Source organism: Coregonus lavaretus, assembly GCF_964263955.1.
Source record: "Coregonus lavaretus genome assembly, chromosome: 20".
Taxonomy (NCBI): Eukaryota; Metazoa; Chordata; class Actinopteri; order Salmoniformes; family Salmonidae; genus Coregonus; species Coregonus lavaretus.
Genome location: NC_140007.1, coordinates 13188107 through 13254647, shown reverse-complemented (window position 1 = coordinate 13254647; position 66541 = coordinate 13188107). Strand labels below are relative to the sequence as shown.

Genomic DNA, 66541 nt, shown 5'->3' with positions numbered 1-66541 from the left:
CTATCATGAAAAAGCACTTGTCCTTCCCTTTATGGTACATACAAAATGGCTGCCATAGATTATGCAGCCAGGTGTACTATACTGTACTTGCACAAAATGGCAGCCTCTGAAACGCCACACAGGTGTGAAAGGATTCCAATGGGAGCCTGCTGGTATTTAAAATACTTCACTGAACACTGTTGTTATTTGGTTTGTTTTTAAATGGGTTTTATAATGATATTTTGAGATTTGTTTTTATATTGCTACCTATGATCACCTTTGACGGACCTGTGAATTGTCACGAAATCTGGGGTCATACACAGCGGACATATTGATGTATGTATATACTGTTGCCATTCATTTTTCAAAAGTTAGGACACGTGTTTATGATTTGTCACAGAGAAAAGTGGGGACTTTTTAAAGAAATGGATGAAAGGTAATGTAAAAAAATTCATTTTTTGGTACTGAGAATTAGGGTATACAGTGCCTAGCAAAAGTATTAATCCCCCTTGGTGTTTTTCCTATTTTGTTGCATTGCAACCTGTAATTTAAATGGATTTTTATTTGGATTTCATGTAATGGACATACACAAAATTGTCCAAATTGGTGAAGTGAAATGAAAAAAATAACTTATTTCAAAAAATTATAAAAAATAAATAACGGAAAAGTGGTGCGTGCATATGTATTCACCCCCTTTGCTATGAAGCCCCTAAATAAGATCTGATGCAACCAATTACCTTCAGAAGTCACATAATGAGTTAAATAAAGTCCAACTGTGTGCATTCTAAGTGTCACATGATCTGTCACATGATCTGAGTATATATACACCTGTTCTGAAAGGCCCCAGAGTCTGCAACACCACTAAGCAAGGGGCACCATCAAGCAAGCGGCACCATGAAGACCAAGGAGCTCTTCCAACAGGTCAGGGACAAAGTTGTGGAGAAGTACAGATCAGGGTTGGGTTATAAAAAAATAAAAATAAACTTTGAACATCCCACAGAGCACCATTAAATCCATTATTAAAAAATTAAAGAATATGGCATCACAACAAACCTGCCAAGAGAGGGCCTCCCACCAGAACTCACAGACTAGGCAAGGAGGGCATTAATCAGAGAGGCAACAAAGAGACCAAAGATAACCCTGAAGGAGCTGCAAAGCTCCACAGCGGAGATTGGAGTATCTGTCCATAGGACCACTTTAAGCCGTACACTCCACAGAGCTGGGCTTTACGGAAGAGTGGCCAGAAAAAATCCATTGCTTAAAGAAAGAAATAAGCAAACACGTTTGGTGTTCGCCAAAAGCCATGTGGGAGACTCCCCAAACATATGGAAGAAGGTACTCTGGTCAGATGAGACTAAAATTGAGCTTTTTGGCCATCAAGGAAAACGCTATGTCTGGCGCAAACCCAACACCTCTCATCACCCCAAGAACATCATCCCAAATTAAATGCTCTACCAACTGAGCTACGTCCCTGCAAAGTATTGACTTTGGGGGGTGAATAGTTATGCACGCTCAAGTTTTCTGTTTTATTGTCTTATTTCTTGTTTGTTTCACCCCCCAAAAAATGTTGCATCTTCAAAGTGGTAGGCATGTTGTGTAAATCAAATTATACAAACCCCAAAATAATCAATTTTAATTCCAGCTTGTAAGGCAACAAAATAGGAAAAATGCCAAGGGGGTGAATACTTTCGCAAGCCACTGTACCTCTTCTTCATATTGTGCCAGCACAAATCACAACAAGTTTACACATTGATACTCCATCCATAACATACTGTACTTAAAGTTCAGAGATTAGAAAAAATAAATAAAATAAAAAATATATACATTGAAAAGTGTTGTTCCAAGCAACCAAACGACACTAGTCAAACCAGGATGATGCAACCTCTGTTCCTTGAGTGCGATAGTGCATGCTTCCATTGTCTCCACACTTCATGGATAAATCACGATCAGTCATTCCATAGGTCATCTCACATACTGTAGCATTTAATAGGTATGAATAAGGTACTAATTAGGATACACCTCAATGAGAAACATTTTACCATTTACCACTGGTAATGCAGTTATCAACAGTGTTATTCAAGTGTTATACTGCGACTACCCAACCAACAAATTCTGCTGCCTCTCTGGGGAAAACAAGTCATTTCCAACTTTGATAAATAGGGATACGTTCTTCCAAATACTATCTTCTGCAGTTCTTCCCAGATACATTGTCCTCATCGTATTATTTTCTGTTGTCTATCAATAGCTTCTCAACAAGGTACAGTGTGTGGATTCATATGTGGAAAGCGATGTTAATTGATCATGCAGAATAGCCCCAGACACTGTTATTTTACTTTGTTTTTATAGGCCTGCCATAACAAGTGGGGAGGCAATGTACTATACAAGATCTGAATTTCAAAATGAAGGAAGACAATCATACAAATATGATTTGTAACAACAAAAAATTGTACAATAACAGTTTTGCTGCTGTCAACAAATCCACTCAGAAAGAGCCTGCCATCTCTGAGTGCGTGCCATTTGCAAACAAAAGAAACCAAAATGGACGCTTCTACTGTAACCTCAAGTCAATATAGTTGTGACCTCTCTATATGAGCACAATTACATTTTTGTCATATTAGGTGTTTAAAAATAAATACACTGTACACTGTGCTAACCTCATTCCCTATGCTGGTCCCATGTTAAACATGCACTATTACCGTACCTCTATACCTTTATAGTACCTTTTTCACACTCTTTCATTTTTGTCCTCCGTCCTTATTTGTAATATTGTTATTTGTCTATTATTATTTTTTTTTTTAAGAACAAAACAAAAGAAAACAACAACTACAACAACAAACTGGAAGCCGGTAGCAACTGTCTTCTATAAATAAAAAAAGGTTACATTCAAAGAACTTGTATTTTCTTAAAGCACCTTTTCCCTTTATCTTGCATTAAATGTATATTTCCTCAACTTACTATGTTCTATATTTGACCATATCTTTTAAAATTTTTTATCCTAACTGTAAAATAACAGCCACAGTTTTGTGCAAAAACGTTGTAAATCTGGCCCTTAGTCTGTAAAGATCACATTGAACAGAAGGGGGAAGTAGAGACCACTCTAGGATTTTGTCCAACAATGTTACTTGTCTGTTTGTTCTGGAAAAGCTATTTTTCTGAGGCAAATTTTTAGTCTTTTATCAGAACACAATATTATTGTAATTACATTTCCAAATACAAGGCTAAGAAGGCTTGATTTCAAGTTGTCCATGAACAGTTTTCTTTCACTCACTAGATCATTATGGGGTCATGTGTGCTTTCTGAGAGAGTACTTTCATTCTTTACTATCGAATGTAAACAAACTGCTAGCAAATCCGGCCATATATACGTACATCTGGCAATGTAGCAGATGTGGGAGCAATCTTTCTCTACTAGATTAGGGATTTCCTCATCTGAGGACACTCAAGTACTACTTTATTTCTGCCACATAATCTAGGTAAGTGTGTCCCATTTCTCAGAAGGCACATTATACTACATCCTCGAAAGCGCAAAGCACGGGTTAGGCTCCTACTGTGCACAAGTTTTTAGTACACCACCAATCCTCAATATGCCCAGTGTCTGTCTGTCTGTCTGTCTGTCTGTCTGTCTGTCTGTCTGCCTGCCAGTCTAACTTTCCACAGTGGCACTCCCCCTAAGGGCCTTAGCTGTCTGTCCTTGACAGGCACCCAAGCCTGGCAAACAGCCAGCGGGCACAGTCACACCTGCCAATGTGCAACTACAGAAGTCACAGCTGCTCCCTATGGTCATGGATGCTTTGGACACTTGAAGAACGACCGTCAGAAAGTGGGATGGCATTCGTGGTGTGTGTCCTGTGTTCCTGCCTGTCTGTCTGCTTTTCCATGGCACCGCCCTCCCTCCCAGCCCTGTAGGTGCAGCTGTCTCTGACCCAGGGTGCCAAACACCATGCTACACTGACATTTATAATTTATTTACATGCTCAGCCTGAACTGAGGGGGGAACACATTAGCCGATTTTCACTTGATAGGGCTCCAGTGGTCCCTGCAGGGAAGCCACCTTGAAAGAACACTGACTTATCAACTTGTCAATAACAAAAATAAAATCTGTGTTGGTGCCAATGAAATGAGCAATTTATGGTAATGTATGTAGCGTTTGAGAGTTGTTTTGATTGCTAAATATCCTGAGCTACACTTCTTAGAATCGAAATGAGATGAGATCATACTTCATTGTCTGGTTGCATAGAAATTTGCTCTGCATCAAATAATTTGCTTCGCATCATAAAATAAATGATTGTATTTCATTTTCTAAGATACAACCAACTATCTATCATCTATTCTTGACCAAGGGGACAGGCGAGCAAGACACTAACCAGACAGAAGATACTATGCTTGGGTATTGTGTCGATGTTAAGGCTGGTCCTCAAATATTGTAAAAGCTCTAATGAGCCAGTGTTCACAAAATGGATGATTATGTTGATAAAAACATAATCTTATGAAATTATTCTAGCCAAAAGTCTAGAAAAAAATCATACAGACTCCAAAAAGATATGGGAACGATTCTTGCTTTTCCTTAAAGGGGCAATATGTAGTTGCTACAGATGAAGGATCTTAATTTGAGCCAGTTTGCAACAGCAGGAAAATAAGCCTGCAGCAACAGGACATTTGAATTATTATGTAGATTATAATTTATTTACATTTCTGTAGGGGTTAATAAATTTTTTGTAAGGGAAAATCAAGTCTGAAATTTCCAAGTGGAAATTACAAACTTCAGAAGCCTTTTTAAACCTCAAATACACTACAAGTTTTACATACACAGTTCTCATGCAAAATGTTGATCAAATTAGTATCCTACATCTGTACATACATTTTTTTACTTATAAATCAATGATATGTACCCATTGATTCTTGAAGAATATAACTTATAAATGCCTCATGAGCTTAGTTCAACTGTCGTACCCCATCAGAACCCAAAATATAAGCTTGTTTTACTCCAATGTTTGTAATCAAATTAAATGTAAACAACCCTCAAAACATTGTTAAAACTATCATTTTGATATAATGGATGGTCAGTCCTTGTATCAATAGCTCTGTCTATGAATTTGAGAGTGGTTCCATTTCTTCAGTCCCCGGGGTTAGGGAGCAACAGATTACATGTCATCAGTTACGCTATCAGCAAAACTATTGGAATCAGATTACAGATACCTTTGAAAAACTACAAGATTACTTCTTGGATTACTTTTAAATTCAGATAGGATGTTTGTGAAAAAATACATCATGACACCTTTCTGTTTTCTCAATGACATTCAATTCAGCATTGAAAGAAGGCACACGTTTAAGTTTGTTCCACCTGAGTGAGTCTGACCACAAGTCAGAGACCACTATGATGACACACCAAATGTGTTTGATGAATCCCTTTGTCCAATTCTAATGCCTCATAAGGGGAAAGTATTCAAACATTTACTGAAAGTAATCAGATTACGTTACTGCGTTTGGGTAATCCAAAAGTTACGTCACTGACTACAAATGTGGACAGGTAACTAGTAAATGTAATGGATTACATTTACAAAGTAACCTACCCAACCCTGCCAGCCCCATCTCTCAGCTTTTTACTGAAACAGGAGAGGGGAAGGTGCTTTATTATTGTTTCAACTGCAAAATGCCCCTTTAAAGGTACATATGGTACCATGGCAATAGAGTATCACTTATTAGAAGAAAAAAAAAGAAAATATCTCCCTCTGCATTTGGTTTTTATTATAATTTTTTTGTTTTTGTTTGGTACAGTATGTTAGTTTCTCTTGTTGGTTATTGTTTTTGTATTTTATTGGTTGTATTGTGTATACTTTGGTTTATTATGTGGTTGTTTTGCGTTAAATAGGAAAAAAAGAAATACATTGTAAAAAAAAGGAAAGAAAAAAAAAGAGAAGGGGATTTTATGACACATACAAAATCCCATTGAATCTCTGTGCAAGTCCATTCCTGGGATTCATTGGAATTTACCCTTCTTAGTATCCATTTTGATATGCGAGGCTTTTCAGAGGATTTGCCAACATCTCTGCTGTCATGTTTAGCTCTTTTCCATAGGTCAAAGCTGCCGTGTAAACTGATGGTAATTTCATTGGTCTGTGACATGCTATTCCCAACAAGCGTGTTTCGTGTACCAGGTAATGCTTTCGGTGGACATACTAGCATGCATTCTGTTTCTGTAACTGTGGTCTGGGGACATCATGTCTGACTACTATAGCATAGAGGTAAATAGCATGTCAACAATAACAGCTGGCAAATCAGCTGCTGTTGGTAACTGCAGTTGGGAACACACTGCTTAGTGTAAGGTAAAGTATTTCTGAGGACAATTGGGCTTTTGCAGTGGATGTGTTAAACTGTAGTGGATGTATAGTGTATTTCTATGTAAAGGATATAGTGCATTAAAGCTACTATAGTGGATGAGTATTGTATGAGACAGTCAATCAGCTTGTTCAGTGAAGGCACGAGACAAATGCATCATGCTGCTGTGGCAAGCTGTCAAGTGATGGCGTTCCTCAATATGACACTTTCAGGACATTCGTCTGTGCAGCCCAGGCGGCTTCACGCCACGGTGGATGTATAGAGCATGTTGTTATGGCAACGGAGCTGGGATGCTGGATCGTGCAGCACAGAGAGGCAGAGGACAGATGAGGAGGAGACGTATGTGATGATGATTCCCGAGGTTCACGGTCAGGAGTTGTCAGGATTATATTCCTCACGGGATTCTGCGAGCCATTTAACATCATCACAACATGTGAGTTGGGAATGTGACATCATTTGGACAGCGGGCCACTGACGGTAGCTTCCGAGCACAAGAAGAAGAGGAAAACGGTTTGATACAAACACCCATACCTTGTGAGTGAGTCTAGCCTTCCAATGCTAAGATATTCTTCTTTTGACTCATAGACGGCGTCACTCATTAACTGTTCTAATGAAACTGAGGGGCAACCCTCCTGCAAGTTCACACCCCCTCCTGGCTTACCCTACCACCCTCCGCCCCTCGCCCCCCACACACCCCCTCCCCAGCGCGTCTGGTTCGCTAGTTTCTATTTACCTCTGTGTTAATCCACACCCCCTCCCTCCCTCTTTCTCGCTCGATCCCGCTCTCTCACTCCTCCCCTTATTCCCTCAAAGCCAGTAGGCTGCTATTCGATCCAGACCACTTGCTACATGATCTCCTGGAAAACACTGTTCCGCGTCTGTCTTGCCACTCGATGGCAAGGCCTTTGTAGATTACACACCAAGAGGAAGAAAGATGCCAGCGCCAGGACATTGATTCCTTTCTTCCTTCTGCTTCCCCCTCCCCTTCCTTAATCTCCCACCTCTTGATCTCTACCCAACCCCTGTGCCCTCTCCTGTCCTGTACCCCCTTCCCCCCAACCTCTCCCTCCCCTCCCCTACCTGAAGTCCAGCTCTCCCTCTCACCCCCTTGAAAATGTTACCATGCATTAACTGGCTTCAGCCTTTCCTTGCCTTGCTCTCCTCCACCTTGCTGACTCGGGGCCACAACTGTCCGTCCAGCTGCCTGTGTCCGGACCACCACACCGTGGACTGCCAGGGCCAAGGTCTCACCCGCCTCCCAAGCCCCATCCCCCTGGATGTCCGGCGCCTCCTGCTCTCCGACAACTGGATTCCCTTGATCCCCTCGGATTTCCTGGTTCTGTACAGCGACCTGGTCTACCTGGACCTGAGGAATAACTCCCTGTCGGGGCTGGAGCCTGGCACCCTTAGCACCTCGTCCCGCCTGGTCTTCCTGGACCTGGGCAGCAACAACCTGACAGAGATCCAGTCAGAGACCTTTGGGGAGTCCCGGAGCCTGATCAAGTTGCGGCTGGGGAACAACCCCTATCTTAGCCAGGTGGAGGAGGACGCTTTCCTGGGCCTGACCTCGCTGCGGGAGCTGGAGCTGGAGAGAAACGGCCTGCAGGGGCTGGACGTGGGGGTGCTGGAGCCCCTAACCTCACTCCGGGTGCTGCGCCTGGAGGGCAACCCCTGGGTGTGTAACTGTCACTTTGCTAAACTCTTTGTGTGGCTGATGGAGAACCGCCACAAGCTTCCAACGGGTATGTAAGCTGCTTAACAGCACGTATTTGCTTTAACATCTTTGCCTGTGCTAGGACATATCACTCTTTTGTCAGCCCACTCGTTTCTGATTCAAACAACTCACTATCATACCATAAGCCAATTGGTTATAGAATTAAAATATAAAACTGCACAGTACAATGAAAGACAGATAACGTAACGTGCATAACAGTGGTTAGTATGAAATGTCTCTACTTGGCCCATGTTTTACACTGTATGTATAAATATATGGTTCCTCCTATTTGTTTTCAATTGTCTAATATAGACTAAACAGCTATTGGCTAACAAACTCATCATCATTTATTTCATGTGCAGTTTGTTGCTCATACTACTGATAATTCTGAATGGAAATGGACACTTTAATGTTATTATGAGATCACTCTGAAACATCTTCATAAGCATGAGAAAGAGAGAAGAGAATTGTGTAAGACTAGTGGAGAGTCCCAGATTCCAGATACCAGATTGTGTCTGAATAATTAATTAATCATATGCCTCATTAGAGTGTGTTCTCAGATTGTGTGTGTGTGTGTATGTGCACGTTCTAAAATCACAAGTAGACCGTTTATTGAGACTCGATCCAGGTTTCATACTCAAACACTGCACTCTTAGAAAAAAAGGTTCCTACTCTCATAGAAAAACCCTTTTTGGTTCCAGCTAGAACCATGTTGGGTTCCATGTAGAACCCTCAATGGAAAGGGTTCTACATGGAACCCAAAATAGTTTTACCTGGAACCAAAAGAGTTCTACATGGAACCAAAACGAGTTCTTCAAATGGTTATCCTATGGGGACAGCCAATGAAACCTTAAAGGTTCTAGATAGCACCTTTTTTTCTAAGAGTCTGTCCACCAAAATATTGAGTGGGTAGATCACATGTAAGATCTTCAAGATGAAAAAGAAATGAGGCCAGGGCATCAAATTCAATAGGATCTGAATCACTTGATAGATCATAATATACCTGCATTGTTTACGTTATTACAGACGATAAGCATTACATATAGCTTCTGATCCACACTTGTAGTGTTGCCATATATATAGACAGTGAGGGTATTGTCTACATAAATCTTCCTTGTTTGCAGTGCTGACAGGTTATTGCATGCAGTATATGCTCACTCTCATTCTCCAGGGCTCCAGTGCTATGGTGAGCTCTGACCTGAGCAAACATTCTGTGAGTGGAAGTCCAACTCCATATTTACACATTAACTGCTTCCCAAGAGTTAGGCTAGTGCTACTTCACCCTCTAACACGTTTATTAAGGTCCATACAAATGAGGTCAATATTATTTAAGCTGGAATTAGGGCCTGTATTGAAGTAAGCTATGTGTGTGTGTCCCAAATGGCACCCTTTTCCCTTTATAGTGCACTACTTTTGACCAGGGCCCATAAGGAATAGGGTGCCATTTGGGACAAACCCTTTGTTATTACAGTACGCTAATCAAAGCAACAGGGTGTTCTATGGATCATATCAATTTATCAAATTGGCACATTGGCAATCTTCACAGTGTATTTAATTTCAATAGATGTGCCCTGGACTCTTGGCAGAGCACAAAGTTATTGTAACAAAATTCTGTGTGACACATTAACACCGAATTTTTTGTGAGCACAGACACATATACCCCGAGTAGCTCAGTTGGTAGAGCATGGCGCTTGCAACGCCAGGGTTGTGGGTTCGTTTCCCACGGGGGGCCAGTATGGAGATGTATGCACTCACTAACTATAAGTTGCTCTGGATAAGAGCGTCTGCTAAATGACTACATAAAAAAATATATATATATATATATACACACCAATACTATGGTGCTTCCTACATGCTATTCTATAGGCCTTAGCAACTGTAGGCTCCAGTCTTATGCCTGGTTTAGCACCTTTAATAGGGCTAACCATAGAAAACCTCTACTGTATGTTGCCCTAAAGGACATGTGGATTGTACAGTATATTTGACACACAGGCAGACTTACTCTTTCCCATTGCCTTTGGGACAAACTCGTTGAATGCCATTGATAATCTTTTCATCATTCTGACAAGGCAGCAGACTAAAAACATGGATCAGAATGTATATACTAGGAAGAAATGGAGCTTTGATGGATTAGGCTAAACAAGCCCTTTACTCGCTGATCACTAAGTTCCTGACTCTCTGAGGCAAATCACAATCAAACCTTCTTAATTACTGAGTGTGAACTACAGCTGTGAACAAACTGGAGAATGAAGGGCACAGGATAATGGACCACTTGCTGTACTGGACACTTCCACAGAGCCATTCAATCAAGCCCAGTCACTGGGTTTGTGGGATAAGTCAAAAACGCAATTTTCTCTTGGACACTGTAATTTCACTGACCCAAACAGTAACCTCTTTCTTTTAACCACTTTGCTGTCAGGGACATTGCTCTGTCAGATCCTGATTGAGATCGTCTTGATCTGTTAAGTATCTGAGAACATGAATAGACACATTGAAGCCTACTGTACTCTCAGTTACTGTATCATCAAGATACAACAAAGCTCAGTTAAAGAGGCAATCTGCGATTGGTACATAAATTTTTTTTTACTTTTAAATTAATATACCCATTGATTCTTGAAGAATATAACCACTCTGTTTTTGTTTGAACTGCAGATTGCCCCTTTAAGACACATTCCGCTGAGGATATTTCACGATGGTGCCTTTAGGTGAATGTATGTGAAAGATTCAAAGCGGTAACCTGTATAATCACACTACAGCGTGCTGTTTCTAGTGCTGTTGGGTCAAGGATGAACAATCAGCATCCATTATTCACAACTGCACTTCATTTGATACTGATGACAGCATGCCATCGACACTGACATTATCTAGACTAATGTTCCATCACAGTAAAAGATACTCCATCTTTCTGCGAGTAACCCACGGTGCATGAGTAAAATCACCAGGGAAGCCAAACCCCCCCACCCCGAGAAAGCCATATTACAACCTATGTGTTGTGATAATTGCGTTGTTTGCTCTATAACCTGTTAGTTCACATGCCTTGCTGATATATAAATGTGGTCCTCTGTAGCTCAATTGGTAGAGCATGGCGCTTGTAACGCCAGGGTAGTGGGTTCGATCCCCGGGACCACCCATACGTAGAAATGTATGCACACTTGACTGTAAGTCGCTTTGGATAAAAGCGTCTGCTAAATGGTATATTATATTATTGTTATATATAGGCTAAGGCCGAGACAATAAAAAGACCCAGTGGCAGAATAAACTCAACCACACCTTTGTTTCATCACAAAACCGGAGAGCAACCCCTGTCCTGTGAAGTCCACAAAGCATTTGCATGTAACAAACAGTTACATGACCTACAGCATGGTCAAGCAAGGTAATGTTTCCAACATTTTTGGACTACTAAACAACTATTAATTTAGAACCACTGAGTTACCGCAAGTCACAAAGAAAACAGGAGCTGCCTCCATTATTCCAGCACCATTTCAACATCAACATTTCAACGTCATCTAATCACCTATGCTTAGTCTAATACAATGACAACTAAAAGATACCAAAAACGATTTAGTCCAATCAACGTAAGCTAAATATGATGTGGCTGTCCATGGTACTGATTTATGTGTGTGTGTGTGTGTGTGTGTGTGTGTGTGTGTGTGCAAGTAGAAAAAACATGTTGACTCACCCTACTTGTAGAGAAATGCCAATGCCATCCTCCTCTGCCTAAACGGTCTATGACTCTGTCATACAGTACAGTACACACTTTTCGTTTTTGTTGTCATAGGCTACCTGGCTAAAATGCTTCCTTTCATGGGCAACGATGCGCCAGGCCAGCTAGTTAACATTAGCATACTACATCTAGCTACATGTTGAACTTCCATCCTCTCAGGCCAGGGGCACAATGTATGAATTTATGGTTAGATCAGAATCGCTGTTACAATCATTGGCCATTATGGAGAATTAAGTAAAACCACAAGTCCAAATCCCTAGCTCCATCCGTGATTAATTTAGGAAAGGGACGATTTTAGCTAGCTAGCTGGCCACCGGAGGACAACAACACAACACAATTCAAGTTTTTTTCTGTCAATGATGTTTGGCTTCTGATGTGATTGGTCTGAAGCCAAATCCAAACAGGCTTCCCTTGACACTTTTTTTTTGGTGCACTGTTATTATTATTATTAATTTATTTTATCAAGGGAGGCCAAATGCTCGCTGGATTCCCTTGCATTCAATGATATGGGTGGCAACAATGTCATACTCTTTTTGACCAGACAGCATCAGATAGATACGCTACATATACTGAGACAGAGGGGCGCTGTTTCGCTCGCTTGGATGCTTTCTCCGGTGAGATACTGCACATTCAGCCTCTTGCGAATTGAAGGAAATTTATGAAACACGGAGAGATGAAAGAACAATTATTTTGTGTGTTCTTTTCTTGGTCAATTTTTGGGGGAAGCTTGGCTTCCCTTGGCATCTATGAATACACGCCACTGCACACACACAAACGTATACACAAACAAATGCACACGCACACATACAGTTGAAGTCGGAAGTTTACATACACCTTTAAACTCAGTTTTTCACAATTCCTGACATTTAATCCTAATAAAACTTCCCTGTCTTAGGTCAGTTAGCGTCACCACTTTATTTTAAGAATGTGAAATGTCAGAATAATAGTAGAGAGAATGATTTATTTCAGCTTTTATTTCTTTCATCACATTCCCAGTGGGTCAGATGTTAACATACTATTTGAGTGTATTTGGTAGCATTGCCTTTAAATTGTTTAACTTGGGTCAAACGTTTCGGGTAGCCTTCCACAAGCTTCCCACAATAAGTTGGGTGAATTTTGGCCCATTCCTCTTGACAGAGCTGGTGTAACTGAGTCAGATTTGTAGGCCTCCTTGCTCGCACACGCTTTTTCAGTTCTGCTCACACATTTTCTATAGGATTGAGGTCAGGGCTTTGGGATGGCCACTCCAATACCTTGACTTTGTTGTCCTTAAGCCATTTTGCCACAACTTTGGAAGTATGCTTGGACTCATTGTCCATTTGGAAGACCCATTTGCGACCAAGCTTTAACTTCCTGACTGATGTCTTGAGATGTTGCTTCAATATATCCACATAATGTTCCTTCCTCATGATGCCATCTATTTTGTGAAGTGCACCAGTCCCTCCTGCAGCAAAGCACCCCCACAGCATGATGCTGCCACCCCTGTGCTTCACAGTTGGGATGGTGTCCTTCGGCTTGCAAGCCGTCCCCTTTTTCCTCCAAACATAACGATGGTCATTATGGCCAAACAGTTCTATTTTTGTTTCATCAGACCAGAGTACATTTCTCCAAAAAGTATGATCTTTGTCCCCATGTGCAGTTGCAAACCATAGTCAGGCTTTTTTATGGCGGTTTTGGAGCAGTGGCTTCTTCCTTGCCGAGCGGCCTTTCAGGTTATGTCGATATAGGACTCGTTTTACTGTGGATATAGATACTTTTGTACCTGTTTCCTCCAGCATCTTCACAAGGTCCTTTGCTGTTGTTCTGGGACTGATTTGCACTTTCGCACCAAAGTACGTTCATTTCTAGGAGACAGAACGCGTCTCCTTCCTGAGCGGTATGACGGCTGCGTGGTCCCATGGTGTTTATACTTGCGTACTATTGTTTGTATAGATGAACGTGGTACCTTCAGGCATTTGGAAATTGCTCCCAAGGATGAACCAGACTTGTGGAGGTCTAAAAAAAATGTTCTGAGGTCTTGGCTGATTTCTTTTGATTTTCCCATGATGTCAAACAAAGAGGCACTGAGTTTGAAGGTAGGCCTTGAAATACATCCACAGGTACACCTCCAACTGATTCAAATGATGTCAATTAGCCTATCAGAAGCTTCTAAAGCCATGACATCGTTTTCTGGAATTTTCCAAGCTGTTTAAAGGCACAGTGAACTTAGTGTATGTAAACTTCTGACCCACTGGAATTGTGATACAGTGAATTATAAGTGAAATAATCTGTAAACAATTGTTGGAAAAATTACTTGTGTCATGCACAAAGTAGATGTCCTAACCGACTTGCCAAAACTATAGTTTGTTAACAAGAAATTTGTGGAGTGGTTGAAAAACGAGTTTTAATGACTCCAACCTAAGTGTATGTAAACTTCCGACTTCAACAGTATAATGCCAACTCTATAGCAGCATGGCAACTGAAATCCCATCAATATAATATACTATGCATACTCATGTCAGATATGATGCAGTGATTCTGTTGACGATTCTAGGTATATAGGCAGCATCAGACAATGTAGGCATTACGTTACTCAATTCTTCCCCACCCCCACACTCATCAACACCAACACCGAAACCATACAGAATCTCTCCATCTATTTGCAATTTCGTATTCTGGTCCTCTCCACAGACAGAGCCAGAGAGAGAGAGCAGGACAGCCAGTGTCTGGGCTGAGCTTGTTGTGCTGCGTGGTGAGACGAGAGGAGAGCCACGTGACTGGAATATCACTGATGAATGAGGTCACTGTCACTCCGCATGTGGAAAACCCCTTCTGGTCTGACTGTGACTCACCACACACGCACACACTTGATAATGATGTCTACTGACTGCTGGCCACAGCAGCTACAAACAGAGGCAGGCCAAAATGGAAGCGCCCAAAACTGCCTTCATTATCATGTCTGAGGTACACCATATGTGCTTTAGATTACAGTTTTTCCCAATTGCTAAAACACAATTTTGCAAACTAGGCTGGTTTTATCAAAATACTTAACACAATTCACAAAACCACACACCCAAACTGCAAAATACCTCATATATCCTGCAAAATGAAGCACTGCAACCAAAACTACACATAGCATTATCAAAAATCAAACGTTTGCACGAAATGGCACACACTTCATTCATATTACCAGATTTGTGTCTAACCAACTACACACTGTTGGGCATAATGAAAAGCACTCTCATCTTTAGTATGCTTTGCCATAATACTAAAATAGTTCAAATTGCAGAAAATTCTTCAGATTGTTCACATGCACAGAAATAATTGCAGATACACACATGCTGTTGAATTATTTTTTACCAAACAAGTCAGTGCAACATATGCACAGCAGATATATTTACATTGGACTGAACAAAAATATGCTCACAAAAAACAGTAAACTGAAAAAGAAAATTGCAGAAAAAATAAAAGGCAAGAAAAATAATTAGGCACCATCTTGCCGCACAGCTGGGTCTGGCCACAACGCCTCGTCCACATCACAGGCAATATCTTCCCTTGCCAGACATCAAGGGAAGAAGCGCCTTGAGTGCCTTATCCATCCCTGAATCGCACCCACATCTATCTCATCACATGCCTCTTCCATAGCCTGCACAAGAGTAATGCGCACAAAGGGCTGCCGGTCGTATACCTTCCACCGCCATGCCTCTTCTATGGGGTTCAGAAATGGTGAGTATGGTGGGAGGTATTGCACGAGAAATGGTGGGTGGTCAGCAAACCAGTTTTGGACTGGGGCTGCACGATGAAAGCTCACGTTGTCCCATACTACAACGTACCGGGTTCTTTGATGGTCTGCATCATTCATACGCTCTGGTGGTATGAGAATGTTGTAGAGTCTGTCCAGAAATGTGAGAATATGGGCTGTGTTGTATGGTCCAAGGTTGGCATGACGGTGGAGGACACCATGCGTATTGGAGATGGCAGCGCACATTGTGATGTTCCCACCACATTGGCCAGGAACATCTATAATGGCTCTGTGGCCAATGACGTTTCTCCCCCTTCTTCTGGTCTTTGCTAGGTTGAACCCAGCCTCATCTATAAAGATGAACTCATGTGGGATTGCATGAGCATCCATTTCCAGTACTCCCTGAAAACAAAGAACAAAAGCAGTCAATATGGTGTTATCCAGTACACTGGGAAACAATGTTGCGTGTAGTGTACTGCAGTCAATATTGTACCTACATCCACATATGCTCGTCTGACCTCTTTGTTTCTTTGAGAGTTTCTCTCAAACGGCACTTTATAAAGTTGTTTCATTCTGATTTGGTTTCGCTTGAGAATGCGAGCCAATGTGGACAGACTGACTCGACGAATGTTGTTGAATATGGTGATGTCTTGGATGATGTGGCTTAGAATTTCTCGTAATCTGATTTCATTATTTTCCAAAACCAAGTTTACAATGGCAGCTTCCTGTACCCCGGTGAACATTTGGCCCCTTCCTCCACCATGGTTGCGTCTCTCAGTCCTTTAAGAAAACAAAAAAACAAAAATATAGGGCTTAGACAATGCAGCCTAAAGATATTTCCCCCACAGTAGAGTATTGTACTGGAAACGTGTGCAGTTAGTGTATGACATCAGCCAGTCATGAAGTAAACAGGTGTCACCCAACTGATACACTATGACATGGGGTGTACTACATAGTGTGAAAGAAATGTTGGTTACATACCTGTACTCCAGTCTAAATGTCCGGATGACACAGGCGACAGTAAAACAGCTCAAGTTGGGCTGCACTCTCTGTCCAGCCTCTTGCATTGTCAGCCCATGGTTGATGACATGATCAACTAAGGTTGCTCTGATTTCATTTGATAGTTGTTGTCTTCTTTGGCCATGAACTCCTCTACCAGCTCTACCCCTACCTCTCACTCTTCCTACCCCTCTCATTCTCACCCTCCCTCTTCCTCTTCCTCTCTCTGCGACGTCTTCCATTGTTGTTGTAAAACAAAAGGTGCTCACCTGTGGTCTTTTCATAGTGCTTACTTCCTGATTGAAGTGGTAGCAATTAACCATTGAGGTGTTTGGCCAGGTGGCACATGTATTGGCCAATTAGCTCATGTAGTGTCATTTTGAATGGCAGTGTTTTGAAATGGCAAACATGTGACTTTATGTCAGATTGTTGTGTCTTATGCAGAGAACCGTGTGCAGTGCATTTAAAAAGTGCCCTTTTGAATTGTAAAATGTGTGTAAAGCAGAAAATGTGTTTAGACTTTTGGAGACTTGAGAAGAGGTTTTGCTCTCCGTGTGTCAGTTTAAATAATTGTGCTGTGCATGTCATTTTAGTGTGTTAGCAATTGGAAAAAACTGTAATGTTTTATATCGAATACTTCTTCCAAAAACAGCTAATACCAATAAAAATAAAAATAAACGTTTTGTTTCTCAAGTTCTGTGGATTGTGGAATAGATTGGGTTATTTTACTAGGAAACCTGAGCCCAATTGATGCCCGTTAAGTAAAATAATCCACAGTATAATCTATTTATCCTCATAATTTCAATTTGAACAGATCATTTGGTACTGTTCCATTATTACCTGTTATAGTGTATTATTGTATCTTATTCTGGTATTATATGTAATTGCCAGAGCGCAAATATAAGTCTATTTCTTGTTCTACACACTTCTGTTTTTCTCATGCAATAATTTCAAGTTTCAAGTTTTTATTAGTCGTATGTACAGGATACACATGGCATACACCGTCCAACGAAATGCTTACTTGCTGGTTCCTTCGACAATGCAACAACAATAAGAAATAATAAAATATAAGAACATAGTAAATGGCTCAGTAGAATAGAATAAACATTTTAGCATCAGTATAATACAGGAAGGCACAATTTATAGCCCAATATTTACACGTGTTTTGCAGAAGGGGGGTGGCAGGTGTTTAAATTGTGCATTATTTAGCAATAATAATAGGAGTCTGGTAGAAGCAGTTGTGATGTGTGTGTAGCATGAATGTATGTATGTATGTATGTGTGTGTGTGTGTGTGTGTGTGTGTGTGTGTATGTGTGTGTGTGTGTGTGTGTGTGTGTGTGTGTGTGTATGTATGGATGAATGTGTGAGTATGTGTGAGTGCATGTGTGCTAAGGTGCAGAGAGTCAATGCAGGTGGTCAGTCCAGTTCAAGTGTTCAGCAGTCTGATGGCTTGTAGACAGATACTGTCTCTGAGCCTGTTGGTATCAGACCTCATGGTCCGATACCGTCTTCCCAACAGTAAGGGAGTGAACAGCATGTGGCTGGGGTGTTTGGGGTCCTTGATGATGCTGCGGCCCTTCCTCAGGCACCGTTTGGAGTAGATGTCCTGGATGGGTGGGAGCACGGTCCCAGTGATGTACTGGGCCGTCTTCACCACCCACTGGAGGGCCTTGCGGTTGTGGATGGAGCAATACCCGTACCAGGATATGATGCAACCAGTCAGGACGCACTCGATGGTGCAGCGGTAGTATTTGGAGAAGAGATTTCTTCAGCTGCCTTAGGAAGTAGAGACGCTGTTGAGCCCTCTTGTTAAGAGTGGTGGTGTTGTTGGTCCATGTGAAGTCCTCGGTGCTGTGGACGCAGAGGAACTTTAAACTGCTGATTCTTTCTACTGCAGTCCCGTTGATATGGACGGGGCATGTTTCCTCCTCTGCTTCCTGAAGTCAACAGTCAACTCTTTTGTTTTGCTGATGTTGAGGGAGAGGTTGTTGTCCTGGCACCACAATGCCAGTTCGCTTACCTCCTCCCTATAGAAGGACTCGTCGCTGTTGGTTATTAGGCCTACAATCGTGGTGTCGTCAGCAAACTTGACGATGGAGTTGGTGTCGTGCAAAGCCACACGGTCGTGGGGGAACAGGTAGTACAGCAGAGGGCTGAGGACACACCCCTGGGGGGCCCCTGTGTTAAGAGTTAATATGGAGGAGGGGTTGCTGCCAATCCTCACAGCCTGTGGTCTGCCAGTCAAAAGGTCCAGGATCCAGTTGCAGAGGGTGGTGTACAGACCCAGGGCTCTGAACCTGCTGTCAGGCTTCAAGGGAACAATAGTGTTGAATGCTGAACTGTAGTCAATGAACAGCGTTCTCACATACAGTGCCTTCAGAAAGTATTCACACACCTTGACTTTTTCCACATTTTGTTGTGTTACAGCCTGAATTTAAAATTGATTAAATTGAGATTTTGTGTCACTGGCCTACACACAAAACCCCATAACGTCAAAGTGTGCTTATGTTTTTAGAAAGTTTTACAAATTAATAAAAAATGAAATCCTGAAATGTCTTGAGTCTATAAGTATTCAAGCCCTTTGTAATGGCAAGCCTAAATACGTTCAGGAGTAACACAAGACACAATAAGTTGCATGGACTAATAGTGTTTTTGAATGACAACCTCATTTCTGTACCCCACACATACAATTATCTGTAAGGTCCCTCAGTCGAGTAGTACATTTCAAACACAGATTCAACCTCAAAGACCAGGCAGGTTTTCCAATAACTCGCAAAGAAGGGCACCTATTGGTAGATGGGCAAATATAAAAAAGCAGACATTGAATATCCCTTTGAGCATGGTGAAGTTAAATTAATTACACGTTGGATGGTGTATCAAAACACCCAGTCACTACAAAGATACAGGCATCCTTCCTTACTCAGTAGCTGGAGAGGAAGGAAACCGCTCAGGGATTTCACCATGAGGCCAATGATGACTTTAAAACAGTTAAAGAGTTTAATGGCTGTGAAATTTTAGTCATTTAGCAGACACTCTTATCCAGAGCGACTTACAGTTAGTGCATACATTTTCATACTGGCCCCCCGTGGGAAAAGAACCCACAACCCTGGCGTTGCAAGCGCCATGCTCTACCAACTGAGCTACAGGGGACTAGACACTGGAGTTGCTTACCAAGACAACATTGAATGTTCCTGAGTGGCCCAGTTACAGTTTTGACTTAATTAATCGGCTTGAAAATCTATGGCAAGACTTGAAAATGTCTGTCTAGCAATGATCAACAGCCAACTTGACAGAGCATGACGAATTTTTGAAAGAATACTGTGCATATATTGTACAATCCAGGTGTGCAGAGCTCTTAGAGACTTACCCAGAAAGACTCACAGCTGTAATCTCTGCCAAAGGTGATTCTAATATGTATTGACTCAGGGGTGTGAATACTTACGTAAATTTAATATTTCTGTATTTCAGTTTCAATAAATCTGTCTCTGTTGTGTTATTACCCAGGGGTTGATCTGGTGTCTGCTAGTAACACACTGGTTGGAGCAGATTACTCTCCGCCTTCTGTGTAAACCAAAGCAGATAGATCTGATTGCAACGTGGACATTTCACAAATTAATGTTTGCCTTGGAGAGGCGAATAAAGCAAAGTTCCCAAGCCAAATCTTATCTAGGAATTATGTAATAGGAGTTATGTGCGTCTGTGACAGGTGTTCAGTGAAGCCTCTTTAAATCACACCAAACTACGACACATGGAATGCAGCCTGGCACTAAGCACATGTATTTATATGGCTATTAAAAGAAAATCATAAATTCCTGTGGAGTGTTAGGTGTTGATTTATGGCAATGTGGTTCTCTGTTGCAGTGAGTAAATTCAACGCTTGATACTTTATGCTATTATAACAGGGAAAACTAAACACAAACATCAAATTAATGGGGTTTTGGGACTTGATGTGACTCAATGGGTGTGGAAAATGCTGAGACACGAACACACACAATATAGTAGCTACGTAGGCGTACTGGGCTATAGCTACTGTAAGGCAAAACAATGGCACCCATCTGGTCTCGCAGTGTCCTAACTTACACTGTTACAGTAGGATGATATCACAGACCAGCCATTCTTGGTGGATTTCAACCACGGTCAATGCATGCCATTCCAAACTGTATGGTCAGCATGCTATTCAACAGTTCACAGTGACATTCACTGACACAGTACTGTGAACAGGCGGGACAGCTAATCACCTGTGTAGGGTATTTATTCAGCCATCAGAGAGAGGTCAGCTCCACCATGCATTTAGATCTGAAAGGAATTGATAGATGCAAGATGACGAAAATGCCACTAAACTTACAGGGCAGAATGTAGCTGTTACCGTCACTGTTAAGATATTACCATACATACAGTGCATTCAGAAAGTATTCAGACCCCTTGACTTTTTCCACAATGTTACGTTACAGCCTTATTCTAAAATTGACAAAATTGTTTTTTCCCCTAATACCCCATAATGACAAAGCAAAAACATGTTTTTAGAATTTTTTGCAAATTTATTAAACATAAAAAACTGAAATATCACATTTACATAAGTATTCAGACCCTTTCCTCAAAACTTTGTTGAAGCACCTTTCGCAGCGATTACAGCCTCGAGTCTTCTTGGGTATGACGCTACAAGCTTGGCACACCTGTATTTGGGGAGTTTCTCCCATTCTTCTCTGCAGATCCTCTCAAGCTCTGTCAGTTTGGATGGGGGAGCGTCGCTGCACAGCTATTTTCAGGTCTCTCCAGAGATGTTCGATCGGGTTCAAGTCCAGGCTCTGGCTGGGCCACTCAAGGACATTCAGAGACTTGTCCCGAAGCCACTCCTGTGTTGTCTTGGCTGTGTGCTTAGGGTCGTTGTCCTGTTGGAAGGTGAACCTTCGCCCCAGTCTGAGGTCCTGAGCACTCTGGAGCAGGTTTTCATCAAGGATCTCTCTGTACTTTGCTCCGTTCATCTTTCCCTCAATCCTGACTAGTCTCCCAGCCCCTGCCGCTGAAAAACATCCCCACAGCATGATGCTGCCACCACCATGCTTCACCGTAGGGATGGTGCCAGGTTTCCTCCAGACGTGACGCTTGGCATTCAGGCCAAAGAGTTCAATCTTGGTTTCATCAGACCAGAGAATCTTGTTTCTCATGGTCTGAGAGTCCTTTAAGTGCTTTTTGGCAAACTCCAAGCGGACTGTCATGTGCCTTTTACTGAGGAGTGGCTTCCGTCTGGCCATTCTACCATAAAGTCCTTATTGGTGGAGTGCAGCAGAGATGGTTGTCCTTGTGGAAGGTTCTCCAATCTCCACAGAGGAACTCTGGAGCTCTGTCAGAGTGACCATGGGGTTCTTGGTCACCTCCCTGACCAAGGCCCTTCTCCCCCGATTGCTCAGTTTGGCTGGGCGGCCAGCTCTAGGAAGAGTCTTGGTGGTTCCAAACTTCCTCCATTTATGAATGATGGAAGCCACTGTGTTCTTGGGGACCTTCAATGCTGCAGAAATTTTTGGTACCCTTCGACCTCATCACTTGGTTTTTGCTCTGACATGCACTGTCAACTGTGGGACCTTATATAGACAGGTGTGTGCCTTTCTAAATCATGTCCAATCAATTGAATTTACCACAGGTGGACTCCAATCAAGTTGTAGAAACATCTCAAGGATGATAAATGGAAACAGGATGCACCTGAGCTCAATTTCGAGTCTCATAGCAAAGGGTCTAAATGCTTATGTAAATAAGGTATTTCAGTTTTTTATTTTTAATACATTTGCAAATATTTCTAAAAACCTGTTTTCACTTTGTCATTATGGGGTATTGTGTGTAGATTGATGAGGGAAAAAATCATTGTATCCATTTTAGAATAAGGCTGTAACGTAACAAAATGTGTAAAAAAGGAAGTGGTCTGAATACTTTCCAAATGCACAGTATATATTTAAATTAATTTCAGATCTACACTGTGTATAGGCCGGGGTTTATTTGGGATTGGACCATAGAGTGACTGTGATCCAGCCTGATGACATCATATCCTGTTTTCTGTCTCCCTCTCTCTCCTCTCAGGTATGGAAGGGTTGGAGTGCTCCCTCCCTATGGACGGGACTCTTATGTCCCTGAGTCTGCTCTCTGAGGCCAGTTTCCGGGAGTGCCGGGGCTACCTCTCCCTTATGGATATCCTCATCGTCATCTTCTCTGGCATCTCCGTCTCTGTGGTGGCCATCATAGCCAGTTTCTTCCTGGCCTCTATGGTCCACTGCTTCCAGCGCCTGGGCAAAGCCGGTCAGGCAGACGAGGAGGGCAATGACTGAGGGGGAGAAAGAGCGTGATCTGGGACCAGATTAACTGGCACTGCAGACATTGCAGACCCCGACTACGTACCTTGTAAGATGGCCAGGAAGAAGGGCAGGAAAATGGAAGAGTAAGTCAAGGACAACAAGGGTGTATTTGGCCTAGGAATTGGGCCAAAAAGCTCTTAGCATGTGAATTCCCGCTCGCCGCATTGATGGCAGTCAGTGGCACACCAGGAGGGGTGCTAGGGCAGTTGGTTAAACCATACGCTTGAATGATACACATGTTTTCTTATCACTGAAGTACGAAGTGTACACAGCCTTACTACCTTACTTTGAAGAGATCCTCCAGCATTCTCTTGAAATCGTAGTACTATATTTGGGCTGTACTTTAAGTCTAACATGGGGTAAAATTACTTACACCACCCTTTCAAAGAGGACTATTCCTCTGCTGCCAGTGGCAAACAGGTTCTTTGAGATCTGGGTTGAGCTGAGAGGTAAAAGGACAGAGAGGAGGACAAGGGACAGGCACACTGCAGTCTAATGCATACTTATGTCCATTGCAGTGATTTGAGTAGCAACCTACTTAACCTTTGTTTACCAAAGAGCAGGCTGAATGAGAAGATTCTATTGTTACAATATAGAACACAGAAATGGGATAGCATGAGCTATCAACAAGGATGTTACACTAAACTGTGACACAAACTCTAAAATGCAAAATCGAGTAAATATGGAGGGTGTTGTTACAATATCTGTTTTTGGAGCACAAATGTAGCCTGACTATGTTTGGCGAGACAACGCCCTAAGTAGTTGGCAAGAGAGCATAAACAGTCTGGCACTCAGGCTAGCACAAATGTAATGTTGGTTAAAAAACAATCACACGTTAGGTACAGTATACTGTATAGAACAATATGCTAAAAAATTATGACCCACAAATGTAACTATGGAAATCATTATATTATACAGCGTGTACTGTAAGTGGACCAATGTATTTTCCTGTTTCAGGCATCATTTTTCTTTTTCTTATTTTTTTTTTAACATTTGAACAAAAGGTTTATATTGATACTGATGCTTTTGTTCATGTTTTGGTTGTTTTATTTATTTTTGGTACAAATGAAGTCATCTCTTGTTTGTATGGAGATTTCACAGAGTAACAGTATTGTCACATCCGCAAAGACTAATTCCAAGCTAGGAGGGCTAAGGTAAAAATTAATTCAGTGTTTCCTCATCTTGATCATCCTTGATGTTTGGGCCTTCCAGCCTTTTCCTATGTCAGCCTTTATATCCTCAATAGATCAGCAGCTAGTAGCAGCCAGGTGAAATTGATGAATGAATGAATGAATGAATGAATGAATGAATGAATGCTATAGGTCAAGGATGTCATGTGTATTGTTTGGCTAAGTGAATAGTGAAACAACTGGGAGATCATAAATGAAAACTAGCATAGTCACAGATGCTTCAAGACCTGAGTTTTGAGAGGTTGTCCGTCTGTCTCACTTATGTTGCTTCAGTCAAACTGTATCCGTCTCTGGCGCTTGTAACCTACCAATGAGATTTGCTGGCATTTGTAACCCACCAATGAGATTTGCTGGCGTTTGTAACGCACCAAGGAGATTTGAGATCCCAAAAATGGATGAAAGGGCTTTTTTTCTGTCATGATGCACCATAACAAACACCTTAAAATGATAATCATGGGGTTGCAAAGTGCAATATAAAAAAATGTAAGAGAGAGAAAATAAAGCGGTAAAATACACACATTATGCTCTGAAACTTTGCTTTTAGAACTTTTATTTCACATACCTTTCTTGTTTCTTTGAATGAAGACATACAGTACGTATAATATTTTTATTGATTTAACTCTTATATAACAAGGTGTCTTAATGGAGAACCAATTCTCATTTGCAATAACAACCTTTTGGAACAGGAAACATCCTGCTATGCATGTGTAATATAATTTATCTCTGTAAAACAAAACTTTACATGTCAACCTTCTTTCACATGCAACACAACCTATCTATGGAAAAAAAATCACACTTCCATTATATTGTTTGAAATTGTGGCCTATAGAAATGTCTTATTTCTCTGGTCCAGGCTTCTGGATGTATACCCACATACAGTAGCATCTTACAGTGAAGAGCGGTTGTCACCGTCCAACCAAAGGACACCATATGTGACCAATAGGGTTGCCCTTTATGCTCAATGAAATCTGTTTGTTTCGGTCCAATAATCACAGGTCCCATAATGCTACAGCTGGCATCCATATCACACGCCATAGAACAGAGAGGTGAGGATGGAAGGGCACCCTCATTTTTCAAGACTAGCTGTTATGTGGCATGTGGTCATCAGATTTGCTTACCCTACGAATATACAGTATATTCTTATTTATGTTATAATACAGTAAAATTAGCAGACTAACTGAGATAATACACAAAATAAATAATCACTGTCATACTAGCTACATCACCGTCTAGGTTCTTTTTGATAAGATAATACAACACTGTCCTGTTATTGTTCTGAAGGTAATACTTTTCTTAAAGCTTTTATTTATATAATGTATTTATATGGACCTTAATTATGTTATACACGCTGAAATAGCGCCTCATGCACTGGGAGTCAGCATGCTGTTAGAGAGTTTTGGCGAAGGGAGATTAACAATACTGTCTCGTGTGCTGTAAAACAACTGGATGGCGTACAGTTGAAGCCTGTGGGCACGGACACACAAACAAAGCAAATGGATAAACAGTGGGGTGTTGTGTCAGAACAGAACTCCGACTCCAACACGCCACTGATGAAGATCAGATTGGAGGGAGGGTGAGCCATCCTGCCAGTGCCTCCCTCCTCATCCTTTGTGCCATGTAGTCAGCTGAGCTGCCATACAGAATGGATAGAAGTAGGATGAGAGCGGAGGAGGGGAATGAGGATTTTCGGGAATGAGGACTTTCCCTCATCCACTGAATTCCTGTTGTCGCCATGGTTACATGGCTGGAGGCCAGTGTGGTTGGAAGCCGAAACTGCCACAGAGGAAGAGATTTCAAAATTGCTACGTCACTGCTCTCCCCCCGCCCCCCCCCCCCCCCCCCCCCCCCCCCCCCCTACACTTAGACAGAAATAACAAACAGCTGAATTATACAATAGTATTATAATTCTGATGCCATACACTTACAGTGAGGGAAAAAAGTATTTGATCCCCTGCTGATTTTGTACGTTTGCCCACTGACAAAGAAATGATCAGTCTATAATTTTAATGGTAGGTTTATTTGAACAGTGAGAGACAGAATGACAACAAAAGAATCCAGAAAAACGCATGTCAAAAATGTTATAAATTGATTTGCATTTTAATGAGGGAAATAAGTATTTGACCCCCTCTCAATCAGAAAGATTTCTGGCTCCCAGGTGTCTTTTATACAGGTAACGAACTGAGATTAGGAGCACACTCTTAAAGGGAGTGCTCCTAATCTCAGCTTGTTACCTGTATAAAAGACACCTGTCCACAGAAACAATCAATCAATCAGATTCCAAACTCTCCACCATGGCCAAGACCAAAGAGCTCTCCAAGGATGTCAGGGACAAGACTGTAGACCTACACAAGGCTGGAATGGGCTACAAGACCATCGCCAAGCAGCTTGGTGAGAAGGTGACAACAGTTGGTGCGATTATTCGCAAATGGAAGAAACACAAAAGAACTGTCAATCTCCCTCGGCCTGGGGCTCCATGCAAGATCTCACCTCGTGGAGTTGCAATGATCATGAGAACGGTGAGGAATCAGCCCAGAACTACACGGGAGGATCTTGCCAATGATCTCAAAGCAGCTGGGACCATAGTCACCAAGAAAACAATTGGTAACACACTACGCCGTGAAGGACTGAAATCCTGCAGCGCCCGCAAGGTCCCCCTGCTCAAGAAAGCACATATACAGGGCCGTCTGAAGTTTGCCAATGAACATCTGAATGATTCAGAGGAGAACTGGGTGAAAGTGTTGTGGTCAGATGAGACCAAAATCGAGCTCTTTGGCATCAACTCAACTCGCCGTGTTTGGAGGAGGAGGAATGCTGCCTATGACCCCAAGAACACCATCCCCACCGTCAAACATGGAGGTGGAAACATTATGCTTTGGGGGTGTTTTTCTGCTAAGGGGACAGGACAACTCCACCGCATCAAAGGGACGATGGACGGGGCCATGTACCGTCAAATCTTGGGTGAGAACCTCCTTCCCTCAGCCAGGGCATTGAAAATGGGTCATGGACGGGTATTCCAGCATGACAATGACCCAAAACACATGGCCAAGGCAACAAAGGAGTGGCTCAAGAAGAAGCACATTAAGGTCCTGGAGTGGCCTAGCCAGTCTACAGACCCTAATCCCATAGAAAATCTGTGGAGGGAGCTGAAGGTTCGAGTTGCCAAACGTCAGCCTCGAAACCTTAATGACTTGGAGAAGATCTGCAAAGAGGAATGTGACAAAATCCCTCCTGAGATGTGTGCAAACCTGGTGGCCAACTACAAAAAACGTCTGGCCAACAAGGATTTTGCCACCAAGTACTAAGTCATGTTTTGCAGAGGGGTCAAATACTTATTTCCCTCATTAAAATGCAAATCAATTTATAACATTTTTGACATGCTTTTTTCTGGATTTTTTTGTTGTTATTCTGTCTCTCACTGTTCAAATAAACCTACCATAAAGATTATAGACTGATAATTTCTTTGTCAGTGGGCAAACGTACAAAATCAGCAGGGGATCAAATACTTTTTTCCCTCACTGTATGCAAGTGAGACACAACTTCACTAAATCGAATGCCTCATTTTACACCCTCTGTGGATTGATGCATGTAGACAAATACCATCCCTCTTATGTGTCCAATGTCCCACATCTACTTACTGTAGCTTACCCTGCAGAGTTAACTGCGGAGGCCTGCAGGGTAAACATATGTAGAGAACATAGGAAGTAATGCTACACCTTGAGTGAGTTGAACAGTATGAATAATTGAACAGCAGTTGAACAGTATTAATAATTTCTCTGCGGATAGTGACATTACGGTGCCAATGACTGAAATCAGTGGTTAGAACAAGAAGAAACCAAAATACCACACAACCTATTTATTTTACCTTTATTTAACTAAGCAAGTCAGTTAAGAACAAATTCTTATTTACAACGACGGCCTACACCGGCCAAATTGTGCAAAATCAAAGAGTTGCTGTGACAGGTCTGGTGTGTGTGTGAGAGAGATGAGAGCAATATTTACATTTTAGTCATTTAGCAGACGCTCTTATCCAGAGCGACTTACAGTTAGTGAGTGCATACATTTTTCATACTGGCACCCCGTGGGAATCGAACCCACAACCCTGGCGTTGCAAGCGCCATGCTTTACCAACTGAGCTACACGGGGGGCCTATCAAACCTTTCCCATTAGGGCCAGTGAAGGTGAGGGGGCCTACATGAGCTTCTTTCCTATACTATACATAGCTTATGTCTCTGTAACTGATGCGCCTCTGCGTACACTCGATCCCATGTTAAAGTGTGATTAATGGAACAACAGGTTGCATACAGTACAGAGATGTGGTAGTCATTCAAAAATCATGTTAAGAACTATTATTGCAAACAGAGTGAGTGCATGCAACTTATTACGTGGGTTAACAAAGGGGTTGACTACTTATTGACTCAGGACATTTCAGCTTTCCATTTTTAATGAATATGAAAACATTCTGAAAAACATAAGTCCACTTTGACATTATGGGGTATTGTGTGTAGACCAGTGACACAAAATCTCAATTTAATCAATTTTAAATGCAGGCTGTAACACAACAAAATGTGGAAAAAGTCAAGGGGTGTGAATACTTTCTGAAGCCACTGTACATTCAAGCCTGCTGTGTGCTGAAAGGGAGCTGCTACCTGCTATAAGGGATCTCAAATTCAAATGTTTTAGGCTTTTGTTGCACAGAACTAAGTGGGTCACACCACATCACCAGGATACAGTGCAAAGCATGAACAAGATAAACACATGATAAAATAATGCAACCATATAATAATCTCAAATATCACGTCAAGAAATCAGAGAGGTGCTGTGACAGGTCTGGTGTGTGTGAGAGATGAGAGCAATATCTACATTTTAGTCATTCTTATCGAGAGCGACTTACAGTTAGTGAGCACATTCATTTTTCATACTGGCCCCCCGTGGGAATCGAACCCACAACCCTGGCGTTGCAAGCGCCATGCTCTACCAACTGAGCTACACTGGGGGCCTATCAAACCTTTCCCATTAGGGCCAGTGAAGGTGAGGGGGCCTCCCATCTCCCCCTTGCCTCGCCCGTGCAATGTCCAGATGTGGAGGGTTACAGATCTGTGAGCTGGAACAGATGGCCCTCTTTGCCACTGTGGGCCTGCCTAGGATTATGTGGTGGCACAGGACCAGCCTGTGGAGCGGATGGGGCTGGAGTTTATGGAGGCAGTGTACTGGGAAGATTAACATTTGCCAGGGCTTAATGCTGCTGGGCGGTGCTGGGTATGGGAGGTGGGGAAGCATGGGGGGGGGGGGGGGGTTATGCTAACAGCATTGGGGAGACCGAGTGTGGTTATTACCATAAAGATGTTATAATGAATGTGTTCTATTTAGTTATGTGGTTTACTCTTATCTGTACTTTCTCAGCCCCTGTATAACTCATTTAACTCTGTTACACATTATTTGAAACGATACACCAACCCATTTTCAACCTAACATTATAAAATCTAAATTCTAAAGTGGATTATAGTGCAATAAAGTGACTTTTCAAATATGTGAAGGAGACATAGGCCAGTTTGTTAGGTGTTTAGATATATTTGCTGACTCAACAAAATAGAACTATGAAGTATCTAAGTAAAGGAACTATCCTGTTCTGGTGAATCGACTACAGCCAAGATAAGTGGGAAATCATTTAGATTTAGGCTTTGAAGTGTGTGTGTGTTTGTTTGTGCATGTGTGTGTGTTTGTGCATGTGGGCGTATGTGTCTCCGTGTGTGTGCATGCGTGCATGTGCGCGCATGTCTGTGTCTGTGTAGCCTCCTGGTCTGGCGACCATAGCAATTAGATTTGTGGGGTCTGGATGGATTAGTGTTCTCAGTATGTTTAGCAGATCTGATGAAGTCTTGGGATCAGTCCAGCCCAGTAATTACATAAGGGGTTTGCAACACAGTGGGGCCAGGAACGGGAGTCATTAGTAGACGTTGACAGTAGAGATGGATGAATGGAGGAGGGGTAGTAAATCATGAGAATCTAATGGATGTGGTGTTAGTCCAGATTTAAATGCTGCCCTGGGATTAGATTTTGCACCTGGTTGCACGAGATTGCATTTCTGTAAACCAGTATAATTTCATAAATGCACTGTTTCCACTGATAGCGTTGCACAGGCCATTTTATGGCAGCATGTGGTAGCTCAATCAAATCCAACTTTTTTTCCAAGTGCATTTTCACTTCTCGATACAATTTACAGTAAAATAGGGAATACATGTAATATATATATATATTTTACATTTCAATCATAAAAATATGGTAAAAGACAAAATGCTGAACTAAAACTATGAAATTATACCAGTTACATAGGCCATATTCTACAAGGGTGTCTTTAAAACCCTCAATGGACGGCACTGAGCTATCTGTTCCTCTTGCTTGTGAGCAGCAGTGTTAAGGATATCTCATTTAAAAGTGTATCAAGCTAATTTGAACAAAAGTGTAATCTTGTTCTATAAATACCCCATCACGGTCTGCTTTGCTGACTCACTAAATTATAGCTCCTGGCAAACACACCACCCACTAAAAATTCTAATTTGGACATTTCAGAGTCCACCCTTCAGCCAAAGATGGGTTTTGTCAACATAGTTTCCTCATTATTTTAACTTACTTCATCAACATGACTGTGTATCACTGTGGTAATTTGGTTGACTAAGTAATTTGTAATTACTTTGACCAATGGAATATGCCACAACTAGGCCACAATGTACCAGCCTAATGCCTGGAGATAAAAGCTTCTTGGTTTCTGACATATTGAATGCTAGATGGTTGTTTGGTATGCCAGGTGATTGGTAGATCAGTGAGTGTGCACACCACCAAGTTATACTGATGGACAAATTGCACCCCCTTGTGATGAAAGCTAGATAGCAGGATCACAGAAATGAATACATCTCTATGGGCAAGCCATAGTTTACCATTTGGTCAACTGTTGAGCATTAAATGACTGCATTGTTATTTCTGAGGAAATTTAAATGGTCTCAAATAAAAAATTATTCATGAATTTAGAATCCCTCAAGCCCGCCATAAAGTTAAAAAATATCAGATCAATTTCACTTCCGGACACTAGGGGTCCCCAGTGGCTAGCGGTGAAATGTTTTATTTAAGTGATTTCAGAGTCCCGCAATAAGAGGTAAGACGCTAATATTTGTGTAAACTCTGACAGTTGTTCTGTGAGTGGCACGGAGTAGGCTTTTACCCCATGTAATGGTTGTACAATCCATAGGTTAGGCTGTACAGTGCAATATGAATGTCCAATACTGACTGGAAAGGTGATTTCTCACAATCAAAGTCCTCCAATAAGAGCCAATACGCGAATATTTGTGTAAACTCTTCATAGTTGTGTTCTGTGGGTGTCTCTGGGTAGGCTGATACCACATTTCAAGGGTGCATCATCCAGAGGGTAGGCTGTACAGCGCATATAAGTATGCCCCCAATGCAATTATTTTGTTGAATTTATATGGCAACAATCCAACCTTGTTTAGATTGATTCCACTGTTTCTATCCGTTTGCATCCGTTTCAAAGGGGGACTTTTATTTTGAAGGTGAACCGCTAATTCCACTATTGTGGCTCACGCTAACTGTTAATGTTGTTTACAACACACTGGTGGAACGGTAGTTGGCTAGCTAACGTTTTAAGTAGGCGTAGCATGGGCTCAAATCACCTTAACAACTAGCTTAAGGTCAATTGTATTTTCAAAACCAGTAATGGCAGCTGGGCTGTCAATTTAGCTAGAACTTGCACGCTAGCTATCTGATTTAGCTAACTTAGACAATAGACTACCTAAGTTAGTGACAGTATCGTTGTCAAAACAGAAACGACCTGTCTGTCTCATGATGTCTGTCTGTTCTCATGTGACAACAAGCTAACTAAACTAATGCCAAACTGTTTTGTCAGGTTGGCATTGCTAAAGACGTTACTTAGACTAATGTTAGAGGTAGCTACTATCATTTAGTGTTATGGTTAGTTGTCAGAGAAACTGCCATCATGACTGTTGTGAAGAGCACCATCAGGTGTTATGTTGCAAAGTAATCTTAAGTTAGCTTTGTTCTAATATGTGTTGTCACCTACCAGTTCACTTTAGAATGAGGCCTCAAGCCATTCTGTTTTAATGTTTGGTTGTTTTTATCTTTTTGCCTTCCCCTCTAAGCCCCGCCCCACTCCTCCTTCCTGACCCCTCATAATGTTGGAGGGACTTGTTGCCTGGGTACCCAACACATACCTAGGAAAATATGTCAGCAACCTAAATACAGACCAGCTCTCGATCGCTCTCCTCAAAGGTACCCTGTCTGTCTGTTTGGCTGACTCAGGGTGTCCACTGTCTGTTTCTACAATGACATCATCGTCGCTCTTACCCTCATTGAATTTGACAACTCTTCAACTTGCCAAACATGATATGCTACCAGAATCCCTGCAGTATACAATAATGTATCATACATTTGCTGTAGCACTGCAGCTGAAGTCTAGGCCCACCCTTGACCCTTGTCAGCCCAGGAGCGGTGGAGCTGGAGAACCTCCCCTTAAAGAAAGATGGCCTCCGAGAGTTTGATCTGCCCTTTGAGGTCAAAGCAGGTAAGTGATCTATAAAGGTTATCATTGAAAATATTCACAAGAACTATACAAATAATAATATACAAACTCAATATGCAAATGTAGTTGTTAGAAACTTAGCAGAAGATTGGCAGGAAATCTATAAAAGAAAAAATAAACTCGGCTGCTGTTTTTTGCCCACCATCAGATTGTTGTTCATTTCTGGGCACTCACTGTACTTAACTCGAGTCCTTGCTGATCAGTCCTGCTTGCGTGACCTTTTGTTTAGAATGTAAACAAACGATCAGGATTTTCTGGTCTGGTAACAAGCATGCACCCATCATGGCAAAGGAAATAAATTATTCAACATGTCTTTCTTTCAACCAAACCAGTGTTTGATTTAATCGTTAAGATAATGCCAACAGGATGATAAGTCTCTGTCCAGTCAGTGCAGCACAGTGATTAGTATGACAACAGTCTACAGTTCTTTGTAGAACTTGGTGTGGCATTGAGTTTCAAATCACATAACATTAGACCAACAATAGATACACAACAGCAGCACAATCCATTTCACACAGTACATTGCATTATTTGATCTGAGGATAGTGTATTGATAAGAAGAGGAGGCACCATTAGCTTCAGGAACCTCTTTACTAAGATAAACCGGATACAATACACAGAGTATTAAGGGTACTCTAGTACTTCATGCTACTGTACACCATACTTGTGCTATCCAGGCTTCATTGGGAAGATCACGCTCCAGATCCCGTTCTACCGACCCCACAGTGACCCCTGGGTCTTCTCCATGTCCCAGCTCAACCTCATCATCGGCCCGGCCTGACCCTAGGAGTATGACCAGGAGACGGAGAGGGAGGCTGTGCATGATCGCAAGAAACAGCTGCTCAAGGCACTCGAGGACAAGTGGAAGGTCGGTGTGAACAGTGCCAAGAATCCTGGAATCAGATTAAGTTGTAATCAGATTCAGTTGTATCTGTAGAACATATACAGTGCATTCGGAAAGTATTCAGACCCCTTTACTTTTTCCACATTTTGTTACGTTAGTCTTATTCTAAAATTGATTAAATCGTTTTTTTCCCCTCATCAATCTACACACAATAACCCATAATGACAAAGCAAAAACATGTTTTTAGAAATGTTTGCACATTTATTAAAAATGACAAACTGAAATATCAAATTTACAAAGTATTCAGACCCTTTACTCAGTACTTTGTTGAAGCACCTTTGGCAGCGATTACAGCCTCGAGTTTACTTGGGTGTGACGTTACAAGCTTGGCACACCTGTACTTGGGGAGTTTCTCTCATTCTTCTCTGCAGATCCTCTCAAGCTCTGTCAGGTTGGATGGGGAGCGTCGCTGCACAGCTATTTTCAGGTCTCACGTTCGATCAGGTTCAAGTCCGGGCTCTGGCTGGGCCACTCAAGGACATTCAGAGACTTGTCCCGAAGCCACTCCTGTGTTGTCTTGGCTGTGTGCTTAGGGTCGTTGTCCTGTTGGAAGGTGAACATTCACCCCAGTCTGAGGTCCCTGACTGCTCTGCAGCAGGATTTCATCAAGGATCTCTGTACTTTGCTCCATCTCTCTGTCTCTTGATCCTGACTAGTCTCCCAGCCCCTGCCGCTGAAAAACATCCCCACAGCATGACCATCGGGTTCTTGGTAACCTCCCTGACCAAGGCCCTTCTCCCCCGATTGCTCAGTTTGGGCGGGCGGCCAGCTCTACGAAGAGTCTTGGTGGTTCCAAACTTCTTCCATTTAAGAATGATGGAGGCCACTGTGTTCTTGGGGATCTTCAATGCTGCAGAACATTTTTGGTACCCTTCCCCAGACCAGTGCCTCGACACAATCCTGTCTCGGGGCTCTGCGGACAATTCCTCCGACCTCATCGCTTGGTTTTTACTCTGACATGCACTGTCAACTGTGGGATCTTATATAGACAGGTGTGGGCCTTTCCAAATCATGTCCAATCAATTGAATTTACCACAGGTGGACTCCAATCAAGTTGTAGAAACATCTCAAGGATGATCAATGGAAACAGGATGCACCTGAGCTCAATTTCAAATCTCATAGCAAAGGGTCTGAATACTTAGGTAAATAAGGTATCTGTATATTATTTTTAATACATTTGCAAACATTTCTAAAAACCTGTTTTCGCGCCGTCATTATGGGGTATTGTTTGTAGACTGATGAGGAAAACAAATAAATTAATCAATTTTAGAATAAGGCTGTAACGTAACAAAATGTGGAAAAGGGAAGAGGTCTGAATACTTTCCGAATGCACTGTATGTATGCAGTATATGTATGCAGACAGCTGCATTACTGTACTTAAAAGACAGGTCACTATGCATTAGTCTAATCTTATACATTTAATTATTGATTACATTTAATCAATGTTGCCTCACTTTTGGAATCATTGTATTATGGTATTGCAGTGAATAGTGGCATGCTATCTACTTTTATTTTGAAATCATATGTATCCAAGAGTTACTCCATGCCACAAGTATACATGTGATTGTTAGATGGGCAATTCCACAGTAACGAAATTGTGCTGAGACTCAGATTTTTCACTTAAAATGTAAGCCAAACAAAAACCATTGATTTCAAAGTTCAACAAACCATACAACTCTGTTTACAAGGACTACTTTTAAAGGTCCAATGCAGCCGTTTTTATCTCAATATCAAATATTTTCTGGGTAACAATTAAGTACCTTACTGTGACTGTTTTCAATTAAAAGTGTCAAAAATAAACAAAAATAGCTTCCTAGCAAAGAGCAATTTCTCAAACAAGATTTAGCTAGTAGTGGTCTGAGTGGGAGGGAAAACTGAAAACTAGCGGTTATTGGCAGAAAGCTTTGGAACTCTCTTTCTAATTTACCGCCTGGTGATTTCATCACCAGGCAGGCTAACACTCCATCCCACCAAAACAGGCTGACATTTCAGGCCGTCTTTTCAAACCACTCTTACACTAAAAGGGCATTATTATCGTTTTCATAATTTCACAGTATTATTCCAACCTCATAGTGTGGAAATAATATGTAACACACAGGAAAATCACGTTTTTGACTGCACTGGGCCTTTAACAATTTAAATGGAACATTTTACAAAAACACATTTACTAGAAGAACTGTGCAGATGCAAAGTTTGGTAACAATTTTTTTTATGTGAACACCATCTCCTAATTAATATTCAAAGATGGGGTGTCAGCTGTGACATGATACTTTGAGTTAGAAAAATATATATATTTTGGTTATTAAACTACAGTAAGAGAAGTGGATTTACACCAGGTAACAGAATTGCAGTAACAGAATTTCATCATGGGTCCCTGATCTGTACTACACAGAAATGCATAATTATGGATCTGAATATCATTGTCTTCATGGTGATGTATCCTAAATAGTCACACAAAGGTAGAAAAATGCAATTCCTCCTTTGCAAATGTTGGTATTCTACACACTGGCTATTATTTTAATGCTTTGAGATTTCTATTATGAAAAGTGATCTAAAAGTTTAATACATTATTATTATTATTATTATTATTATTATTATTATTATTATTATTTATGAGCTCCGCCACCAAACAAGAGCAAATTTGGTAGGACCGGACCAAATCTGATCCAATCATAGACGTCTATGTTTCACAAGTTTGGACATCAGCACAGTAGAGCTCAGTACAGTACAGCACAGAACAGTCGAGTAGAGTTCAGTACAGTACAGCAGTGTTTTCCATTAGCGCCGGTTGACGGCTAATCAGCCGGTTACAGACTCATTTTCAGCTGGCTACGTTTTCCACTTAATATTAACTAGGCAAAAGTTTCAATTCGCCAGTCCGTCGAGCCCTCTCCCGCTAGAATGTACGATATGCATATTCTAGCGATCTATTGATAGGATAGGCGCCTGACAGTCACAAAGCGAGCGATGACAGGCAAACGCAGCAGAGAGGAAGAGGCGAAACGAGAGGTTTCACTCTCGCCCAAATCTGTCCAAAATAATCCCAATACGTTTCTACAGTCTTATTTTGGACCTTTGCCTGTCGCCTGCCTTCCCGCCTTTGGGACAATGACTCCCATTTTTAGGGCGGAGACATGAGCATCTCGTTATTAAATACAGATCTCTAGTTGCATTCCAATTTTTTTTTACATGGAAGAGGGAGAAGGAGCATGACGCTCGTGAATTTGCACGTCCTATGTAATGTAAGTGGTAACGACGAGTCGAAATCAACGACTTAGCCTAATTATTGTTTTCTGACACATTCATTTATTTTATTTCGCGTGTTTCACATAACCAGCCACGCGGAAGTCGTGGAGCATAGTAGGCTATTTACTCTGCGTTGATTGACAACTGAACAGCATGTGTTGACTAGTTTATAAAAGGTGTCGAATTGACTGAATAAAGTTGATCTCCTATATAATTTTGCCATTCATAAATCATGCAACGTGGTTATACACTGAGTATACCAAACATTAGGAACACCTTCCTAAAATTGAGTTGCACCCCCCCTCCCCCAGTAGCTTCTCACAGTTGTGTCAAGTTTGCTGGATGTCCTTTGGGTGGTGGACCATTCTTGATACACATGGGAAGCTGTTGAGCGTGAAAAACCCAGCAGCGTTGCAGTTCTTGACACAAACCAGTGCCCCGTTCAAAGGCACTTAAATATTTTGTTTTGCCCATTCACACTGAATGGCACACATGCAAAATCCATGTCTCAAGGCTTAAAAATCCTTCTTTAAACGGTCTCCTCCCCTTCATCTACACTGATTGAAGTGGATCTAACAAGTGACATCACTAAGGGATCATCACTTTCACTTAGATTGGATTGTCAAAGACTCCAGCCACCCTAGTCATAGACTGTTCTCTCTGCTACCTCACGGCAAGTGGTACCGGAGCGCCAAGTCTAGGTCCAAAAGGCTTCTTAACAGCTTCTACCCCTAAGCCATAAGATTCCTGAATAGCTAATCAAATGGCTACCTGGACGATTTGCATTGTATGAATTTCAGCACCCTGCGGAAGGACCACGGTTGTACAGGACAAATATACAGTGCATTCATAAAGTATTCATACCCCTTGACTTAGTCCACATTTTGTTGTGTTACAGCCTGATTTCAAAATGAAATAAATTGATTTTTTTCTCACCCATAACCAATAATGACAAAGTGAAAATGTATTGAAAATGAAATACAGAAATATCATTTACATAAGTATTCCCACCCCTGAGTGATGTTAACATCACCTTTGGCAGCGATTACAGCTGTGAGAGTCTCTTTCTGGGTAAGTCTCTAAGAGTTTTGCACACCTGGATTGTACAATATTTGCACATAATACTTTTTTAAAATACTTCCAAGCTCTGTCAAGTTGGTTGTTGATCATTGCTAGACAGACAAAGTTCATTTCTTTGCCACATTTTTTGCAGTTTTACTTTAGTGCCTTATTGCAAACAGGATGCATGTTTTGTAATATTTGTATTATGTACAGGTTTCCTTCTTTTCACTCTGTTAATTAGGTTAGTATTGTGGAGTAACTACAATGTTGTTGATCCATCCTCAATTTTTCTCCTATCACAGTTTAATACCCTGTAACTGTTTTAAAGTCACCATTGGCCTCATGGTGAATTCCCTGAGCGGCTTCCTTCAACTCTGGCAACTGAGTTAGAAAGGACGCCTGTATCTTTGTAGTGACTGGATGTATTGATACACCATCCAAAGTGTAATTAATAACTTCACCATGCTCAAAGCGATATTCAATGTTTACTTTTTTATTTTTACCCATCTACCAATAGGTTCCCTTCTTTGCGAGGCATTGGAAAACCTCCCTGATCTTTGTGATTGAATCTGTGTTTGAAATTCATTGCTCGACAGAGGGACCTTTCAGATAATTGTATGTGTGGGGTACAGAGATGAGGTTGTCATTCAAATACATGTTAAACACTATTATTGCACACAGAGTGAGTCCATGCAACTTATTATGTGACTTGTTAAGCACATTTTTACTCCTGAACTTAATTAGGCTTGCCATAAGAAAAGAATTGAATACTTATTGACTCAAGACATTTCATCTTTTTATTTTTAATTGATTTGTAAACATTTCTAAAAACATAATTCCACTTTAACATCATTGGGTATTGTGTGTAGGCCAGTGACACAAAATGTAAATGTAATCCATTTTAAAGTCAGGCTGGCTGTAACACAGCAAAATGTGGAAAAAGTCAAGGGGTGTGAATACTTTCTGAAGGCACTTTAGGTACAGGTAAGCGTTTTCAGAACGGGGGCGCCTGGCTGGCTACTTTTTCTATTTGGCTGGCTACTCTATGTACTTGTGGAAAACACTGGTACAGTATAGTCAAGTAGTGTATAGTACAGTAGACTTTAGTACAGTACAATAAAGTAGCGTATAGTACAGTACATTACATTATAGTGTTCTCAACTAATGTGCTCTCTACTGTGTACTTTACTGAACTCTACTCCGCTCTAGTCTACTGTACAGTCCAGGACTGTATTGCACTGTACTGAACTACACTACCAGTCAAAGTTTGGACACAACTACTAATTCAAGGGTTTTTCTTGATTTTTAAAATTTTTTACATTGTAGAATAATAGTGAAGACATCAAAACTATGAAATAACACATATGGAATCATGTAGTAACCAAAAAAGTGTTAAACAAATGAAAATATATTTGAGATTTGAGATTCTTCAAATAACCACCCTTTGCCTTGACAGATTTGCACACTCTTGGCATTCTCTCAACCAGCTTCATGAGGTAGTCACCTGGAATGCATTTCAATTAACAGGTGTGCCTTCTTAAAAGTTAATTTGTGGAATTTCTTTCCTTCTTAATGTGTTTGAGCCAATCAGTTGTGTTGTGACAAGGTAGTGGGGTATACAGAAGATAGCCCTATTTGGTAAAAGACCAAGTCCATATTATGGCAAGAACAGCTCAAACTGTTTTAAATAGCTCAATGGACTGTAAAATAAATCACACTACAAACTATCACCCTCATCCTCTTAAGGAAACATGAATATCATGGATACATTAGAGCTAGTAGATATATGGAGGCTTAAATATCCTGACCTAGTGAGATATACATGGCGGAGACTTAATCAAGCTAGTCGTCTTGACTTCTTTCTTATGTCATTCTCGTTGGCACCAAAAGTTTAAAAAGTGTTGATAGGGGACAGAATGCGGTCGGACTGTTATATAATTGGCATATACATTACTCTTACTGAATTTCCATGTGGGCGATGATATTGGAAATTTAATCAAAGCCTATTGGATGATAATTTGTTTTTAACTAGGACAGAGGAATTTAACTGATTTTTTCCGACATAACATAGGTACAGCAAATCCCCTTATTGTATGGGACACTTTTAAATGTGCCTTTAGAGGCCATGCAATTCAGTACTCATCTCGAAAACAAAAGCAATTTAGGTCAAAAGAGTCCATACTAACAAAGGAAATAGAAGGTCTAACAGAACAGATAGATAGCAATAAAAACTAACATAGAGGCTCAGAATAAATTAGAGGAAAAACAAAAAGAAATGGAGAAACTTATTCAAGAAATATCAAGTGTAATATATTATAAAAATAAAGCAAACTGGATGGAATATGGGGAAAAATGCACCAAATTCTTTTTTAATCACCCATGATTCACCAAATTATATTTTGAAGGAGGAGGCAAATTATTTTATGCATATGTTTTCATTTCAGTCGCCTCCATCTCCTCTAACTGAAGCTATTTTTTTTTCTATTGATAATGTAAAATTAACAGCCATACAGAAAGACTCATGTGAAGGTGAAATTACAGAGGAGGAGCTTCTGGATGCAATGAAATACTTTAAGTCTGGGAAAATTCCATGGTTGGATGGCATACCAGTCGAGGTATACCAAACCTTTTTTGGACCGTTATTAGCATGTTTTAACCACTCCTATGTAAATGGTAGATTATCAGACACTCAAGAAGAAGGTCTGATTTAATTATTACTGAAACAGGATACAAGTGGGGAAATATAAAAATCCAGTCCATTTAAAAAATTGGAGGTAACACTTCAGTGTTGTGATGCAAAAATATTAGCAAAATATATAGCACATAGAATTAAAAAGGTATTGTCTGACATTATTCATTCTAATCAGACAGGTTCTTTACATGGACGATACATAAGATATAATACAAGGCAAGTACTGGAAACTATAGAACACTGAAAAATCTGGGAAACCAGGCCTGCAATTCATAGCAGACTTTGAAAAGGCATTTGATAAAGTATGACTGGAGTTTATAAATAAATGCCTGGAGCATTTCAATTTAGGAGAATCTCTTATAAAATGGGTTAAAATCTTGGATAGTAACCCTAGGTGTAAAATAGTAAATAATGGCTATATCTCCAAAAGTTTTAAACCGTCAAGAGGAGTAAAACAAGGTTGTCCACTATCGGCATATCTATTTATTATGGCCATCGAGATGTTGGCTATTAAAATCAGATCCAACAATAACATCAAGGGATTAGAAACAAAGGTGTCATTGTACGCTGATGATTCATGTTTTCTTTTAAATCCACAACATGAATCCCTCCACAGCCTCATAGAGGATCTAGATACATTTTCTAATCGCTCTAACCAAATTATGATAAATGTACTATATTGTGTATTGTATCATAAAAAAATTACATTACCATGTAGTTAACTAATAAAATGGTCTGATGGTGATGTGGATATACTCGGAATACATATCTCAAATTAAATAAATGATCTCACTCCAATACATTTTAATGTTTTATTTATTTATTTATTTCACCTTTATTTAACCAGGTAAGCCAGTTGAGAACAAGTTCTCATTTACAACTGCGACCTGGCCAAGATAAAGCAAAGCAGTGTGATAAAAACAACAACACAGAGTTACATATGGGGTAAAACAAAACATAAAGTCAAAAATACCACAGAAAATATATATACAGTGTGTGCAAATGTAGCAAGTTATGGAGGTAAGGCAATAAATAGGCCATAGTGCAAAATAATTACAATTAGTATTAACACTGGAATGATAGATGTGCAAGAGATGATGTGCAAAAAGAGATACTGGGGTGCAAATGAACAAAATAAATAACAATATGGGGATGAGGTAGTTGAGTGGGCTAATTTCAGATGGGCTGTGTACATGTGCAGTGATCGGTAAGGTGCGCTGACAACTGATGCTTAAAGTTAGTGAGGGAGATAAGAGTCTCCAGCTTCAGAGATTTTTGCAGTTCGTTCCAGTCATTGGCAGCAGAGAACTGGAAGGAATGGCAGCCAAAGGAGGTGTTGGCTTTGGGGATGACCAGTGAGATATACCTGCTGGAACGTATACTACGGGTGGGTGTTGCTATGGTGACCAATGAGCTAAGATAAGGCGGAGATTTGCCTAGAAGTGATTTATAGATGGCCTGGAGCCAGTGGGTTTGGTTTCCTAGCCTCAGTGCAGTGGGCAGCTGGGAGGAGGTGCTCTTATTCTCCATGGACTTTACAGTGTCCCAAAACTTTTTGGAGTTCAAATTTCTGTTTGAAAAAGCTAGCCTTTGCTTTCCTAACTGCTTGTGAATACAGTGGGGGAAAAAGTATTTAGTCAGCCACCAATTGTGCATGTTCTCCCACTTAAAAAGATGAGAGAGGCCTGTAATTTTCATCATAGGTACACGTCAACTATGACAGACAAATTGAGTCATTTATTTCCAGAAAATCACATTGTAGGATTTTTTATGAATTTATTTGCAAATTATGGTGGAAAATAAGTATTTGGTCACCTACAAACAAGCAAGATTTCTGGCTCTCACAGACCTGTAACTTCTTCTTTAAGAGGCTCCTCTGTCCTCCACTCGTTACCTGTATTAATGGCACCTGTTTGAACTTGTTATCAGTATAAAAGACACCTGTCCACAACCTCAAACAGTCACACTCCAAACTCCACTATGGCCAAGACCAAAGAGCTGTCAAAGGACACCAGAAACAAAATTGTAGACCTGCACCAGGCTGGGAAGACTGAATCTGCAATAGGTAAGCAGCTTGGTTTGAAGAAATCAACTGTGGGAGCAATTATTAGGAAATAATAAGTAAGTAACAAAGCCTACCATCAGTAACACACTACGCCGCCAGGGACTCAAATCCTGCAGTGCCAGATATGTCCCCTGCTTAAGCCAGTACATGTCCAGGCCTGTCTGAAGTTTGCTAGAGTGCATTTGGATGATCCAGAAGAGGATTGGGAGAATGTCATATGGTCAGATGAAACCAAAATATAACTTTTTGGTAAAAACTCAACTCGTCGTGTTTGGAGGAAAAAGAATACTGAGTTGCATCCAAAGAACACCATACCTACTGTGAAGCATGGGGGTGGAAACATCATGCTTTGGGGCTGTTTTTCTGCAAAGGGACCAGTACGACTGATCCGTGTAAAGGAAAGAATGAATGGGGCCATGTATAGTGAGATTGAGTGAAAACCTCCTTCCATCAGCAAGGTCATTGAAGATGAAACGTGGCTGGGTCTTTCAGCATGACAATGATCCCAAACACACCGCCCGGGCAACGAAGGAGTGGCTTCGTAAGAAGCATTTCAAGGTCCTGGAGTGGCCTAGCCAGTCTCCTGATCTCAACCCCATAGAAAATCTTTGGAGGGAGTTGAAAATCCGTGTTGCCCAGCGACAGCCCCAAAACATCACTGCTCTAGAGGAGATCTGCATGGAGGAATGGGCCAAAATACCAGCAACAGTGTGTGAAAACCTTGTGAAGACTTACAGAAAAAGTTTGACCTGTGTCATTGCCAACAAAGGGTATATAACAAAGTATTGAGAAACTTTTGTTATTGACCAAATACTTATTTTCCACCATAATTTGCAAATAAATTCATTAAAAATCCTACAATGTGATTTTCTGGATTTTTTTTCTCTCATTTTGTCTGTCATAGTTGACGTGTACCTATGATGAAAATTACAGGCCTCTCTCATCTTTTTAAGTGGGAGAACTTGCACAATTGGTGGCTGACTAAATAAAAAAAAATTCCCCACTGTAGAAGCAAACCGGATGGACATCATAAAAATGATCGGAGAGGTTGAGGGTAGAGGAAGTTCATGAGTAATGAAGGCCGTCTGTTCATGAGTATTTCCAAATGAAGGCCGTCTGTGGACGTTGAAATCAAGGCTGGAAAATGTTTTTAAAGTTACTGTATGTGGGTTTTTGGTAATGGAATTTCAAGGCACAAGGCAATGTTTCTTAAACTTTTTAAAAAGGCATAAAAAATTATCCTAAACTAAATATAAGTGTTATAAGTATTTCTAATACAGTTTAAGCCTGTTTCTGATAGATGTTTTGTAAGACCCCTTTTCCATCTGTTTGACAAGAAATCAAAGCCTTTGTATATTCCACATTTTTAGGATGGAACGTTTTTGAAAAATGTATATATGCCTTAATATTTCTAAAATATAGACTCTTAGCTTTCATTTGACACCCAATTTGACACGCTCATATGAACTTCACATGTTGGTGCTCATGGGTCCTTTTACATGGAAATGACGATACGTTCTGTGCCTTTAGAAAGTATTCACACCCCTAGACTTTTTCCACATTTTGCTGTGTTACAGCGTGAATTTAAAATGGATTAAATTGAGATGTTGTGTTACTGGCCTACCCTATAATGTCAAAGTTGAGTTACGTTTTGAGAATTTTTTACAAATGAATGAAAATGAAAAGCTGAAATGTCTTCAACCCCTTTTGTTATGGCAAGCATAAATACGTTCAAGAGTAAAAATGTGCTTAACAAGTCACATAATAAGTTGCAGTGACTAACTCTGTGTTCAATAATAGTGTTTAACATGATTTTTTAATCACTACTTCATCGCTGTACATCACACATACAGTTTCTTGCAAAAGTATTCATCCCCCTTGGCGTTTTTCCTATTTTGTTGCATTACAACCTGTAATTGAAATTGATTTTTATTTGGATTTAATGTAATGGGCATTCACAAAATAGTCCAAATTGGTGAAGTGAAATTAAAAAAATTACTTGTTTCAAAGAATTCGAAAAAATAAATAACGGAAAAGTGGTGCATGCATATGTATTCACCCCCTTTGCTATGAAGCCCCTAAATAAGATTTGGTGCAACCAATTACCTTTAGAAGTCACATAATTTAGTTAAATAAAGTCCACCTGTGTACAATCTAAGTGTCACATGATCTGTCACATGTATATATACACCTGTTCTGAAAGTCTGCAACACCACTAAGCAAGGGGCACCACCAAGCAAGCGGCACCATGAAGACCAAGGTGCTCTCCAAACAGGTCAGGGACAAAGTTGTGGAGAAGTACAGATCAGGGTTGGGTTATAAAAAAATAATTGAACATCCCACGGAGCACCATTTTAAATCCATTATTCAAAAATGGAAAGAATATGGCACCACAACAAACTTGCCAAGAGAGGGCCGCCCACCAAAACACACGGACCAGGCAAGGAGGGCATTAATCAGAGAGGCAACAAAGAGACCAAAGATAACCCTGAAGGAGCCGCAAAGCTCCACAGCGGAGATTGGAGTATCTGTCCATAGGACCACTTTAAGCCGTGCACTCCACAGAGCTGGGCTTTACAGAAGAGTGGCCAGAAAAAAAGCCATTGCTTACAGAATAAAATAAGCAAACACGTTTGGTCTTCGCCAAAAGGCATGTGGGAGACTCCCCAAACATATGGAAGAAGGTACTCTGGTCAGATTAGACTAAAATTAAGCTTTTTGGCCATCAAGGAAAACGCTATGTCTGGCGCAAACCCTACACCTCTCATCACCCCGATAACACCATCCCCACAGTGAAGCATGGTGGTGGCAGCATCATGCTGTGGGATGTTTTTCATCGGCAGGGAGTGGGAAACTGGTCAGAATTGAAGGAATGATGGATGGCACTTAATCCAGGGAAATTTTTGAGGGAAACCTGTTTCAGTCTTCCAGAGATTTGAGACTGGGACGGAGGTTCACCTTCCAGCAGGACAATGACCCCAAGCATACTGCTAAAGCAACACTCGAGTGGTTTAAGGGGAAACATTTAAATGTCTTAGAATGGCCTAGTCAAAGCCCAGACGTCAATCCAATTGAGAATCTGTGGTATGACTTAAAGATTGCTGTACACCTGCGGAACCCATTCATCTTGAAGGAGCTGGAGCAGTTTTGCCTTGAAGAATGGACAAAAATCCCAGTGGCTAGATGTGCCAAGCTTATAGAGACATACCCCAAGATACTTGCAGCTGTAATTGCTGCAAAAGGTGGCTCTACAAAGTATTGACTTTGTGGGGGGGTGAATAGTTATGCAAGCTCAAGTTCTCAGTTTTTTTGTCTTATTTCTTGTTTGTTTCACAATAAAAAATATTTTGCATCTTCAAAGTGGTAGGCATGTTGTGTACATCAAATGATACAAACGCCATAAAAATTTACTTTAATTACAGGTTGTAAGGCAACAAAGTATGAAAAATGCCAAAGGGGGTAAATACTTTCGCAAGCCACTGTACAATTATCTGTTAGGTCCCTCAGTCGAGTAGTGAATTTCAAACACAGATTCAACCACAAAGACCAGGGAGGTTTTCCAATACATCGCAAAGAAGGGCACGTATTGGTAGATGCGTATTTTTAAAAAAAATGCAGACATTGAATATCCCTTTGAGCATGGTGAAGATATGGATGGTCTATCAATACACCCAGTCACTACAAAGATACAGGTATCACTTGGCTAACGTTTCATCTTGTTCCCTAAGGATTGCGTAAGGGAGAGCCAGTCACATACTGGACCAGCAACGATCAGTGAGGAGGAGGAGAAGAAGGAGGAGTCAGCTGAGAAGCCCAAAACTTCTTCCACCACCACCTCCTCTGGTTTCTCCTTGGGCAGGCCCCAGGCCCAGCCCACTGTTGGAAGAATCCCTGGCGAGGACGACCCACCCCTCAGCCTGGGTGAGCCCAGTGACCACTACACGTTGTTTAAAATTTTGTGTGAAGAAGATATCACGCTAATACTGAGTGTAACCCTCTCACCAGGCTTGAATTTGACTCTCACGATATTACCTTACTTAGAATATCTGAACAGCATGGGATATTAGGTGAGAAAAACATCTCCAATAAGAATCCCTATTGTAAACTCACTAGGGTGATGACAACTAGGGTATTAACTTCAGATACAATGATTATAGATGTTGCTATTATTATAAGGATATGCTTTCCCATGCATTTGTAGTGTCGAGTCAATGTTGCTAATTATGCTGTAACAAAGGAGTCCGCTTATACTGAGCTTTGATCATAAGTTTTATTCATATCACAAGATTTCAGCATAAGTTTACAGATGTATATAGCATCCGGAGAGCAGTGTTTTCCAAATTACAATGTCTGCTCTAATGTTCTTTGTTCAAACCCAGTACTTATAATATTCTCCAAAATATGGGTGGCTCCCTCTACTGTCCAATCCCCTGTCTACAATACACACTCCCTGTCTTCTATGGGGCGTCACCCTAAAACAACTCCCTCTGAAACTAAATAAACATCCTCTCAGGTTCCACTTGAAAACATTAGCAAAGTCATAATCTTAATACACTACACATTCAATGAAACTGAAACAGTAAATGACTCCACCAATGCAACAGACATAAGGTTCAAGATCTATATTATCACATTTTCAATGTACCACATCAAAATAAATAAAAATCCTCACAAGATCCACAGCAAACACAGCTATCAATGCAGCCAGTACTCCCGTGGAAACCTGAACTCGTCGATCGTCCACAAGCAATTCTCTCCAGGTCTCGCGCGATGCTAGGCTAACCTTGAGGATGTCGAATGTCTCCACAATGCGAAGGCAGCTTCAGTCTCCACTAGATCTTTAATAACAAAATAAAAACACTCTCTTATAGAAAATAAAATCAGGATTTCCCTTCAAAACTCTGTAGGTATGTTTATGTTCTCTCTTTATCATTTCCTTTAGTCGTTTTTCTTCACCAACACCGATAACGTCTCTCCTCTCTTTCCTTTAACGTTTTCCCTCTACTTTTAAGCAGTCAACTCTCCCATTGGCCACAACTTAACAAGCTACCTCATTGGTCAAAACTCAACAAGATACGTGGGAAACTTAAACTTAAAAGTAAACCAACTTATTCACTTAAAAAATGGTCTCAGACCTGGTCTTCCTCTCCTACTTGGTCCGCCGCACCACCGCATCCCTGCTCAAGGAGCGCTGCCGCCTCAAACTCAAAGTGGAGCGCAACCTGGACAGGTGAGCCTAATGGGAAAGACGGGCTTGTTTCAGCAAGTGGGCTTGCTTCAGCAAGAACACTACTGTTGTCTTGCTTACATAATTGTTACCCACTGGGCAAACTTATGATATCATTTCAACAAGTTTTGCCTGTGGAAAATGGATAAATGTCCTAAACTGACTATCGTTGTTGCATATGTTTGTATGTTGCTAGTAACTATTGATTAATAATAGTTGTCCCTGTGTTCTGATGACTTGGGAATCCCAATGGAGACAAAAAATATGATATTTATTGATCGATTGATTTGACTGAATGATTGATTGACTAGTGTGCTGAGCCATACAGTACCAGACATGTCCATCCACTGCAGCCTGTCCTCGGTGCACTGCTCCCTGGACCTGGAGCGCTACCAGCTGATCCGAGGCCTGCTGGACAACAACCTGGGAGAGCCTGTCGAGGAGTTCCTCTGCCCGTACAACCTACAGGACCCCAGCAACTATGTGAGTACACACACACTCTACACTGTGGCAGACTGTCAATTATAGACTATTAATTGACTAACAATGTTGAGAGGGATTCTTCTGAGTGACTCCATGTGTGTCCCCAGACGGTGTTGAGTGGTGACGTGTACACCAGCCTGTCTGTCCTGGTGGACATGATGAACGTCAGTCTGGAGTTGCTGGACAGCCCCAAGGCCACTGGACAGAAACCATGCTCACTAGCCATGTTGGTGTTTACACTTCATTTTGACCACGAGGAGATATCAAGTGTTTGCTCTGTAGTTACTTTAGCCAATTACCAGGGTTGGGGACAATTCCTATTTCTATTCAGTCAATTCAGGAAGTAAATGGACAGTCCAATTCCAACGTTCCTCACTGAAGCGCTCCTCTCCTACTCTGCAGGTTTGATTTCATGAAGTCCAAGCTGCTGTTTTAGAGTTTCTCCAATGGCTCCAAGTCTGTGAATCTGGTGTCTCACTCCCTCTTGGCATATGACACCTGTTACACCGTGGCCTGGCATGGACGCAGGCAGCAGTGCCAGGGGCAAGCACAATGTTTTTCGACTGCATCCTGCAGCCCTCCAAGACGGGCACCAATCGGGCCACCCTCCAGCTGGAGCTGCATTACAGGTACATGCAATGTCTGCGGATAACATTTCTATGTGGTAACATGTATAAAGAAAATAAGAGGTCCAAGCACAGAGCCTCGTGGAACGCCAAATTCAAAATCTTAATAATCTAATTAATACCTAAATCGATACTTTCATTAAAGTGGTTATTCAATAATTATGTATAATACTTGTTGGATGTGCATTTGGTTTTGAGCTGTTTAATTATGCTGTGATATTTTCACACATATCACTGATTTGATCCAGGAAGGACTTTTCTGAATGACAGTCAAGTGACGAACAGCTGTTGTGATAGTGCATGCAATGCAACAACAGCCCAAGTGCTGGAAAAAAGGTGTTTGCGAGGAATATCCAGAATATTTTGGTCTCATTAGTAATGCCGGTGAAGAGAGTTGTGCCTGGATCCACGCTGAATCTAATCCCTAGCGAATTGATGTTGATCATCTGTTGTCTGATTGGTTTATAGCAGGGTCTCATTAGATTTAACAGAGAACGCATCAAGATAATGAGTTCATGTTTTCATATGTTTTTGGGCATCAAGATAATGAGTTCATGTTTTCATATGTTTTGGGGCCTCGGATTGAACACTGAGACTATTGCGCAACACCCAATGCTATTCCTATTAATTATTCTGGATATAATGACAACAAATGACATAGCCTGGTGGGCTTCTTCACAAAATCATCTGGTAATGAAATAACATGACAAATACATTTTGGTTACATGTTACACCTGCAATGTTAAACTATACAAGAGGCTTGAAGTAGCCTACTTGAATTTGGATCTCAGAAATTCAAGTACGGGAATAGGCTTACCTTAAAAATCAAACATTTCCTCAATTTGGTCCTTGAAAAGTCCTTGTAATTATTTTAGCCAATTTATAAGTTCTCCTTCTCCCTTATAATTTTCCTTGATTTCATTTTTGATCCGTTTTTGTGAGAGGTGGCCACTTTTGTTTGTTTACCGCTGCTTCAATTGAAGGGTGTTGCGCTACTCTGTTGCGGTAAAACCACGTGCGGTTATTATGAGGATGACAACGTCTAATGCTGGCTTCATCTTGACTTTCCATACAAATCCTTCCATTACAAAATTAACCTAGTTTTTGGTCAATTTCTCATTATAAAAACAGCGATGGTGAGATTCCAATGATGAGATTAATGCTGCCACTATTCATGGCTTTATTATGTGTCTGCATCGGCCACATAGGCTACAGAAAAATCGCCATACTTGTATCCAATTTATTTAGTCAGGCAAATCCAGATTATTCTCACATATTTTAGAATGTAATAATAATTTGATTATCAATGCTTTGGCAAGGCCTAAATAAATGCAAAATTCTTAAAGTGGTAATGGCCCACTTTTCTTTTCACTTTTTGCATGCTATTTTTTTGGGGGGTGGGGTTCTATATTAGGCCCTATATGTAAATTAGATAAATGATACAATTGTATAATGTTTAGGTCCTTGAAAAATACACAATTAGGTGCTTGAAAAAGTCCCTGAAAGTCCTTGAATTTGACTTGCCAATGTCTGTATGAACCCTGCACTGCAAATTGGCCAGTGTTGATTTTTCAGTGTAACATTTCTAGTGTTGATTCAGGAGTTAAATTCACTTTGTAAGATTGAAATTAACACTCAGTGGTGTAAAATCACCCCCAGTGTTGGTGTTAATAACCAGAGTTATTGTTTTACACTGTGGAGAGTAAAACAGTCTCATCAAAACCACGCCCATCATTATCATATTTCCCAGCATGCTCTACTGCAGGTTGATTTTTTTAGGATTGTTTCTAATATCTGTGTTTTTTCATGTACATTGATTGATTGGTTAATCTTATGCTACACAAAAATAAATAACATTAATTTTTCTAAACTAATCCAATCAGTTAGTTAGATTTATTGCACCCCGTTACTGAAATGGTTGTTCCAGTTTAAATGGTTTAGGTAGTCTTCTTATCAACTTTTCTACCGCTGACAGTCATTCTGAATGCAGGTTGAGGGTGAATAAAAATTCCAACTGTTGGATATCCTAACTCTGGCTGCATTCCAATAGCAATTACACATCACTTTACAAGCCAGCATAATGTGACTTGCAGGCCTGATGTGTCCTGTAAACCAGGAGTTTCCTAACACCAATATGTTAGGGTGTAAAATTAGTCCATCAAAGTAAGGCCTTATGATATATGTATTGTATTGTCATAGAGATACATTTTAATGATAGCATTCACCTAGGTAAAAGCCACAGGCCTTTAAAATGAAAGAATGTAATAACCATGTTTCTGTCACTAACAAATACAGTCATGGGTGGTAACTCTACAATTCACTCGAAAAGAAAAGGCACTCTGGGAAATATGAAAATTAGACTTTACACCATACAGTGTTAAAACAACACCCAAAAATGATTTACTGTAATACTACAGGTGTTAATTTCTTACACTAAGAAAGTCAGTCCATTTTATTCTAAATCAAGTGTTATGTTTTACACTGTAGATGTTGCGTATTACTCTACAGTAGAGCTATGCAAACACCACAATCAAGTTCACTTTAAGAGTTGAATGGGGAACACTGCTGTCACGGTTTCTGCCGAGGCTGCTCCTTCTCCTTGTTCGGGCAGGCTTCGGCGGTCGTCGTCCCCGGAGTACTAGCTGCCACCGTTCGTTGTTTCTGTGTTTGTTTGGTTTGGTCTGTTTTGGTACACCTGTTTCTCATTTTGTCTTGATTATGTGTCCTTTAAGTTCTCGTTGTTTCTGTCTTGTGGTTGTGTGTAGTTGTTCCTTGTCAGCAGGTGCTTCCAGTCAGTTAGTGCTCTATTCTGTTTTAGATAGAGAGTCCGCACTTGTTGTGCGTGTTTTGCATTTATACGCTGTGTGCGTTATTTTTTCTCGTGCCTCCGGCTCTGTTTGTCGCCGTTCATTCTGTGGACTTTACTAAAGTATTTTTGGACTAGCATCTGTGTCCTGCATCTGATTCCTACACCACACCTACGCCCTCTCTGACAACTGCAACACAGTTAAATCTTTAACACTTTCGAAAGTGTTATTTTAACACCAGTTCAGTGGGACTCATGTTAACTGAAAATAGTGTACATTTAGCACTTTCAGAGTTAAATGTACACCATTTGATTTTGCTGTGTGCTTAAAGGATGTTGTTGTATAGGTGGAGTTGGGGTCAATTTGCATATATTCTTGTTAAGTACACATGTGGAACTGCATAAAAATCTTTAGTATTTTTGTTTCAAACCATTTAGAAATGTTGATCCCAATGTCACATATTGGCCCCATTATTTATAGGAAGACCCAAATCTAAAATGGCACCCTTTTCCCTTTTGTAGTGCACTACTTTTGGCCAGGGCCTAGGGCTGTAATGGGCTCTGGCTGGGCTCTGGCCAAAAGTAGTGAACTACATAGGGAATAAGGTGCCATTTTGGACACGACTCTTTAGGCCTCATGTAGACACACAGGCCCACACTTACTAATCATTCGCTTCTCCTCCCTCCTTCTTTCTCTCCTGTCAGGTGCACTAGGAACTCTTCCTGTTTCGCTGTTGTCCTCAACAACCTGCATGTGTTCCTCATCTTTGATTGGCTCCAGCTGGTTCGGGAAGTGGGCGGGTGGTGCGCCTCGCCACCGCTGGCCCAGCGGCAGCAATGACCCAGGCACCACAGGTACTGTCATGGCCAAGACAGTCAAGTGCGGCGTTTTCACCAAGAGGTCCACTGTGCCTGTCATGCAGAATCGGTACCTGGAGGTCAAGATCAACGTGACAGGTGTTCAGAACACGTTTGCAGAAAGGCCATATAAAGCACCTGTTCATTTTCTGTTTAGACACATTTTGTCCCATTTCATGCCTACTGAACTGAACAGAACGGTTTATTGGAAAAAAATCTATTTTGCGATTAGGACACTATTTGTAATCACTTCGATTATACAAAACATCTATGGGTCTCTGTTACCCTCACAGATCCAGTTCCCTGCTTTGGACATCCGGCTTTCTTACAACAACATTCAGCTCTTCCTGGCTATCGTCAAATCCATCCCCACCACCTGCTCTCCCTGGCCCAGCGACTCTGCCGACGACACCCTGGCCCTGGTAGTACCATCCATGGCCAGCCCCGACCCCTCCACCTCCCAAAATGACACCTTCAGGCACAAGACGGAGGCCCTGCTAGGTATATCACCTGAGGCCTACAGGGGTGTAGTAAAGTTAAATGGTGAATATCCCCCCCACACACACACACTTAAAAATGTTGTTTTTTAAAGGCTTTTCCTACTAGCACTAACTTTGTTGATAACTACAAAAATAAAAAATATAAATGCAACATGTAACGTGTTGGTCCCATGTCTCATGAGCTGAAATAAAGTTCCCAGAAATTGTCCATACTCACAAAAAGCTTATTTCTATCGAATTGTGTGCACACATTTGTTTACATACCTGTTAGTGAGCATTTCTCCTTTGCCAAGATAATCCATCCACCTGAGAGCTATAGCGTATCAAAAAGCTGATTAAACAGCATGATCATTACACAGGTGCACCTTGTGCTGGGGACAATAAAAGGCCACTCTAAAATGTGCAGTTTTGTCACACAACATAATGCCACAGATGTTTCAAGTTTTGAGGGAGTGTGCAATTGGCATTCTGACTGCAGGAATCTCCACCAGAGCTGTTGCCAGAGAATTGAATGTTAATTTCTCTACCATAAGAATTTAGCAGTATGGTTGGACGTACTGCCAAATTCATTTTGGCGAATTTGGCAGTACTTCCAACCGGCCTCACAACCGCAGACCACGTGTATGGTGTCGTGTGGGCCAGCAGTTTGCTGATTTCAACGTTGTAAACGTAACCCCAACGACACCATTGTGCCCCATGGTGTCATTGGGGTTATGGTATGGGAAGGCATAAGCTACGGACGACAAACACATCGATGGCAATTTGAATGCACAGAGATACAGTGACAAGATCCTGAGGCCCATTGTCGTGCTATTCATCCGCCGCCATCACTTCATGTTTCAGCATGATAATGCACGGCCCCATGTCGCAAGGATCTATACACAATTCCTGGACGCTGAAAATGTCCTAGTACTTCCATGGACTGCATACATTGAGCATTTTTGGGATGCTATGGATATACATGTACGACAGCGTGTTCCAGTTCCCACCAAGATACAGCAACTTCGCACAGCCATTGAAGAGGGGTGGGACAACATTCCACAGGTGTAAGGACAGACGCTGGGAGACGAGAAGCAAGTACAGGGAATGAACATTTAATGAAAAAAACAGATAGGAACAAAACACCGACAGCGTCTGGACAACGGAAACTAAACAACATTAATGCAGACACCGGGATCAAACTGAGGAACAGACAGATATAGGTGACAGGTGTACGTAATGATGGGCAGCCTGGCGCCCTCGAGCACCAGGGAAGGGGAGCGGGAGCAGGCGTGACAACAGGCCACAATCAACAGCCTGATCAACTTTATGCAAAGGAGATGTGTCGCACTACATGAGGCAAATGGTGGTCACACCAGATACTGACTGGTTTTCTGATCCATGCCCCTACCTTTTTTTAAAGGTTATCTGTGACGAACAGGTGCATATCTGTATTCCCAGTCATGTGAAATCCATATATTAGGACCTAATGAATTTATTTCAATTGACTGATTTCCTTATATGAACTGTAACTCAGTTAAATCTAAAACGTAAAATTGTTGCATGTTGCGTTTATATTTTTGTTCAGTATACTTTATTGAGGGAAAATGTCCTTGCTACGACTCCAATATGTAGTTGTCTCACCTAGCTATCTTAAGATGAATGCAGTAATTGTAAGTCGCTGTAGATCATCTGCTAAATGACTAAAATGTTAAAATGTAGTGTTTACATAGCTATTATGCAAAAATAGTCATGTTAGCATTTCAATTTTTTTACCACTACCTCTTTCTGTTTTTGTTCCTCGCCACATCCTGACCCATGAGTGTTGAAATAACACTGTTATAACTCACAAGCAGATACGCATCACAGCTTGTTACCATAACCCTGGTATGACGTGATATGTTTTGTCCTCAGAAGGTCAGCTGACTCGGTTACAGGATCTAGGCTTCAGGAAGGAGCACTGATCCACTGCAAAGGTGAGGAGGCTCTAGCTACCATCCTCTAACAATCTCCTCTCAGTAGGAATAAAATAGGGCCTCACTTTTCATACATGATATGGAATTGTGTGTCTGTGTCTGTCTGTGTGTCCCTCCCAGGCCAACTGGACCAGGCTGCCACATGGCTGCTGGAGAATGCAGAGACCATGGTGGGTCATGCCCGGGGCAGGGCAGACTCGGACTCGGCCAGCCATTTGTCACATCTGCTTCATCGACGACTGTCTCGACTGTGACATCCCACTGGCCGAGTTCACCTTCTCACGTCAGTTTGAGTCCCTTGACCTTTATATACAGTCGTGGTCAAAAGTTTTGAGAATGACACAAGTATTGGTCTTCACAAAGTTTGCTGCTTCAGTGTTTTTAGATATTTTTGTCAGATGTTACTATGGTATACTGAAGTATAATTACAAGCATTCCATAAGCGTCAAAGGCTTTTATTGACAATTACATTAAGTTTATGCAAAGAGTCAATATTTGCAGTGTTGACCCTTCTTTTTCAAGACCTCTGCAATCCGCCCTGGCATGCTGTCAATTAACTTCTGGGCCACATCCTGACTGATGGCAGGCCATTCTTGCATAATCAATGCTTGGAGTTTGTCAGAATTTGTGGGTTTTTGTTTGTCCACCCGCCTCTTGAGGATTGACCACAAGTTCTCAATGGGATTAAGGTCTGGGGAGTTTCCTGGCCATGGACCCAAAATGTCGATGTTTTGTTCCCCGGGCCACTTAGTTATCACTTTTACCTTATGGCAAGGTGCTCCATCATGCTGGAAAAGGCATTGTTCGTCACCTCCCGAGTGGCGCAGTGTTCGCTAGAGATCCTGGTTCGAATCCAGGCTCTGTCGTAGCTGGCCGCGACCGGGAGACCCATGGGGTGGCGCATAATTGGCCCTGCGTCGTCCAGGGTAGGGGAGGGAATGGCCGGCAGGGATGTAGCTCAGTTGGTAGAGCATGGCGTTTGCAACGCCAGGGTTGTGGGTTCAATTCTCACGGGGGGCCACTATGAAAAATAAAATAATGTATGCACTCACTAACTGTAAGTCGCTCTGGATAAGAGCGTCTGCTAAATGACTAAAATGTAAATGTAAATGTCACCAAACTGTTCTTGGATGGTTGGTAGAAGTTGCTCTCGGAGGATGTGTTGGTACCATTCTTTATTCATGGCTGTGTTCTTAGGCAACATTGTGAGCCCACTCCCTTGGCTGAGAAGCAACCCCACACATGAATGGTCTCAGGATGCTTTACTGTTGGCATGACACAGGACTGATGGAAGCGCTCACCTTGTCTTCTCCGGACAAGCTTTTTTCCGGATGCCCCAAACAATCGGAAAGGGGATTCATCAAAGAAAATGACTTTACCCCAGTCCTCAGCAGTCCAATCCCTGTACCTTTTGCACAATATCAGTCTGTCCCTGATGTTTTTCCTGGAGAGAAGTGGCTTCCTCGCTACCCTTCTTGACACCAGGCCATCCTCCAAAATCTTTGCCTCACTGTGCGTGCAGATGCACTCACACCTGCCTGCTGCCATTCCTGAGCAAGCTCTGCACTGGTGGTACCCCGATCCCGCAGCTGAATCAACTTTAGGAGACGGTCCTGGCGCTTGCTGGACTTTCTTGGGCGCCCTGAAGCCTTCTTCACAACAATTGAACCTCTCTCCTTGAAGTTCTTGATGATCCGATAAATGGTTGATTTAGGTGCAATCTTACTAGCAGCAATATCCTTGCCTGTGAAGCCCTTTTTGTGCAAAGCAATGATGACGGCACGTGTTTCCTTGCAGGTAACCATGGTTAACAGAGGAAGAACAGTGATTTCAAGCACCACCCTCATTTTAAAGCTTCCAGTCTGTTATTCTAACTCAATCAGCATAACAGAGTGATCTCCAGCCTTGTCCTCCTCAACACTCTCACCTGTGTTAACGAGAGAATCACTGACATGATTTCAGCTGGTCCTTTTGTGGCAGGGCTGAAATGCAGTGGAAATGTTTTTTTGGGATTACATTAATTTTCATGGCAAAGACTTTGCAATTAATTGCAATTCATCTGATCACTCTTCATAACATTCTGGAGTATATGCAAATTGGCATCATAAAAACTGAGGCAGCAGACTTTGTGAAAATGTATATTTGTGTCATTCTCAAAACTTTTGACCACGACTGTACAGTACCAGTCAAAAGTTTGGACACACCTACTCATTCAAGGGTTTTTCTTAAATCAAAATATATTTTATATTTGAGATTCTTCAAAGTAGCCACCCTTTACCTTGATGACAGCTTTGCACACTCTTGGCATTCTCTCAACCAGCTTCATGAGGTGTCACCTGGAATGCTTTTCCAACAGTCTTGAAGGATTTTCCACTTCCACTTGGAAGGAACTCACCTTTTCATGTCATTTTCACTGTGTATTTTTGGAGTTTGGATGAAAGCAACAGACAGAAGTTGGAACAACCTGAAAACTCTGTCTGTTTTATAGCTACTTAACATTCAGTTACCATGTATACTGATAGTATGTAATATAATGTTAGTGGTATATACTGTAGTGTTAGTACTATAACATAACAACTATGTAATGTCTTCTGAACTCAAATGGCAGGCCTCTATGTACTGCAGCGGATCGGCTCGACCCAGGAGGGAAACCGCAGCTTCACTTTGTAAGGGGACTACTACAACAGAGAACTGTCAGGTGAGCATGCTGGTGATGAACACCAGGTGGCAGGCAGTCACAACATTTAGCTTTAACCCACATCAAAATTATCCTGTAATGATCTTAACCACTGTTCCATTGTGTGTGTGTGTGTGTGTGTGTGTGTGTGTGTGTGTGTGTTCATATCTCTGTGTGTCCGTTTTCATGTGCGCCTTTGTGTGTGTCAGGTTGGGAGCCCTTCATTGAGCCCTGGCCCTGTTTCCTGACTTGGCAGCAGCAGGCTGCAGGGCGCCTCCACCCATCGCGCCTCAAGATGGGCATCCACGCCAAGCAGAGACTGGACATCAACGTCACCTCTGTCCTCCTGGGTATGACCTGCACTGCCCACTATTTGGACACAGTGGATGCTTCTGACACGGCAGCCTATTCCCTATGGCACATGCTGGAGAAGACAGATTTTGGGCCCAGTTATCCCTCTCGCTTTGCTTCTTCCGCTCTGATTTGAGTGTCCTCCTCACTCTGCTACCGCCCTCTTCTGGCCACACAGAGCAGTACAGCCTCACCAAGAGCTCCTGGCTGGCTGACGACTGCAAGAAAGAGGAGCAGCCTCCCCAAGCCTTGGCAGCCCTATCCTGGATGGGCTCCTCAGTGGACCCCCTTGCTTCGGACAGAGTGAGTACTGTTTCCCCCAAGTTTACTCACACACGCATCACTTGTTATGGGCTGAAAATAGCCACAGTATAAAAAAGTACAGCCCTCATTCTCACTTGCTCCAGCACATTACTGTATTAGTTAGTGAGTAGTTACAAAAATCAGATTTAATATACGTTTGTTTTGGAGTATATTATTGTGTGGTTCCCACGTTATTCTATGCTAACATTTCGATAGTGCCAGCATTTCTTGTATTTCTATTTGTATCACATGTAATTTTGTGTAGATTTGAGTGATTTCTTTACAATTCAACAAAGCTTTACACAGATGCATTGGAAACCTGCCTGAATTATTTCTGCCTTCGCATGGTTATTGCACATTTGGATTGTTTGACGAAAATGTTGCCACAAGTGTTGGGAATGACAGTCTATTAACACAGCTCCTTTGCCTTGTCAAAATGGTGTATTAAGCGTTAAGACTGGCTCATGTTTTTATTAAATCATTTTGGTAACTTTTTACTTTACGGTCCTAGGCCTATATAGGTCTATCGTGTCTAAATTATGCTATCAGCTAACACAGTTGTATAGACTGTTTATAACTGTTTACGACATTTGTTATTGCCTTATTATGACAGTGTAGGCCTTATGGTGGAGGGCTTCAAGTCAAAGTAAGAGTTCTGTTAAGATGTTATTTAGCTTAGATCCAGGTCTTTTGATTGGTAGTATGACAACATAACATAAAACACACTTGTCATGGTTGGTAATAAAAAAATATATATATATATAATCCCACCCTGACGTTTGCCCTCTCTTCTGACCCCTTGCATATCTCTCCTCTCTGTGGTAACTGTCTCTCTCTGCTGTCAGGTGTCCCTCTTGCCTACCGTAGAACTACAGTTGAAGTCGGAAGTTTACATACACCTTAGCCAAATACATTTCAACTCAGTTTTTCACAATTCCTGACATTTAATCCTAGTAAGAATTCCCTGTTTTAGGTCAGTTAGGATCACCACTTTATTTTAAGAATGTGAAATGTCATAATAATAGTAGAGAGAATGATTTATTTCAGCTTTTATTTCTTTCATCACATTCCCGGTGGGTCAGAAGTTTACATACGCTCAATTAGTATTTCGTAGCATTGCCTTTAAATTGTTTAACTTCGGTCAAACCAAGATGGCGTAGCAGTGCGTTCGTGTTTTCTATAGTGTCCTCATGTAAATAGCCTTTTTTTTTTTTTTTTTTGTCTTTTTCATATATTTTCGTATATATTTTTCAATCTCACTTTCCATCCGTTAACTAAATATACTTTCCTGCAACCCGCCTCACCCAATGTGGAACGGATTCTATTATTTATTTTTATCCAGAACCTCTGGCTGAAACTAGCCAGCTAACTAGCTACTTGCTATTAGCCACCGTTAGCGGTCTTCACCATTGTCCATGGCCTGCACTACCTACCAGCCAGCTCTAGCCTGGACAATTATCGGCCAGTCTGCACATCGCGCTATCGAGCCAGAGCATATCGAATTTTCTGCCGGAATCACTGGATCTTAACACCGGATCATCGCAACTAGCTAGCTGCAACCGAGTGGCTGTTGTTGTTGTTGGCTAATCACCACTGTCCGAAGCTAGCCCCAGTTAGCCTTGAGCTAGCCTCGAGTCAGGCCTATCTCCCGGCTATCTACCTCTCTGTCAACCAGATGGGACCTCCTAGTGTTGACACGGAGCCCCACCGATCCAATCCGACTGGTCTGCCGACGTAATCGTCTGATGTGGTTTCAACAGGCTTCCCGTTGCGACGACCATGAAGATCCATCTGCTAGCCCCGGCCCGCTAGCACGCGCAATCAACAGCCGTGCCTCCTGCTCGCCTGTGCTTTAGCAGCCTACGATCTGCTCCCGGACTTACTTAGTGCTGTTCACTGGACCTTATGATCACTCAGCTACACAGCTAATGCCTGCTGGACTGTTCCTTTACACGGTATCCCATCCTGTTTATCTGTTTAGCCTCAGCCCAAACCTTCGTCACCATTACCAGTTGTTGTCTTGGCCCTCTTGAATAACACCTGTGATTGCGTTATGCCTCTCTCCCATGTCAATATGCCTAGCCATTTGCTGTTTGGGTTAGTTCTTATTATACAATTTCACTGTAGAGCCCCAAGTTCAGCTCAACCAGCCTCAGAGAGCTACTTTGTCCCACCCCCCATACATGCGGACACCGGCACAATCGGTACCTCCAGTGATGCCATCTCTTTCATAGTTACCCAATGCTTACAGTGAGGGAAAAAAGTATTTGATCCCCTGCTGATTTTGTACGTTTGCCCGCTGACAAAGAAATGATCAGTCTATCATTTTAATGGTAGGTTTATTTAAACAGTGAAAGACAGAATAACAACAACAAAATCCAGAAAAACACATTTCAAAAATATTATAAATTGATTTGTATTTTAATGAGGGAAATAAGTATTTGACCCCCTCTCAATCAGAAAGATGTCTGGCTCCCAGGTGTCTTTTATACAGGTAACAAGCTGCGATTAGGAGCACACTCTTGTTTTTCTGCTAAGGGGACAGGACAACTTCACCGCATCAAAGGGACGATGGACGGGGCCATGTACCACAGAAGCAATCAATCAATCAGATTCCAAACTCTCCACCATGGCCAAGACCAAAGAGCTCTCCAAGGATGTCAGGGACAAGATTGTAGACCTACACAAGGCTGGAATGGGCTACAAGACCATCGCCAAGCAGCTTGGTGAGAAGGTGACAACAGTTGGTGCGATTATTCGCAAATGGAAGAAACACAAAATAACTGTCAATCTCCCTCGGCCTGGGGCTCCATGCAAGATCTCACCTCATGGAGTTGCAATGATCATGAGAACGGTGAGGAATCAGCCCAGAACTGCATGGGAGGATCTTGTCAATGATCTCAAGGCAGCTGGGACCATAGTCACCAAGAAAACAATTGGTAACACACTACGCCGTGAAGGACTGAAATCCTGCAGCGCCCGCAAGGTCCCCCTGCTCAAGAAATCACATATACAGGGCCGTCTGAAGTTTGCCAATGAACATCTGAATGATTCAGAGGAGAACTGGGTCAAAGTGTTGTGGTCAGATGAGACCAAAATGGAGCTCTTTGGCATCAACTCAACTCGCCGTGTTTGGAGGAGGAGGAATTCTGCCTATGACCCCAATAACACCATCCCCACCGTCAAACATGGAGGTGGAAACATTATGCTTTGGGGGTGTTTTTCTGCTAAGGGGACAGGACAACTTCACCGCATCAAAGGGACGATGGACGGGGCAATGTACCGTCAAATCTTGGGTGAGAACCTCCTTCCCTCAGCCAGGGCATTGAAAATGGGTCGTGGATGTATTCCAGCATGACAATGACCCAAAACACACGGCCAAGGCAACAAAGGAGTGGCTCAAGAAGAAGCACATTAAGGTCCTGGAATGGCCTAGCCAGTCTCCAGACCTTAATCCCATAGAAAATCTGTGGAGGGAGCTGAAGGTTCGAGTTGCCAAACGTCAGGCTCGAAACCTTAATGACTTGGAGAAGATCTGCAAAGAGGAGTGGGACAAAATCCCTCCTGAGATGTGTGCAAACCTGGTGGCCAACTACAAGAAACGTCTGACCTCTGTGATTGCCAACAAGGGTTTTGCCACCAAGTACTAAGTCATGTTTTGCAGAGGGGTCAAATACTTATTTCCCTCATTTAAAATGCAAATCAATTTATAACATTTTTGAGATGCGTTTTTCTGGATTTTTTTGTTGTTATTCTGTCTCTCACTGTTCAAATAAACCTACCATTAAAATAATGTATTTGTCAGTGGGCAAACGTACAAAATCAGCAGGGGATCAAATATTTTTTTCCCTCACTGTATTTGAGCTGTTCTTGCCAAATAGGACTATATTTTGTATACCCCCCTACCTTGTCACAGCACAACTGATTGGCTCAAACGCATTAAGAAGGAAAGAAATTCCACAAATTCACTTTTAAGAAGGCACAGCTGTTAATTTAAATGCATTCCATGTGACTACCTCATGACGCTGGTTGAGAGAATGCCAAGAGTGTGCAAAGCTGTCATCAAGGCAAAGGGTGGCTATTTGAAAAATCTCAAATATATTTTAATTTATTTTTCACTTTTTTGGTTACTACATGATTCCATATGTGTTATTTCATAGTTTTGTTGTCTTCACTATTATTCTACAATGTAGAAAATAGTAAAAATAAAGAAAAACCCTTGAATGAGTAGGTGTTCTAAAACTTTTACCACAGTTGGACTCCAATCAAGTTGTCGAAACATCTCAAGGATGATCAATGGAAACAGGATGCACCTGAGCTCAATTACGAGTCTCATAGCAAAGGGTCTGAATACTTATGTAATTAAGGTATTTCAGTTTTTTATTGTTAATACATTTGCAAAAAAAATCTAAAACCTGTTTTCGCTTTGTCATTATGGGGTATTGTGTGTAGATTGATGAGGATTTTTATTTATTTAATCCATTTTAGAATAAGGCTGTAACGTAACAAAATGTGGAAAAGTCAAGGGGTCTGAATACTTTCCGAATGTACTGTATATAGACACCTAAGGGCCTCCCGAGTGGCGCAGCGGTCTAAGGCGCTGCATCGCAGTGCAAGCTGCGTTACTACAGATCCTGGTTCGATACCGGGCTGTGTCGCAGCCGGCCGCAACCGGGAGACCCATGAGGCGACGCACAATTGGCCCAGCGTCGTCCGGGTTAGGGGAGGGTTTGGACGGCCGGAATGTCCTTGTCCCATCGCGCTGTAGCTACTCCTATGGCGGGCCGGGCGCATGCCTGCTGACACGGTCGCCAGGTGTACAGTGTTTCCTCCGACACATTGGTGCGGCTGGCTTCTGGGTTAAGCATGCATTGTGTCAAGAAGCAGTGCGGCTTGGCAGGGTTGTGTTTCTCGACCTTCGCCTCTCCTGAGTCCGTACAGGAGTTGCAGCGATGGGACAAGACTGTAACTACCAATTGGATATGACGAAATTGGGGAGTAAATATATATATAAAAAGAATATATATATATATATATATATATATATATATATGTAGACATCTAAAACAAAGTCTCACCAAACATTGCTTCCAAATAGAATAGAGCTCCATTTTCATTTACTGTCCCCCTCTGTGTTGTCCTCTGATCCCCCAGGCGAACGGTGGTGTGGCGGGGCTGTTTGACGGGGCTGAAGTGGTGCTGGGGCAGGCTGCAGGCCTGCTGGAGCTTGGCCCAGAGCAGCAGTTCATTAACCAGAAGATGAGGCCTGGCTCCGGGGTGCTGTCTGTCCATGTCCTGCCTGACGGACCCACACGAGTCCCGCAGGTTAGTTTTTGGGGTATTTTTGAGTTGGGGTCAGTTCCATTTCAAAAGAAGTCAATTCTAATGACAAATTGAAATTCAACTCCTGAACGTTAGATTATCTAGCTCTAGAACTGAATTCAGTTCTGATATTGTATAGTTGACCCTGTATAGTTTCCATACTTTCATGTTGGTTTCATGTCTGCTGGTAATTAGAATATGGTGTTGCTACTATAGATCAGTGACTTCAACCAGCGGCGAATTAACCGGACATCCCCGAGCACAGAGGAGGACCAGAACAAAGACAATGTTCAGATTCCAGAGCAGGAACTGGAGGTACACTCATTAACCATTAAAAGTGTATATAAATACCTTTGCTCTTCCTACCCATAGCCAAGATCTTTGGTGATATTTCTTGTCACGTAAGACTAACCCACCATGACCACCATTCATTCTGTCTGTCTGTATCTCTCTCTCTCTCTCTCTCTCGCTCTGTCTGTCTGTCTGTCTGTCTGTCTGTCTGTCTGTCTGTCTGTCTGTCTGTCTGTCTGTCTGGTCTGTTGTTCAGGTGTTGGTGAACTTGGAGGAATAGCTGCTAGAAGAGCTGGTGTTCACTACGCTGTTGAGTATAGACGTCCAATTCACGCACACCGCAGCCAATGAGGTCCTGGAGATGGGGATCCAGAACATCCAGGTAATCCCTCCTAAACCATTCATGTTCCTAACCCCTTTAGTGCATCTTAACTTTTACAACTGTATGGTAAACTATCAACTGAGGAATCTGATTTGTAATTGTGCCGACATGTATTGAGTTCCTCTCTCTCTCTCTCTCTCTCTCTCTCTCTCTCTCTCTCTCTCTCTCTCTCTCTCTCTCTCTCTCTCTCTCTCTCTCCCCTCCCCCTCCACCAGGTGGATAACCAGTTCCTGGGCACCACTCAGCTGGTGATGCTGTGTGTGTCCCTAGGCTCCAGTAGTGATAGCAACATTGTGGACACTGGCGCCGCCCTGCAGGTCAACTCCGTTAAAGTCCCCAGCAGCCTCATGCTCACCGACATCTTCAAGGTAAGGCCTGACTGCCAAGTTCACTTAAAGTTTACAGCACCTCAGACATGAACTTACTCAACCAGGGTCCAGGTGTACCTGTGGATGTATTTCAAGGCCTACCTTCAAACTCAGTGCCTCTTTGCTTGACATCATGGGAAAATCAAAAGAAATCAGCCAAGTCCTCAGAAAAAAAATTGTAGACCTCCACAAGTCTGGTTCATCCTTGGGAGCAATTTCCAAACGCCTGAAGGTACCACATTCATCTGTACAAACAATAGTACGCAAGTATAAACACCATGGGACCACGCAGCCGTCATACCGCTAATGAAGGAGACGCGTTCTATCTCCTAGAGATGAACGTACTTTGGTGAGAAAAATGCAAATCAATCCCAGAACAACAGCAAAGGACCTTGTGAAGATGCTGGAGGAAACAGGTACAAAAGTATCTATATCCACAGTAAAACGAGTCCTATATCGACATAACCTGAAAGGCCGCTCAGCAAGAAAGAAGCCACTGCTCCAAAACCGCCATAAAAAAGCCAGACTACGGTTTGCAACTGCACATGGGGACAAAGATCGTACTTTTTGGAGAAATGTCCTCTGGTCTGATGAAACAAAAATAGAACTGTTTCGCCATAATGACCATCGTTATGTTTGGAGGACAAAGGGTGTGGCTTGCAACCTATAGAACATTTGTGGGCAGAACTGAAAAAGCATGTGCGAGCAAGGAGGCCTACAAACCTGACTCAGTTACACCAGCTCTGTCAGTAGGAATCGGCCAAAATTCACCCAACTTATTGTGGAAGCTTGTGGAAGTCTATCTGAAACGTTTGACCCAAGTTAAACAATTTAAATTCAATTCTACCAAATACTAATTGAGTGTATGTAAACTTCTGACCCACTGGGAATGTGATGAAAGAAATAAAAGCTGAAAGAAATAATTCTCTCTACTATTATTCTGACATTTCACATTCTTAAAATAAAGTGGTGATCCTAACTGACCTAAGACAGGGAATTTTTACTAGGATTAAATGTCAGGAATTGTGAAAAACTGAGTTTAAATGTATTTGGCTAAGGTGCATGTAACCTTCCGACTTCAACTGTAGGTGTTACTTTTGTCCAGGTGGAAAAGGGCAGTGTGGAGTGCAATTGAGATTGCGTCATCTGTGGATCTGTTGGGGCAGTATGCGAATTGGAGTGGGTCTCGGGTTTCTGGGATGATGGTGTTGATGTGAGCCATGACCAGCCTTTCAAAGCACTTCATGGCTACAGATTTGAGTGCTACGGGTCAGTAGTCCCGAGTGGCGCAGTGGTCTAAGGCACTGCATCGCAGTGCTAGCTGTGCCACTAGAGATCCTGGTTCGAATCCAGGCTCTGTCGTAGCCGGCCGCGACCGGGAGACCCATGGGGCGGCGCACAATTGGCCCAGCGTCGTCCAGGGTAGGGGAGGGAATGGCCGGCAGGGATGTAGCTCAGTAGAGCATGGTGTTTGCAACGCCAGGGTTGTGGGTTCGATTCCCACGGGGGGCCAGTATGAAAAACATAAAATAATGTATGCACTAACTGTAAGTCGCTCTGGATAAGAGCGTCTGCTAAATGACTAAAATGTAAATGTAAAATGTAGTCATTTAGGCAGGTTACCTTGGTGTTCTTGGGCACAGGGACTATGGTGGTCTGCTTGAAAAATGTAAGTATTACAGACTCGGTTGGGACATGCTGAAAATGTCAGTGAAGACACTTGCCAGTTGGTCAGCGCATGCTCTGAGTACACATCCTGGTAATCTGTCTGGCCAAACGGCCTTGTGACTATTGACCTGTTTAATGGTCTTACT

At 41.8% G+C, this 66541-nt stretch overlaps 1 protein-coding gene across 1 annotated transcript; it reads left to right on the top strand.

The window, feature by feature from the left end:
- Positions 1 to 7187: 7187 nt before the first annotated feature.
- LOC311147384 (leucine-rich repeat-containing protein 38-like) lies at positions 7188 to 24400 on the top strand. Its single transcript, XM_084184080.1, has 2 exons — positions 7188 to 8056; positions 22543 to 24400. Exons 1-2 carry the CDS (start codon positions 7429 to 7431, stop codon positions 22785 to 22787), a joined length of 873 nt encoding a protein of 290 aa, XP_084040206.1. The 5' UTR covers positions 7188 to 7428; the 3' UTR covers positions 22788 to 24400.
- Positions 24401 to 66541: the final 42141 nt, after the last annotated feature.

Excerpts from the sequence above, each read along its gene's own strand:
- LOC311147384 (XM_084184080.1), top strand. The coding sequence starts at position 7,429 with ATGTTACCATGCATTAACTGGCTTCAGCCTTTCCTTGCCTTGCTCTCC. Across the intron at positions 8,057-22,542 it reads CCGCCACAAGCTTCCAACGG|GTATGGAAGGGTTGGAGTGC; the intron begins GTATGTAAGCTG and ends CTCTCCTCTCAG.